Below are 72,089 nucleotides of genomic sequence, written 5' to 3'. Positions count from 1 at the left end.
TCCCATTGAGCTGAAAGCCAACTTCTTCAAGATCCTGTCCCGCCCTCAGTGGGTGCTGTACCAGTACCATGTGGACTTCAAGCCTGTCATGGAGTCACGGCGCCTACGTTCTGCCCTCATGTATCAGCATGAGGAGACACTAGGCAAAGCTCGCACCTTTGATGGAGCCCTCCTCTTCCTGCCTCACAAACTGCACAACACGGTACAGTACACTGGAGGGCACTATTCCTCTGGTGGCTTTATGTAGTGATGTAATTTAGTACTAACTTCCTGTGTAACATGGGATTTACAGTTAAAGGTGCAATATGCAGAAATCGCTCTGCCTTTTCCTGATTGCTAAAATTCTAATAGTTTGCTTAATTTTAGTTTGACAAAACAATAATCATTGTACCATCTAAACCACTGAAATATTTTAAAATACCAAAATATTGTCTTGTACAAAACCCGAAACTAAGACTCAAACTTTCTATGTGAATTTGGTTGGGGGCGCCCAAAAAGTTGCATATTGCAGCTTTAAGTTTCTGTTAAACAACATAGAAGGCTGTTTGGCACCTAGGTGCTTTTTAGACTTAAATTAATAGATTATTCTAAATCTGCTGGGTCTTTAGATATACTTTTTTTGTTTATAGGAGACTGTGCTGTACAGTGAGACCAGAATGGGTGAGAAAGTCCAGATCACTGTCACTCTGACCAATGAGCTGCCCCCCACTTCTCCAGTGTGCCTGCAGTTCTACAACATCATCTTCAGAAGGTCAGAACACCTACTGAAGGGTCATTGTCGTGTTCACAGCTTTGAGTTTCAAAACTCTGAAAATAATATTCCATATCTGTAAAATAGTGGACAGTGACATGTTAACACTAAAACCCTAACCGTGGCTCTACTCCATCATTGCCTAACAGTTGTCTGTTCTTGTTTTCAGAGTGCTGAGGATGCTGAACATGCAGCAGATTGGACGCCATTACTACAACCCAACAGACCCACTTAATATCCCACAGCACAGGTCTGTATTTCACTAGCCTCAACAGTGGACTCTATGGAGACTATAGAACCAGAATTAAGCAGTGTGATGTCTTTTGGCGTTTTTCACTGTGTGCTGTGTGTGTTCTTCAGGCTGACCATCTGGCCCGGTTTTACTTCCACCATCCTCCAGTACGAGTCCAGCATCATGCTGTGCACGGACGTGAGCCACAAGGTGCTGCGCAGTGAGACGGTGCTCAGCTTCATGATGGGCCTCAGGCAGCAGAGTGGAGATCAGCGCTTCCCAGAGGCCTGCACCAAGGAGCTGGTGGGACTCATTGTCCTCACCAAGTAAGACCCATTACTATAGTGTCTTCAATACTGAACTACAGGAGTCTAATCGGATTAAATCCTAAATCTGTTAATCTTGGCATAGGGAACAACTGCTTGAAAAGTGTTATCCCTTTACACTTCTGGGAATTGGCCTATATGGATAAGGCTAAATTCTTACAGAATAAATATGGAAAACATATGCATAGCCATGGTAGCAATTGAAAGGGAACAGTTCATAGATAATGGGAAAATTATTAGACCGAAGGTGAGTACACAACAGTTCACCTGACACAAGACTAAATCCAAACATTACACTTGATATAAAATGTTCTGTACTTTTCACATTTGTTGATAACAATCTGAAAATACTCTGGATACATTCAGTAACATAAGACTATTCCTGGAAAATGTGGGGTAGGTGTGACATATGACCAACAAATTACAAGGGTTTGAGTGAGAGGACTAACTGGTGTCTCCAAGTAGCCACCCACCTTTCCAAAGTGTGTACAGTTCCTAAGCAGTTTCAATGCACCCATAAAAGTCATGGGTGAACAGGGAGTACAGGGGGGTGCTGAACATGCACCCTTGTGGGGCCTTTGTGTTAAAGAGCACGGTAGTGGAGATGTTGTTGCCTACATTCAACAGTAATGTATATTTTTGAGCTCTCCTAGCTGTGCCGTTGACAAACTGGAGCATTCACATTTGTAGTTTACTTTGGAACACAACTCTGCATCCCCACCATCACACAGTTACTGTTGTTTACGCAATCCAAAAACAGTCCATTATAAATCGCAATCTAGGTCAGGTGGGCATGATTTGAAAGCTTGTTCTATTGACAACATTACTAGCAAAGTTATAAAATAGGATCTTAGCGTTACGCTTTTGCAAGGCAATAAAACAAATATATATATATATATTTAATCTACACACAATACCCCCCCCAAAAAATTGTGCGCAAATGTATTAAGAATTTTTAAACTCACATTTACACAAGTGTTCAGACCCTTTACTCAGTACTTTGTTGAAGCACCTTTGGCAGCGATTACAGCCTTGAGTCTTATTGGGTATGACGCTACAAGCTCGGCACACCTGTATTATTTCCCATTCTTCTCTGCAGATCCTCTCACACGCTGTCAGGTTGAATGGGGAGCGTCACTGCACAGCTATTTTCAGGTCTCTCCAGAGATGTTAGATCAGGTTCAAGTCCAGCCTCTGGCTTGGCCACTCAATGACATTCAGAGACTTGTTCCGAAGCCACTCCTGCATTGTCTTGGCTGTGTGCTTAGTGTCGTTGTCCTGTTGGAAGGTGAACCTTCGCCCCAGTCTGAGGTCCTGAATGCCCTGGAGCAGGTTTTCATCAAGGGTTTCTCTGTACTTTTTTCCGTTCATCTTTCCCTCGATCTTGAATAGTCTCCCGGTTCCTGCTGCTGGAAAAACATCCCCACAGCATCCCCACAGATGCTGCCACCACCATGCTTCGCTGTAGGGATGGTATTGGCTAAGTGATGAGCGGTGCCTGGTTTCCTCCAGACGTGACGCCAAAGAGTTCAATCTTGGTTTCATCAGACCAGAAAATTGTGTTTCTCATGGTCTGAATCCCGTTAAGTGCCTTTTGGCAAACTCCAAGTGGGCTGTCATGTGCCTTTTACTGAGGAGTGGATTCCGTCTGGATTCCGACTCTACCATAAATGCCTGATTGGTGGACTGCTGCAGAGATGGATGTCCTACTGGAAGGTTCTCCCATCTCCACAGAGGAAATCTGGAGCACTGTCAAAATGACCATTTGGTTCTTGGTCACCTCCCTGACCAAGGCCCTTCACCCATGATTGCTCAGTTTGCCTGGGCAGCCAGCTCTAGGAAGAGTCTTGGTGGTTCCAAACTTCTTCCATTTAAGCATTTTTTATTTAACCTTTATTTAACTAGGCAAGTCAGTTAAGAACACATTCTTATTTACAATGACCACCTAGGAACAGTGGGTTTAACTGCCATGTTCGAGGGCAGAAGGACAGATTTTTACCATGTCAGCTCGGGGATTTGATCTAGCAACCTTTTGGTTAATGGTGCAACGCTCTAACCACTAGGCTACCTGCCGCCCCTGAATGATGGAGGCCCTTGTGTTCTTGGGGACCTTCAATGTTGCTGACGTTTTTTGTACCCTTACTCAGATCTGTGCCTCGACACAATCCTGTCTCAGAGCTCTATGGACAATTCCTTAGACCTAGATTGGTTTTTACTCTGACATGCACTGTCAACGGTGGGACCTTATATAGACAAGTGAGTGCCTTTCCAAATCATGTCCAATCAATGTAATTTACCACAGAAAGACTCAAATGAAGTTGTAGAAACATATCAAGGATGATCAATGGAAACACGATGCACCAGAGCTCAGTTTTGAGTCTCATAGCAAAGGGTCTAAATACTTATGTACAGTTGAAGTTGGAAGTGATTGATTTCTTTCAGCTTTTATTTATATCATCACATTCCCAGTGGGTCAGAAGTTTACATACACTCAATTAGTATCTGGTAGCATTGCCTTTAAATGGTTTAACTTGGGTCAAGCGTTTCGGGTAGCCTTCCACAAGCTTCCCACAATAAGTTGGGTGAATTTTGGCCCATTCCTCCTGACAGAGCTGGTGTAACTGAGTCAGGTTTGTAGGCCTCCTTGCTCGCACATGCTTTTTCAGTTCTGCCCACAAATTTTCTATGGGATTGAGGTCAGGGCTTTGTGAGGGCCACTCCAATACCTTGACGTTGTTGCCCTTAAGCCATTTTGCCACAACTTTGGAAGTATGCTTGGGGTCATTGTCCATTTGGAAGACCCAATTGCGACCAAGCTTTAACTTCCTGACTGATGTCTTGAGATGTTGCTTCAATATATCCACATAATTTTCCTTCCTCGTGGTGCCATCTATTTTGTGAAGTGCACCTGTCCCTCCTGCAGCAAAGCACCCCCACAACATGATGCTGCCACCCCCGTGCTTCACGGTTCGGATGGTGTTCTTTGGCTTGCAAGCCTCCGCCTTTTTCCTCCAAACATAACGATGGTCATTATGGCCAAACAGTTCTATTTTTGTTTCATCAGACCAGAGGACATTTCTCCAAAAAGTACGATCTTTGTCCCCATGTGCAGTTGCAAACCGTAGTCCGGCTTTTTTAGGGCAGTTTTGGAGCAGTGGCTTCTTCCTTGCTGAGTGGCCTTTCAGGTTATGTCGATATAGGACTCGTTTTGTTCTGTGGATATTGATACTTTTGACCTTGTTTCCTCCAGCATCTTCACATGGTCATTTGCTGTTGGTCTGGGATTGATTTGCACTTTTCGCGCCAAAGTACGTTAATCTCTAGGAGACAGAACGCGTCTCCTTCCTGAGCGGTATGATGGCTGCGTGGTCTCTTGGTGATTATACTTGCGTACTATTGTTTGTACAGATGAACGTGGTACCTTCAGGCGTTTGGAAATTGCTCCCAAGGATGAACCAGACTTGTGGAGGTCTACAAATTTTTTTTTGAGGTCTTGGCTGATTTCTTTTGATTTTCCCATGATGTCAAGCAAAGAGGCACTGAGTTTGAAGGTAGGCCTTGAAATACATCCACAGGTACACCTCCAATTAACTCAAATGATGTCAATTAGCTTATCAGAATCTTCTCAAGCCATGACATAATTTTCTGGAATTTTCCAATCTGTTAAAAGGCACAGTCAACTTGTAAACATTTGACCCACTGGAATTGTGATGCAGTGAATAAGTGAAATAATCTGTCTGTAAACAATTGTTGGGAAAAATTACTTGTGTCATGCACAAAGTAGATGTCCTAACTGACTTGCCAAAACTATAGTTTGTTAACAAGAAATTTGTGGAGTGGTTGAAAAATGAGTGTATGTGAACTTCTGACTTCAACTGTAAATACTTATTTTTAATGAATTTGTAAAAATGTCTAAACCTGTTTTCGCTCTGTCATTATGGGGTGTTGCGTGTAGATTGAGGGAAAACAATTATTTAATACATTTTAGAATAAGGCTGTAACATAACAAAATGTGGATAAAGAGATTTCCGAATGCAGGGTACTGGGCTGAGGCCGGCTAGTGGTGACTAAGTATGATGGCCTTCAGATAGAAGCTGTTTTTCAGTCTCTCAGTCCCTGCTTTGATGCACCTGTACTGACCTCGCCTTCTGAATGATAGCGGGGTGAACAGGCCTTGGCTTGGGTGGTTAATGTCCTTGATGATCTTTTTTGCCTTCCTGTGACCCGGGTGCTGTAAATGTCCTGGAGGGCGGGCAGTGTGCCCCCGGTGATGTTTATTTTATCCATCCACACTAGACGCGATCAGGACACGCAGGTTGAAATATCAAACGAACTATGAACCAACCATATTAATTTGGGGACGGGTCGAAAATAATTTAACAATCAAGGCACTTTAGTTCGGTAGTTTGCAGTTGCTAGCTGGGTTGTTATTTTACCTGAAATGCTCTAGGTCCTCTACTCTGACAATTAATCCACAGATTAAAGGGTAAAGCGAGTTAGATTCTAGTAATCTCTCCTCCAGTCTTCTTTGAACTTTATGGCGGTTGGCAACCAACTTTAAGGTGCACTACCACCACCATCTGGACTGGAGTGTGGACCTCAGTTAATCGTTCAATCATCCACGTGGGTATATGCTCCTAAAAACCAATGAGGAGATGGGAGAGCCGGGACTTCCAGCGCGTTAAGCTTCACAAATAGAACCAAGTTCTATTTTAACGCCTGGCTACGCAGATGTTCGTTGACGGTGCGATGATTGAATAACATGTATGTGTACATTTATTTTGCAACGCGCACTTAACCCGCGTGGTATGTATGTTAAGGGCCAAGCCGAATTTCTTCAGATTGTCAGTGATGTGTACGCCGAAGAATGGTGAGGACGTGCTCCAACCCCCGTCCACAATCAGCTCCTTTGTTTTGTTGAGGGAGAGGTTATTTTCCTGGTACCACTCCGCCAGGGCCTTCACCTCCCTGTAGGCTTTCTCGTCGTTGTTGGTAATCAAGCCTACCTACCACTGTTGTCGTCTGCAAACTCCATGATTGAGTTGGAGGCTTGCGTGTCCACGCAGTCATGGGTGAACAGGGAGTACAGGGCTGAGCATGTACCCTTGTGGGGCCTTTGTGTTAATGAGCAGAGTAGTGGAGATGTTGTTACCTACCTCCACCACCTGGCGGCTGCCCGTCATGAAGTCCAGGACCCAGTTGCACAGGGCCCTGAGTTTATAGCGTTCCTTTTATTTTTTATTCGCCATTTTAATTATTTTTTACATTTACAGCTCATTAAATTACTTCAATCAGTGCAGATGGAGAAGGCAAGCTAGCTGTTTACATGTGTGATGAACAGACAAGTGTAGCCTGGTGCAAGATGCCAAATTTTGCGGATGGGTTGAGGAGGAGGCTTGACTCGCTTAGGCATCTTGTTATGACATATTAGGCCCACAGAATTATACCTGTGAGTGGCTTCTATGGGGTAACTGAGTGTCCTTCGAGCTAGCGCACTAACACGCTTGACCTTGCTAGCTAACAAGCTTCTGAGCGACACCAGAATTAAAAACACGTCTTTGTAAATCCCTCGTGAAACGTTATAACTAGGCCTATAGTATCCTGAACTAGCATTGGAAATTAATCCATTCTTCTCTCGCTAATTAAAAATCTCTCCCTATCTTCTGAATCAAGCTTGTTACCTCAATACAGTAGCCTATGCTTTGGAGGTGGGAGGGGCAGGTAGCCTAAACAGGCAAAGATTTTCAGCTTGAAGGCAGACACTGGAATAAGTTTCTAAGGGACAGCGTGAGGGCTTTGAATAGGCATTTTGTTGTGGGACTAGAAAAAAGTCTGGAACATAAAATAACGTTAACTGCTTCCCATGCTTTTAAAATAACGGTTCTGTTCCGGAACAGTATGGATTACAGTATGGTTACAGGTTCCGTTTCTGTTCCTTGAAAAGGGTATTTATTTTACAGTTTTCTGGTCAGTTCCCTGAACCAACCCCTGGTCATGAGTGCATTCAGGTGCGTGTGCTTCGGGGAGTTTTCTTCACAATAAACAAACAAGCACATTCTGTTAAAAACAACCCAGTGTATGAAGCCATGTCATCTTGTAACTGTACATCAAACACAGTGATGTTAAACGTTAACACTGTATATGCACATTTGGACTCACAGTTGTTTGGCTGGCTTGTATGACATCAAAGCTGTGTTTATTATAATCCTCAATGTCTCATCTTGAAAAATACATAGTCATCAATTTACAGCATTTCCCTCACTCAAACAACAAAAAATGGTGGTCAGTTACCGGGAGGGATGGGGGCAATTTCTTGTTGTGTGAGGTGCTCAAGTTCAGAATCTTTGTCAGTCAAAACCCATACAGCGCCATAAAGCGGAGAGCCAGAGCTCTGACGTCATGTATAGCATGTTAGTGGCCAACTGCCATTTTTCAACCCCGAGTACGAGTGTAAAGGGCTATGGTCTTTGCTTCCATGTATTTCACATACGCACTATTGATAACATGTTAAGATTCTGCCATGGGTAACAATGACATGAATTAACAATGGAGAATTAGGCTTCATCCTAATGTAAATGCATAATTTCCCTTAGGTACAACAACAAAACCTACAGGATTGATGACATTGCGTGGGACCATACTCCCAACAACACATTCAAGAGGGGAGACTCTGAGATTTCTTTCAAAGACTACTACAAGGCAGTAGGTTTTGTCCCACACACACGCGTATGAGCTGTTGTCACTTAATGGAACCTTGACTGAACTAATGGTGGTTTAATTTCTCTTCAGCAATATGGTCTGGACATCACTGACGGCAACCAGGTGCTTCTGATCAGCCATATGAAGAAGATTGGTCCTTCTGGAGGACCGCCCCAAGGGCCGGCCATGCTTGTCCCAGAGTTCTGCTACCTCACAGGTACCACTGACTATAACAAAACACTGGAAATGTTTTTTAAGTGTTAAATGTACTGTCGTGCCAAGTATTATATGATCAAACCACTCTTCAAAAGGCCTGACTGACAAGATGCGTGCTGACTTCAACATCATGAAGGACCTGTCCACCCACACCAGACTGACTCCAGAGCAGAGGGAGGGGCGGCTCAACCGCTTCGTTGGGAACATCCACCAGTAAGTTTAATGTCTGTGGTTTCTATTCCCCAGTTTTGATTGATTACAATACTGATCATCTCTTTCTTTTGAAGGAACACGGAGGCCCAGACAGAGCTGAATACCTGGGGACTCAACTTTGACAACAAACTCCTGAGCCTCACAGGCAGAGTCCTCCCTGCGGAAAGGATTGTGCAGGGTTCCAGAACAGTAAATAATCCAACACAAAATGAACGTTTTATTGTTGTTTAACCTGTTAGGGCTAGGGGGCAGCATTTTCACGTTCGGATGAAAAGCGTGCCCAGAGTAAACTTCCTGCTACTCAGGCCCAGATGCTAATATATGCATATTATTAGTAGTATTGGATAGAAAACACTGAAGTTTCTAAAACTGTTTGAATGATGTCTGTGAGTATAACAGAACTCATATGGCAGGCGAAAACCTGAGAAAAATCCAACCAGGAAGTGGGAAATCTGAGGTTTGTAGTTTTTCAACTCATTGCCTATCGAATATACAGTGTCTATGGGGTCATATTGCACTTCCTAAGGCTTCCACTAGATGTCAACAGTCTTTAGAACCTTGTTTGAGGCTTCTACTGTGAAGTGGGGGCGAATGAGAGCTGATTAACAGGTCTGCCAGAGTGCCATGAGCTGATCACGCGCGCACACTTGAGAGCGACCTGAGTTCCATTGCAATTCTAAAGACAAAGGAATTGTCCGGTTGGAACATTATTGAAGATTTATGTTAAAAACATCCTAAAGATTGATTCTATACATCGTTTGACATGTTTTACGGACTTTAACCTTTTCTCAATAGGGGGTGCTGTTTTCACTTTGTAAAAATTCGTTCCCAAATTAAACTGCCTCGTACTCAATTCTTGCTCGTACAATATGCATATTATTATTACTATTGGATAGAAAACACTCTCTAGTTTCTAAAACCGTTTGAATTATATCTGTGAGTAAAACAGAACTCAAGTTGGAGCAAACTTCCTGTCAGGAAGTGAGAAATCAGGCAATCTGTTCCAGGGTCAGTTTATTAATTTGCATGTATTCTATTGGTCGACATGCACTGCATACGCCTTCCCCTAGATGTCAGCAAGCAGTGAGAATTGGAATGGAGTTGCTAGGCAGATCTGAGGCCATATAAATGGTCTTGGAACGTGGGGTGCACTCTTTTCAACGTTCGCCATGACGCGAGACAGACCTCAGGATGGCGTTCTGGAAAGCTCTCGTTATAGGCCTTAGATATATCCGGCTCTGATTTTATTCGATATAGGTGTTAAAGACATCATAATGTAGTTATTTTAAACCGAGTTATATCAGTTTATATCAGTATATTGCGATTTTCGGATATTTCTTTGTGCTGCGTTATAGTGAGTTGGGCACGTCTGGGCCACATAGCTAATGTTTGCTGCTAATTCCTAAGTTGAAGACGACAATCTACAACCGAGCAACGATGATTCTGGATAAAGGACAACTTGCCCAAGATTCTGATGGAAGCTCATCAAAAAGTAAGAACTATTTATGAAGTTAATTCGTTGTTCTGTTGAAAAATGTTGACCTACTATTCCGCCATTAATTTCGGTGCGGTCTCGCTTTAACGCACGCTGTATGTCGTAGTAACGTTAATTTAAAAAATATAACACAGCGGTTGCATTAAGAACTAATGTATCTTTCATTTGCTGTCCAACCTGTATTTTTTTAGTCAAGTTTATGATTAGTTATTGATTAGATTAGGTGCCTCTCCCAAGATTTCTCCCGACATTTTCTTTGCAGCTTGGCTACTATTCTCATTGTATAACCACGATTTGTGCCGCTAAATATGCACATTTTCGAACAAACTCTATATGTATTGTGTAATATGATGTTATAGGACTGTCATCTGAAGAAGTTTGAGAAGGTTAGTGAAAAAATTAATATCTTTTGCTGGTTTATTCGTTATCGCTATTGTTGGCTTGAATCAATGCTGTTGTGTGGTTGGCTATTGTAGTAAGCTAATATAATGCTATATTGTGTTTTCGCTGTAAAACACTTAAAAAATCTGAAATATTGGCTGGATTCACAAGATCTTTGTCTTTCATTTGCTGTACACTGTGTATTTTTCATAAATGTTTTATGAGTATTTGGGTAATTCACGTTGCTCTCTGTAGTTATTCTAGTTGCTTTGGTGAGAGTTGTGATGGTGGCTGCAATGTAAAACTATGATTTATACCTGAAGTATGCACATTTTTCGAACAAAACATATGCTATACAATAAATATGTTATCAGACTGTCATCTGATGAAGTTGTTTCTTGGTTAGTGACTATCTTTATTTGGTCGAATTTGTGATAGCTACCTATGCAGTAAAAAAATTGTGGGAAAAAAAGTTGTCTCTTGGTATCGTGGTTAGCTAATAGAAATACATATTGTGTCTTCCCTGTAAAACATTTTAAAAATCAGAAATGATGGCTGGATTCACAAGATGTGTATCTTTCATCTGGTGTCTTGGACTTGTGATTTCATGATATTTAGATGCTAGTATTTACTTGTGGCGCTATGCTAGGCTATGCTAGTCAGCTTTTTTACTGATGAGGGTGCTCCTGGATCCGGGATTGTGACCAAGTAGAAGTTAGCGGAACTTTTTGACTTTTCGTCTGGACCTAGTGATCGCGCGTCATGAATTTGGATTTGTGAACTCAAGGCTCGAACAACGAGGAGGTATTAGGACATAAATTATGGACTTTATCGAACTAAGCAAACATTTATTGTGGAACTGGGATTCCTGGGAGTGCATTCTGATGAAGATCATCAAAGGTAAGTGAATATTTATAATGCTATTTCTGACTTCTGTTGACTCCACAACATGGCGGGTATCTGTTTGGCTTGTTTTGGTCTCTGAGCGCCGTAATCAGATTATTGCATGGTTTGCTTTTTCCGTAAAGCTTTTTTGAAATCTGACAAAGCAGTTGTATTAAGGAGAAGTATATCTATAATTCTGTGCATAATACTTGTATCTTTTATCAAAGTTTATTATGAGTATTTCTGTAAATTGATGTGGCTCTGTGCAAATTCACAGGATGTTTTGGAGGCAACGCCAAATGTGAACTGAGGTTTTTGGATATAAATATGAACTTTATCAAACAAAACATACATGTATTGTGTAACATGTTGTCCCGGGAGTGTCATCTGATGAAGAATATCAAAGGTTAGTGATTAATTTTCTCTATTTCTGCTTTTTGTGACTACTCTCTTTGGTTGGAAAATGGCTGTATGCTGTCTGTGACTAGGTGCTGACCTAACATTATGATATGTTGTGCTTTCGCCGAAAAGCTTTTTTGAAATCGGACACTGTGGTTGGATTAACAAGAAGTTTATCTTTAAAATGGTGTATAATACTTGTATGTTTGAGAAATTTGAATTATGAGATTTCTGTTGTTTGAATTTGGCGCCCTGCAATTTCACTGGCTGTTGGCGAGGGGTTCCCAGACAGGTTAATACAACACAAAATCAAAGTTTTAGTGTTGTTTATATTAGAATATGGGGGTGGGGCGTCTTCCTGCACTTTCCTGATTTAACAGGTTAACTTTCAATGTTTGAAGTATGGTATTTTCAGCAGATGTAATGTAACTGCTATTTCTTGTATTTTCTCCTAGTATGAGTACAACCCCTGGCAAGCAGACTGGTCCAAGGAAATGAGAGGCATCCCACTGATCAGTTGCCGACCACTGGAGAACTGGTTAATGTTCTTCACCCGCAGGAACAATGATGTGGCCCAGGCCCTCCTGCAGACCCTCAACAAGGTCTCCACACCCCTGGGCATCCGCATGCAGAGGGCCATCATGTGAGTGCACACACACACACACACACAGAGAGTAAGATACAGAGAACTGCACTACCCAGTTGTAGGCTTCACTTGGTATTCCATTTCTCACCAGAGAAATGACTTGATGTCCCAGAGTTGACATAACATTCCATTCTTCCAGGGTGGAGTACGAGGACCGCCAGGAGTCTCTGCTTAGGGCTCTGCAGCAGAATGTTAAGAAAGAAACCCAGATGGTCAGTAGTCACTCAGCTAAAGTCTGGCTAAACATGACTGTCATGGTGTTATTACAAACATGTTGCAGCTATCTGTCAAGAATCTGTCAGTTGTGTTGGGTTCCTTCCTAAGGTGGTGGTGGTCTTGCCCAGCAACAGAAAGGACAAGTACGACAGTGTGAAGAAGTATCTGTGTGTGGACTGCCCCACACCCAGCCAGTGTGTGGTGGCCCGCACCCTCGCCAAACAACAGGCCCTCATGACTGTGGCCACCAAGATCGCCCTGCAGATTAACTGCAAGATGGGAGGAGAGCTGTGGAGCGTGGAGATCCCAGTAAGACACACGCACAAATAAAATGCACCCCATGTATTTCAATGGAAGAATGTGCCTATGCTAAGCCATTACACTTGAAAGACATAAACACCTTACCTCCCTGTTTTACAGCTGAAGCAGCTGATGATTGTGGGCATTGACTGCTACCACGACACGGCTGCTGGCAAGAGATCAATTGGAGCTCTGGTGGCCAGTCTTAACCAGGGCATGTCCAGGTATGTGTCCTTATGGCCAGGAGGCATGCATGGACACTTTCCCATCAGGGTTTGTTGCCAAGCAAAGAGTGTGATGGCAGAAGCTGATATTATGATGAATGAGTTAACAATTAAACTAATGGGACATACCTCTGATTTCCCAGGTGGTTCTCAAAGTGTGTGCTGCAGAACCGTGGACAGGAGATCATGGACGGACTCAAGGTGGCGCTGCAAGGCATGTTCAGTCAAATCAAACACTTGTTACATAAAAGGAACTATTAAAAGCTCACTTCCAAGTGTTTTTCTAGGATCCATTTGAGCCAATTTAGTGAGTCACATTTGTGACAGCTTTTTCAAAGTCTAGGGCTGAAAGGGTTTTATCCCTATTGAAGTTTGTGACCATGATCCCCAGTATCCTGACAGCAGGCTCTTTTCCAGGTGCCCTGAAGGCGTGGCTGAAGCACAACAACTGCCTGCCGTCACGTATCATTGTGTACAGAGACGGAGTGGGAGACGGGATGCTGCAGAGCGTGGTCAACTACGAGGTGCCACAGATCATGGAGTCCATCAAGACCATGGGACACGACTACGCGTAAGAGACGATCTATTCTAGAAACTCGCCACTGTATTGACTCCATTTCAATCAACAGTCATTCTATTGCTGATATTGTTCTTTCCTGTGTTACCCCCTCCTAGACCCAAACTCACCTTGGTGGTTGTGAAGAAGCGCATCAGTTCCAGGTTCTTTGCCCGCATCGATGGCAAGCTGACCAACCCTCCCCCTGGAACATGCATCGATACTGAGGTCACCCGCCCAGAATGGTATGATCATTGACTGATTTATCAATCATGGAAATGTAATCATATGTGACTGCGTATCCTTATTGTCTGTCTTTCCTTTTCAGGTACGACTTCTTCATCGTCAGCCAGGCCGTCCGCATGGGCAGTGTTTCCCCAACCCACTACAATGTGGTGTACGACAGCAGCGGACTGAAGCCTGACCACATGCAGCGACTAACCTACAAACTCTGCCACATGTACTACAACTGGCAGGTAGGCTGGATTCTCGTAGCTAGTTGTATTGCAAACATTCCTAGCTGAAGACTACTGCTCTATCATATTGATTATTGATTGCTATATTGTTGAGTATTGTTTATTTCGGACATGATAGTAAGTAGTATATTGAGGGTATGCATGTCATTGGTTTTCTGTGTGCTTATCTCCAGGGAATCATCCGGGTGCCTGCACCCTGTCAATACGCCCACAAATTGGCCTTCCTGGTGGGCCAGAGCATCCACAGAGAGCCCAACATGAACCTGGATGACTTCCTCTACTACCTGTAAGAGAGCACAAGCTACCTAAAGAGTACATTGGAGAACTTGGTTTCCTTGAAACTGTTTGATTTTTGTTCAGGAAATTGACTGAATTTATTTAGGGGTAAAGTGGTTAGGATATTCCCCAATTTACAGGAGAGTGAAACCATTTTTATTTTTTTATACTTCAGCAATTTGATTCTCTTCTGTTTTATGCTACTGTTTTATTTGAAAAAATATTTGTAGATGGTCATTGCAAGGTGTTTTATTTGTGTGACATGGTATGAGACTGTTTTGAGAAGTTTGCTACCTCAGCTTTTATTTTGGCTGTACAGTGCATTTGGAAAGACCCCTTGACTTTCTCCACATTTTGTTACGTTACAGCCGTATTCTAAAAATTAATTAAATTGCTGTTTTTCTCATCAATTTACACGCAATACCCAATAATGACAAAGCAAAAATATGTAAGTATTCAGACTCTTTACTCAGTACTTTGTGGAATCACCTTTGGCAGCGAGTACAACCTCAAGACTCCTTGGGTATGACGTTACAAGCTTGGCACACCTGTATTTGGGGAGTTTCTCCCATTTCTTCTCTGCAGATCCTCTCAAGCTCTGTCAGGTTGGATGGGGAGCGTTACTGCACAGCTATTTTCAGGTCTCCAGAGATGTTCAACCAGGTTCAAGTCCGGGCTCTGGCTGGGCCACAAAGACAATCAGAGACTTGTCCCGAAGCCACACCTGCGTTGTCTTGGCTGTGTGCTTAGGGTCGTTGTCCTGTTGGAAGAGGAACCTTCGCCCTAGTCTGAGGTCCTGAGCGCTCTGGAGCAAGTTTTTATTGAGGATCTCTGTTAATCTTTGCCTCTCCTGACTAGTCTCCCGGTCCCTGCCTCTGAAAAACATCCCCACAGCATGATGCTGCCACCACCATGCTTCACCGTAGGGATGGTGCCAGGTTTCCTCCAGATGTGAAGCTTGGCATTCAGGCCAAAGAGTTAAATCTTGGTATCATCAGACCAGAGAATGTTATTTCTCATGGTCCCAGAGTCCTTTAGGTGTCTTTTGGCAAACTCCAAGCGGCTGCCTTCTTTTACTGAGGAGTGGCTTCCATCTGGCATACCATAAAGGTCTAATTGGTGGAGTGCTGCAGAGATGGTTGTCCTTCTGGAAGGTCCTCCCATCTCCACAGAGGAACTCTGGTCACTCTGACAGAGCTCCATCGGGTTCTTGCAAGGCCCGCTCCCTTGATTGCTCAGTTTGGCCGGCCGGCTCTAGGAAGTGTCTTGATGGTTCCAAACTATAAGGTCCCACACTGTCAACTGTGGGACCTTTTATATAGATAGGTGTGTGCCTTTCTGAATCATGTCCAATCAATTGAATTTACTACAGGTGGACTCTAATCAAGTTGTAGAAACATCTGAAGGATGATCAATGGAAACAGAATGCACCTGAGCTCAATTTCGAGTCTCATAGCAAAGGGTCTGAAAACGTATGTAAATAAGGTGTTTCTGTTTTTTATTTTTAATACATTTGCAAAAATTTCTAAACCTGTTTTTGCTTTGTCATCATGGGGTATTTTGTGTAGATTGAGGGGAAAAAAATATTTAATCCATTTTAGAATAAGGCTGGAACATAACAAAATGTGGGAAAAGTCCAGGGGTTTGATTACTTTCCGAACGCACTGTACCTCTTTGTTCAATATCACAGTGAACATTAAGGTTATTGTCTGGGTTGAAAAATTATTGTTTCAACTTTGGCGCAAAGTTGCACTTATATGACATGTTGTTTAAAAAAAAAAAAAAAAATGCCGTTAAATCAATTGATTAAAATAATTGTGGATCAAGTTTTGTTTAATTTGATTACCCTTCAGTAAAAGTTAACTTTGTAGTACTGTTATTGCATTACTGTCTAGCATGCTCAAACTCAACTCTGGACCTCAAAGCCAGTTCCACTGTTTTTTTCATTGTTCCTCTCTAATCAGGGACTGATTTAGACCTGTTATACCAGGTGGGTGCAATTAATTATCAGGTATAACAGAAAACCAGCAGGCTCTGGAACTCGTAGGGCAAGAGTTGAATACCCCTGGTCTAGCAGTTAGTATTTGAAGTTTTGATGATTACACTTCCCTTTCCTTTTTCAGGCCTATGCCCTTTTTGGAGAAATTCGATTCTGTCAATACTCAGGACTTTGATATTAACGTTTATGGCTTGATTTAATCCGTAGTGCTGTAGACCTCCACTACATACAGCGCAATAGAAATTTAAAGGCAATGTTCGCTCAAACAGAAATTACCTTTACATTTCAAATTGTGGTACAGCGCTGAACGATTTGGATTGAATCGAGTCTTTAATCCTTTGACTTTGCTGTTGCACCATGGCATTTGGTGAATAAAACACAGCGCAAACAGCATTACAAAATATGAAATTTATTTGATAATTTTTTTTGCACATGCACACCCACACAATATTTTGTAACCACCAATATAGGCTGATATTTTTTGTCATAAAGCTAGCACACAATTGCAGACTTAACATTATGGTTTTGAAGACACCATGGGGAAAGCTTTGCACTGTTTGATTATAAATTTTAATGTACAAAAAAGGCAGTCTGAAAATCAAGTATAAACATTTAAAAACAATTTACAAATGGACAAAGTACAAAAAGAGCAACAGTCAAAACAATATATATAGAAGCAATGACCGACAATTGTACAGAAAGTTGTACTGAATGCTTTTCGTACATTCTTTTTTGGCAGTCTCAGTTCAAATCTCATGAAAGTAGTGTAGTCCAGAAAAAGCTGTGATATAAAGTGAATGGAAGGATGAAATGATTAACAAAATATTGTAAGGAGTTAACAGATGGAAGGTTTCATTTCACATACAAACTAGAACGCTGGACATCTGCATACTCCTAATGGATAGTTTTGATAAATAAAATATATTGGCTTTCAATTAATCATACATTCACTACTCTGTGCTAGTTGGGTGCTGACACAAATACAGTACTTCTACCCTTTGCAAATATATGAAATGGAGAGTTGACTTCTGTGAACCTGTAGTCAAATTAGTTGAATTTATAGGGGTCATTATGGAGGTAGACTTGTCTTGTTGAAATCACAATTTCTATGTAAGAACTTGATATAGGGCTTTTATCTGATGTTTATTCAATCAAACCTAGTCTCCGTCATAAGTCAAACATTTTCCTGCTTCCAAGAATTGCAAGTTTGGAGTGTACTCTACAAAACTTAGTTTGAAACAAAAAATAATACCAACTGCTGATGGCAACTTATCCTGGAAACAATTAATTAAACTGGCCTTCAATTGTATTTCTTTCACATCCATTGTCTTATACACAAACGTGTCAAAATGGGATTGTGAATGCAGTAAATACATTGCATGTATAACATGAAGAACAAAATAAAGTGCCTTATTTTTTTCATTAGTCTTTTTGTGCCAAAATAGTGTGAAACATTAAAACGTAAATACACATTTACATTCCCCCCTTACTTTTTTGTATTGAATTTCGTTTGAATGTCATTTTAATGCGTAGGTCCTCCAAAAAACATTCTTACAAGTAATAAACTGCACATCACTAGTCTTGATCAACATCATTTACAAATACATTTTCAGAAGTAATGCAATGACTTGAATGCATACAGGACATAACGCTCCACTCACTGGACAAAATACAAACCATTGTGCATTTATAAGGCAAATACATGGAGGTTGGTTTCAACTAGGCATTTCATGACAATTCAACAACAAAAATATACTGAATCTTGAAACCCTGTCCTATCTAATGTCCTTGTCCAGAGTTATTTCAGTGTGCCTGAAGAACTGACACTTGCTGTTAAGAATTGATACTTGCTTATCAAATTCTCTCCAGACCAATCTGACTCGAGTCTTTCTGGAGATTTTGCATATTTTACCACTGCACATATTGTGACTTCAGGTGCTAAGGTGGTGACTAGTCAAATGTGTACCTGGGCTCGAATTGAACTGAGTACGAATGTGACAATTAGGTTTGTATTGAATATTCTGTTTTAAGTTAATCTTTTTTTTTACTATTCATTTAGCAAATATTGCTCATACACGGTATCATAAAAATGCACTGACAAAGCATGCAAATTGAGCCTTGAGTTCTGATAGAAAAGGCCATCAGTTAGCATGTGCTTTCAAAGGTTGGGTGGGAATTATTATTCTGGATATGGTTTAGGTAAAACATGCAAACCTCCTATACAGTTCAAATGACCTCAGCTGCCTGACCCTAAAACTGCTATTTTCCTTGCATCAATATGGGTACTACAATGTGAAGGTTTGGTTAAGGTGAGCCACCAGCAGTATTATCAAGTATGATGTTGACTGGCCATTCTGAGCCCTATCCTTTGATCTCAGCCCTAAAGAGAGAATGGTATAAACCCCTCTTACTCTGAGGAACATTGTGGTCTACAGCGTCATCAAACAGACCTACATACCTATTTCAAATCATCCATCGTGTTGCAGTCTTCTGCTTCAGATAGCAAAACATAAATGACCAGAGGTTGGCTTATGACACTAAATTTCAAACTATGAGGTCCCTGAACCATATTCAAAATACATACTGCAATTTAAATAAGGTTTCTAGAATACAACAGATTTGTACATTTTGACCACTTTTTCTTCTCACAGGACTGAATTTACAGTAATGGAAGTGTTGGAGATGAATTATGTTGTTGGTAATATACTTCAAGTATTTGAAGGGGTTATTTTACAGCGCCAAGTCTTTTCAATAGTTTCTTCCCTTTGGAGAGCAGTCCCTTTTTCTTTTTGGAGGACAAGTCGCAGGGGCCCCTGATGGGACTGCCAGGCCCCACTGTAGCAGGGCCAGAGCCAGGGATGTGTTGGCGCACTGTGGGGGAGGCGGCTCTTCTGGGCAGACCCGATTTTTCCAATGGAACCTAATGGGAGACCCGTAAGGGACAGTTCAGCGGGGTTAAAAAGCCAACCCTCTTGCACCCCAGTCACTACCCCCTTCCACTTAGTCCTTTCTGTCTCAGCAGGGCCACCATACCTTTGGCTTCATCAGTCTATCTCCCTCATAGCATAGCCCAGTTCAACTTGTAAATGTTAGGATATTGTATCTTTAGTGTACTGAGGTGCTGTATACCACCCTCCCCCACTGCCATTTAGGTAGTCTTTCATCAAGCTGGTTTAAATGATAGACTTCAATGTCAAAGAATGTCCACATACTCTTTACCAATCATACATTTCTATGCTGAGATTCTCCAGAATGGCTATCAATGGCATAGGCCATGTCTTTCACACACACAAAAACAAGAGATACAATATTGTATTAACATTATGGGACAACATATGACAGCAGATTTTCTTTTTAAATATAAAGGGCATTCATATACAACTGGGTTACAGTAAACATCTAATATCTAAATATTCCTTCATTGTAATCATGAGCTAAAAGGCTTCTTTTCAATTGCACTTAGGAAAGATGTATCCTTAAGATCCCATTAACATGAGACTAGTCGCTAGCACTAGTCTCTACAGTAGATATAGTATCGTCTCTACAGTAGATATACTATAGTCTCTGGCACTACTCTCTACAGTAGATGTACTATAGTCTAGCATTAGTCTCTACAGTAGATATAGTATAGTCTCTGGCACTAGTCTCTACAGTAGATATAGTATAGTCTCTGGCACTACTCTACAGTAGATGTACTATAGTCTAGCACTAGTCTCTACAGTAGATATAGTATAGTCTCTGGCACTAGTCTCTACAGTAGATATACTATAGTCTCTAGCACTAGTCTCTACAGTAGATATAGTATATAGCTACATATAGACACGTCCAGATCAATGAGGGTCATTATTCTGCACATTGAATGTTCATAATTTATCATACGTCGAGAGGGGATAAGCGTTTCAATTTACCAGTTTTTGAAGCAATTAATCACTTTTCATCAAGGTAACTTCAAGGTTGTTGGAACCAATTTAACCTGCTTTAAAAAAAGTTGTATTTACAAATCTGATCACAAGCAACTTAAATATTTATACAAACTAAATAAAAAAGTGATTTTCCATTTTTCATGTTAATTAAAATAACCTTTTGAAATCGAATTGATGACACTTTCTATGAGGAAAAAATGTTAGTAGCTATTTTTGCCATTTTGCATCATTCCTTATGTGAGAGAAAAAGTGCACCCCACTAACAACTTAACAAAGGCATGTGGAGCGGACCACTATCTTGGGTATCTATGGATAAAGTAATGCCAATGAAATGTTTATCTGATTGATTGGAAACCTCAACAAGAAGGAGTTGCCTGTCTGGCAGACAGTTCATTACCACTAACTTGTTTCTAGCGGAGTTTGATTAGATTAAGCGTGGCAGGGTGCACTACTTCAAGGAGAGGGGAGGTTCTATCAGAATGTTAGCTATAGAGTCTGAATGTTACCACTAGTACTACGGGGAGGCAACCTAGGCGTGCAACAATGGCCTTTTAGCTTACCATGAGTTACAGCAGGAGACTTATCTTGAGAGAAGGACATTGTAATGTACAACACCCAGAGAAACAACTGAAGATACCATGCTTCTTGTCTAATGCATTGGCTAGGGTGGTCGTCCTTAAGTTAACACAACAACCTGAATGCTTTTACAATAAACTCTTGTTAAATAAAAGCATGTACACTGGGATCATCCTGGTGTGTACCACAGTATTCTATAAATATTTACATCCATTGAAAAGGAATTAACTGAAATTTAAACTGGCAAAATAATGGTCATATAAAACGGAGTGTGTGTTGCATACCGGAAACTAAGGGGAACCCATGTCATCTGCATTAGACGAGGGCTGCGTAACCTTGGTATCCTCAGTTGCTCACTTACGTGATGGAAACAGCCTTTAAGGTGTGAAATGAACACTCTTCTTCTGTTTTGCCAAGCGGGTGAGGAAAAGAAATCAAATAAAAAATGCAGTGATGGCGTTTCAATAGTCTGCACTATGAGAATGACAAATTATAAAACCAACCAAGAAACTTGAGATGAAATCTGCTCATATTCAAACATTAACTTGCAATTATTTGTTAAATACAGAATTATTGTAACATTATTTTACAGCTAGTTATAATTATAATGACATTTGAAATTGTACTCTCAAACAGCAACATAAGCTTCTTGATGCTATTGTACAAGTAAGCAATATACAAAAACAAGGCTTTCAGGAGCAAATACAAAAGTTATACTGTACTAGACTTATTGTTCACTATAAAAAGGTTCAAAGGGAAATCATGCATCTTTAAGAGAGAACATGCAGTGCTACAGTCTAGATATTTCATCCTCCAGTACATCAAAACTATTTCCTCTATTAGAAACACAGGTAATATTCATAAAGCATTTATTACAATACTAAATATGCATGTGCAAAAAAAACATTGCATGTTGTTGACTGCTATTTTTCAAGACATTACATGACAATAATTCTGCTTTTTATTATTTCAGTCTATTCTCTTTGAGAACGCTTTATGAATATGTCCACATATTGTACAATGCATGTCCCCCCCCCCACACCCACGGCAGTCAACATTGAAAATAAAAGTTCCTATGTCAAGTATTAATAGTTTTCTTTATATTTCTGAGGCATCAACAACGTTTACAGCATAATGCTCCAAAGTCTGAATTCCCATCATATGTTCAGGAATGAAACACAAGCACAGACAGAAAACTAAAGGAGTAAGGAGGTAAAGGGAACGGAAAGGAGTAAATGGATGACAGAGGGCTAGTACTGCGAGAGAGCATGTACCCTTTTGGTCTTTATCCGTGCTGCAGCATCCTGCGGGTATCGAGAATCTCGAGACTGAGTGTCAGTGAGAAAAACCTCAACATCATCAGGCACTTCTTCTAGAAAGTTGGAGGGAACAAGACCTTTGTGTCCATTGAGCTCGCCCTGAGGGATCACAAACACACAGGGTGACTGGCATAGAATGTACACTGGACTCCACAATATAGGAAACTAGACTAAAGGGATATAAAATTATCATTTTAAATTGTTTATCATACTATTACTATCACTGTCATTTTCACTGTGTTTATTTGCACTAAGCTGGTTGAAGAAATATGAACTACTTTATATCAAGTGTAAGTCACATACTTACATAATGAAACCCATCTTCATCAATTTCACCAAATACGGTTATGACGTCACCAGCACAGAATGTCAGTTCAGCCTGTCAAAACAGGTTTGAGTTCAGTTTGACCTGCTTTCTCTACATCAAAGCAGCTTGCATCTGTTGAAGATTCTCTCTATAACCCAACCACGTGGGATACTGTTAGGGTTTAATTTGTGTGAAATGCTGTACTTCCTATTCCAATCACTGAGATGCATTGTAAATCTAGAAGTGTTAGTACAGTCTTGGCAGACGGCTGCAACTATCAAATGCATCAAGCGTTGGATATTTGAAGACAGGATTGCAACCAGTGATGTGTATAAACCCTGGATGACTGACAGGGGGCGCTGTAATGAAGCCACCATACAGCCATCTTGGTACTCATCCTCCATTGTAAAAAAGATTTTGGAGGCAATAGAAATGCATTTATTGACACGTTTATTATATGACAGACACCTTAATACATACTTTTAAATTATATTATGTGAACTAAACGTACATATAATACATGAAGAAATATATTAAAACATTTTCCTTTTTTGTACTAATTTTACTGTCCCTACTACAACAACAAAAAATACTTAAATACATGTAATTTTGTCCTTGAAACATTTCATTGAGATACTGTAGAATTCCATTAATTCCTATGGAGAACTGCTCCTTCTGGGTAGTGCCAATATGGCTGACCGGTGGCTTCAAAGCCTCTCAATGGCCAATACATAGCATCAGCAATCCAAGGTTTGTATACATCATTGATTGCAGCACAGACAATAGGCATACCATACTACTATCTACTATCCACTTTTCCAGGCCTCTCCAAAACACACAAATCAAACGTAGGAGATGGCTCAACACACAGACCAAACTGAGGAAGGATGCCAGTGCAGGCAATGGGTGAGGGGCTGTGTTCATGAGAGGGGTATACTGTAGCCCCCTCCACCATGTGTCCACCTCTGAACACTCCAACAACAGTCAGGGAGAAAAACACACAGAGAGCGGACGCTCCTCTCACTCACCTCATTCAGCCTGTCTCTCCCATACTGTGTCTGGGGCCGTGCCAATAGAAAGGTGAGAGTGAGTGAAACCAGGGGGGAAGGGCCATAAGAACAACAGGAAAAGGTTAAGCTACTAATGGGGACCAGGTAATGGTAAAGATGGGGAGTAAGACTGGCTGGTGTATTGCTGCAATGTTGGCAAGGCAAGCAGGTACATCGTTAGTAGTAACAGGGTAGAACTACCTCTACACCTGACTCTAGCAGTACCTCCACATCCACGTTGGGGGAGCTCTCCCTGGGGTCGTAGTCATACAGTGCCACCATTCTACGTGTGGACGAGGGGTGCTGACGCCCACTCCGCCTGTTCCTCTCTGGACAGAGACACACAGACAGTCATCAATCAATAAGAATAACAAGTAACACACTAAACTAGAGATAATCACCTTACTAATCTCAGTTGTAAAATCACACACTAAAATAACAGTATGCAATGCCTTATGATCTCTCATGAATGACTGTCTATACCAGGCAAAGGCTGAATGAACATGGGACATGAAGGTGAAAGCCATAATGAACATCCCCATTGATTTACTGAAGATGAGCATGTTAGTGACAATTCTGACAGAAAATACCCATAATTCGTAACTAAAACGCATAAGAAAAGTGAAGAAATGGTGGAAGAAGCAAAGCGTGAAGATGAAAAAATAGTGCAGAAAGAGTGCATCTAAAGAGAACACAGACCTCGCTTGGATTTTCGGGACCTGCGGTTTATTGAGCGACCATCTTTGAAGCGGTTGCAGTTCACTTCACGGGAAAGCAGAGAGAAAAGAAAAAGAACGAGGAAGACGATTGTAGAGACAGAGAAATGAGAGTACCATCAGCATTAGACATCAGTGTGTAAAGAAAGCAATCGAGACAGGAAAAGAGGAAGGGAAGAGAAAATCAGGCCCAAATTAGAGTAAGAAAGAGTGAGAGTGGTGGAGAAAAGACAGAGAGCAAGTGGGAGTCCAGGTGCCACCCTACCTAATTTCTCTACAGGAGTGTTGAGTGGGAGGAAGCCCTGTTTGAGTAGCTGGTCCATCATCCCATCATCCTCAGTCTGGATCTCTGACACCATGTTACAGGGGATCAGACCCGGGCGGTCACGGATCTCTGCCCTGTAGAACCCATCCGTGTCCTTATCCCCAAACACCTGACCAGCACAGAGAACAATGTTAGCAGGAGGGAGAAAGAGAGACAGCCACCACCACTACAGTTGTTCAATAGCAGCTTCACATGCACAACTACATCTAACCCACGAATGTAAGTCAACACGAGGCCCTTTTGTTGTTAGGATGAGGAAAGCAGATTGGACTACAGCACTGTGTGGCTCAGGCTCCCACCTTGATGATCTGGCCCTCTTTGAAGGGCAGCTCCTCGTCAGCAGCATCAGGGTTGGGGGACATGGACAGGGGGTCGTAGTCAAACAGGGCCACAAATATACGCGCCAGGTCCTCTGGCGCCGACTCCTCATAGTACACTGGCGACCGTCGCCCTCGGCCATGCCCGCGGTCTTGCCCACCGTACTCATCTGAAACACAGAAGGCACTGCTGCAACTGCCAGCCTTGCTACTGCCAGCCCCCAGCATAGGATAGGCTGGGGTGCAGAGTGGAGTAGAGGGCAGCGGAACGAAAAGATGTCACTTTGTCAGAGCTGACAGACAGGGGAGAGGGCCATGAAACACGTGTGTGAAAAAGAGCCCAAGATTTCAAGGGGGATTTAAAGAGGTTTTAAGATAGAATGGTCAGTCTGCACTATTGTGTCCATCATCCTCTCAAAGGGCACGCCTCTAAAAACGTTGATAAGCCCCTACTGTAATTACATGCTGTAGCAACATTTATGATTCCCAATTTATTAGAACATGTAAGCAGGACACTGTTTTTAGAGTTTTCTTTAAGTCTAAGCTATCTATAATTGACAGATAGCACAGATTGGATGTTTTTTCACACATCTCTGAATGCTGGTAGGACAGACACCAAAACGACAAACAAAGTACCTTTATAACACTCATAGATACAGTTAGACAGAGGTCAAGTAGGACAGACAGCAGCACGTCAAGCCAGACGATGGGATGCAGGTGAAACTACATGACCATACACATAACAAAGAAAGGAGGGAAACTCAGACTGTTCATTGCTGTTTTACTTCACTGTCTCACGGAGCGTAAACAGGCATTCATGCGTTCCACTCTTCAAAATGAGGAAGTATGCTTCAATATCACAATACAAGAGGGGTAAAACCATGCTCACATTAGAAATACAGCATTAAGCTAAAAGGGCAAATGAATATTCCTGCAAGAAATTATAACATCAAATGCCATAGCAGGAACCTGACTCATCAGGGGCATCAGGGACAGTGAGGGAAAAGGAAAGGAATCCACCTCATATTCGTTCACTAGTGGATTTCCTGGAACTCCATGTCCAAACAAACCACATGTTTCAATATCACAATTCAGGGAAAATGTCTGTTAAATGATGTTTTAATGATACAATACTGATGTTCGGTTTAGATGACAGCAGTTTCATCAAGGTGCAATGGAGTGATACCAACAAGACATGAGTGCACTTACTCATCCAATGGTTTTCCTTCTCACTGTACTGTAAACAATCAGTCATGCAAAATCAACAGTCAACAGGGTTACTATATGCCCTGGGAGAAGAAGAGGAAGGGTGAAAAGAAGGGATGGGTGAGAGGGAAGGAAGGAAGGAAGAGGGGTCTCCAAGGGAGGCCTGGGATTAAGGCTGCAGAGAGCTATACAGGGAGGGGAGGGGGCACTCATTCTTCAGCTACAGAAAAAGTGTCCATCTTATCTTTCCGGCAGCCGAGTGTATAATGCACACTTAAGCTTGAGACTACTATTCCTTTCTAATATCAAGTAAGGTTCTTAACACTGTCTTCTATGTACTTTCATGGTTTATTCATGTTGTTCTAGAGAGAAGCTGGGCCACATACCATCGTCATGCCATATCCTCCGCCGAGCTACACTGCCATGATAGTAAACATCCTCCTTGCCAGGTGAGAGGTTTCCCTCACTCCCCTCACTGTTACTCTCCATCATGGTGATCTCTACAGAAGACACCAATCAGATTACAGCGTTACTGTCAGGGACCCCCCCAACACTGCTCTACTTCACGGACCGGCCAATGCCTGGCTGGAAATGCTGCTGGAGGGGGAGGGGCTGGGGGGATCAGGGGGTGGGATAAGGAAACAGGTTGTAATCTGGAGTTCTTCAATGTAAAACAGCAATGCTTTGCACTGTGTGAGACAGAGGGAAGGGTAAGAGCAGGTGAGCCCTTTATGCACACAGTATATAAAGTCTATAGTAAACAGTAAACAGTAGCAGCCCCTCCCCCTTAACTGCTTATGCACATTTAAAAAGCCAAGTCAGAGACATCGTAAAGAGGTATGAGGTTGGTCAGAACTACAGGTGTAGGAGCACACCACCACTACAGAGAACTACATGGTTGTTTAAGGTCATGTGTCTATGGGAGAGATGTTCAGCTCAGTGGAGGACGGGGCATCCCATCATGTGGTGACCACACTAACCAATGGAAGGAACCATCATGGGTCGTCGCTGTGGGGGGTTGCCGCCATGGACAGGCCTCCTCCCTGAATGGTCCAGCCGGTCGCCATGGGAGCATCCATGGGAAGGGGAGTTCCCTATAATCTTTAGAAGGCGATAAAAACACAGCGTAAGTTAAAACAAGCTGCCTTTTACACTGCCTCTCTCACATAACAAACCAGCCATTCAAAAGGATCACAAAACCATAAGAACAAATGATATAACTTCCATTTGTCCTTAAGGAGGCAAAACAAGAACAATAAATAAACCCATAAAATAAAGAGACCAAACAAACCAAAAAACCATCAACAGAACCAAAGTAAATCAACTCCAGACACCACAACAGGATCAGATGTTTAGCTAAAGACCATTTGTTTTTTGTTCTGCTCATGTCAGCTCCTTGATGACAAGAGTGAGTGAGCGAGTAGAGGAAAGAGAAGAGAATGGAGAAAGGCATAGTTAGCTGAGCACAACCATAATGGCTTCAGCCTGGGGCCCAAACCAGAGAGAGAGAGGCTGAGGCCCAAAGGCTTCTCATCCAGTTAGTCATACAGGATAAATGGGACAGAGATGGGGGGAGGGGGATCGAGCAATAAGATGACCACTGCTGTGTGTAGTATAGGAGGAGGAGAGGAGATTCTGTTGAAAAGATTATGGAAGAGCATGAAGAGGGGAGACCATATTGTCTGCAGAGCACTAACATAATGCAGATGGACTGAAGGCTAAATCAGCTATAAGACTATGAGAGGCTATCCTCCATGTGGTCCTACTAGAAAAGGCTTTATCTGTCAAGGACTACAGCCTTTACGCACAATGAGAAGCAGGACATGCTGGAATAGAGGTCCCCCTGTGGAAGGCAGTGCAATCAGGGTAAAGTCAGAGGTGGGATAGGATGGGCAAGACGTCTGTCATAGCTGCATATCAAACCCATTGGCTGGTAGAGAGAGGGGGATGGCGGAGCAGAATAGGGATAGCGCATCCCCATGCAAACTATAATGGTTGAGCTGCCATTTTGTTTAAAAAAGGAATCTTTCTCCTCAGACACATCAGAAACAAAAACTTTCTGAAATGGCCTTTAGATAATCAAAAAAGCTTCACTTAAAAACTCACTGGACGTTCTAAGAACGAGCAAACTACACACATGAAAAACTACAAATAAGAATCACCATGAACATGTACTAATAACTTGCCAGAATATTGCACAAAACAAAAATAAATCAATGTAAAGGTGGGAGACCCATAGAGAGAAAAAACACCAAGAAAAAAGGTATGGTTTTACTGCTTGCTGATGGAATGTACAGCAGGTAAGAGTCTGAGTCACACACACCGGCGGCTGGTCCGAGACCCTGTTGAGCCTGTTCACATAGCTGGCCCTAAGGTCCCTTTGATAAGGCCTGTCCAGCTGGTGGAGCCTGCCCTCGCTCAGGGCGCCGTCCCTGGGGTAGCGTCTGGGGCTGTGCCCTGGTTCCCTCTCCCACTCCCGGCCTGGCCCGTAGTGCACCTCCCTGTTCCTCAGGTCAGACAGGTGGCCTGTCTTAGGGCTGTCACAGTGGTCCTCATCCATGCTGCACTGCCGTGTCAGCTGCCTCTTCCTGCCTGCAGCCAGGGCCCGTCGCTCTACCGGCCCCTCACAGTGGATGTAGTGGACAGGACCCCGCATGGGGCTGCCGTGGGGGTAACCCCGGTACCCCAAAGAGCCCTCCTCCTCACTGCCACAGTCCAGGCCGCTGTCAGGGCTCTTGGTGGTCTGGCGGCTGGGCCGGTTCAGGCTGCGCTCCTCGAAATTACAGCCATAGCGGGGAGAGGAATGCTGGCGCTGCAGCAGGCGACGGTGGTTCTTGCTGGGGGAGAGGTGGTTGTGCTGGTGGGGGTTCTGCTGGTAGATACGGGGGCTCCTGCGGTGCATGCAGGGTGTACCAGGCCTGCCTTCGTCGTCAAAGCGCAGGCGCTGATGATGATGACCCATCCCATCCACTCCGTCGGGCTCGTCCTCGGCAACCTCAGGGATGCTGTGGAGGCGTTTACTACGCAGGGACTTCTGTCTCACCACCTCTCTCTGTAGGTCCCAGCAGTCCCTCTCCTCCCCTAGGTCCTGACGCCTGTAATACGCCTGTAAGGCCAGGACGGGACAGCCACGGTGCGGAGCGCAGGGTGGATTGGTTTGGCATTTCAATTAAGAGTTTTGTTTAAAATTTAGTTTTTGCAGGTGTTAGAACAGGCAGGAAACAACACAGTGTGTGAATAAAAAATTAAATGGGGAAAAAAGACAAAATAAGAACAGAATTAGTTATTTGTGGCAGAATGGCCAGATGTAAGGCATGCAGTGTCATTCCGTGAGCTGGGGGAAATAGCATGCTCTGAACGGGAATCTGTGGGACGAAAGCAAAGGGAGTAATAGATAGTCACACTGAGGATGGGTCTGGGACAGGATTTAGATAGCCAGGACAGATTAGAAAAGGGTGCAACACATCTGCCAAGGGAGAAATACTCACAGATAAATGAAACAGGTGACAAACTCACAAAACATATAAGTGAATTAACTCATAAAGAAAAGACTTAAAACACATTGCACCAAGCACAGCCTGGGCAAGTGAATAAGAGCTACAGTATATACATTAACCAAGAGAGATGCGGCAGCAAACTAAGCAAAGCACTTGCATAAGCAAAATAAGACATTTAAAAAGTGTCTCAGTCTGTTCTAACATTTTCAGACAGGACCCGAGGGCTGTTCTTATGACAGATTTAGAGTTTCCATCAATAATGACTATAGACTGAATCTCAGCTGTGTTGCTTCTGATATTTGACCCTGATTGCATGCACTACTGCATAGGACACTCCATTTCCAGAGCATAGTAACAAGACACAAATACATACAGAACATGAATGAGACATACTTATTGGTGACATGATGAGGTACTATGGAAAACATAGGCAAATGCAGCAGATCAATACACCTAAAAAGACAGTTCTGTTGAGTACCGTACAGTGTGAGGAATCACATCTTGCTTACTCTTATCAACTTGATAAGTTAAACGTTTCACAAGTATTCTCACAGCATTGCATGACTGTAAACATGTTTCTTTGGAAATGACCTGGGGACCTTTCATATCAACACTCCCAGTGAATACAGATGACAATTTAACTTCTTGTTTATCATCAACACAGTAAATATAACCTATGTTTCACTGCTAATAATAATGTCACTCAGGAGAACTTGTTACATAATGATTATTGACCACACATCCACATGTGCCCGTTGAAACATACTCAATGGCGACAGGTCCACACATCCTCAAAGGTAACCATCATCAACATCCAGAAAATAACTCAAACACAAAAGGTACAACATGAGACGGACACAACCCAAAGTGAATTATTCCATTTAAGTAGCCTAAACTCACTTAAATGAGATTCCCATATGCATTCGATATGCCATGACCCTTCTAGCTGATGGTACAGTACATTTTAAAAGATCAATGTATGGTCATTGACATATTCCTTTACAACACATTTTTAACAGAGTATTCATGAACAGTAAGTCTACTAATTATCCAGTTTTTACAAAATATGGACATTCTTAAACTGTATATTAAAATGCATATTGAGACAAAACAACATTCCATGTTTCTATCAATACCAAGCTCATTTTAAACATGATTGTTCACCTCTCCTTACACAGTCCATGCTGGGTGTGTATAGTACAGCCATTTAGATGGGTTAGTTAAGACTTGGATGATGAAGCTGATATGCAGTGTGTTGTTCAGCTCAGAACAGGATGGAGCGCTCAGCAGGCAAAGCCACAGTGGGCCTGCATGTAGAGCCAGACAGTGAGAGAAGGCAGCCGGGGCCACAGTAGATAGGAGGGACCTCCCTCCCTCCCCAACCCCCCTCCCTACTTCTCCAACCTCCTCCGTACCCGCCTCCCCTGGACCCCCACTAGATGAGGTATATGTGTGCTGTACCTTGAGAGTGTTGTGAGAGTTGATGCTGCGCCGACGGCCCTCCTCCAGCTGCATCTCAGAGTACAGGTCCTCCTCGTCCTCCTCCATGATGTCAGACAGGTCTGAGCCGCGGCTGCTCTCTGTCTGGTACTCCTCACTGTGGCTGTAGTGGTGCTGGGAGACAGGGGAGAGGACCAGCTTTAACATGGAACTACAGGAACAACAAGCCCGTGTCTGACTGGCTGAACTAGGAGACGGGGGAGAGGACCAGCTTTAACATGGAACCACAGGAACAACAAGCCTGTGTCTGACTGGCTGAACTAGGAGACGGGGGGAAGTTTCAAACAGGTCAACATTCACATGGACGCAGGGCCAGATGGATTACCAGGACGTGTAGTCAGAGCATGTGCTGACCAACTGGCAAGTCTCTTCACTGACATTTTCAACCTGTCCCTGACCGAGTCTGTAATACCAACATGTTTCAAGCAGACCGTCATAGTCCCTGTCCCCAAGAACACCAAGGTGACCTGCCTAAATGACACCGAACCGTAGCACTCACGTCTGTAGCCATGAAGTGCTTTGAAAGGCTGGTCATGGCTCACATCAACACCATCATCCCAGAAACCCTAGACCCACTCCAATTCGCACACCACCCAACAGATCCACAGATGATGCAATCTCTATTGCACTCCACACTGCCCTTTCCCACCTGGACAAAAGGAACACTACAGCTTAGCGTTCAACATAATTCCCTCAAAACTGATCCACCCCTTTCTGCAACTGGATCCTGGACTTCCTGACAGGCCGCCCCCAGGTGGTAAGGGTAGTCAACAACACATCTGCCACGCTGATCCTCAACACGGGGGCCCCTCAGGGGTGTGTACTTAGTCCCCTCCTGTAGTCCCTGTCCACCCACAACTGCGTGGCCAAGCACGATTCCAACACCATCATTAAGTTTGCCGACGACACAACGGTGGTAGGCCTGATCAGCGACAACAATGAGACAGTCTATAGGAAGGAGGTCAGAGACTTGGCAGTGTGGTGCCAGGACAACAACCTCTCCCTCAACGTGATCAAGACAAAGGAGATGATTGTGGACTTCAGGAAAAGAAGGGCCGAGCCCCCATTCTCATCTACACGGCTGTAGTGGGGCAGGTTGAGAGCTTAAAGTTCCTTGGTGTCCACATCACCAACAAACTATCATGGTCCAAACACACCAAGACAGTCGTGAAGAGGATATGACAACACCTATTCCCCCTCTGGAGACTGAAAAGATTTGGCATGGGTCTTCAGATACTCCAAAAGTTCTACAGCTGCACCATTGAGAGCATCCTGACTGGTTGCATCACTGTCTGGTATGGAAACTGCTCGGCCTCTGACCGCAGGGCACTACAGAGGGTAGTGCGTACGGCCCAGTACATCACTGTGGCCAACCTTCCTGCCATCCAGGACCTCTATACCAGTCGGTGTCAGAGAAAGGCCCTTCAAATTGCCAAAGACTCCAACCACCCTAGTCATTGATTGTACTCTCTGCTACCGCAGCGCCAAGTCTAGGTCCAAAAGGCTTCTTATCAGCTTCTACCCCCAAGCCATAAGACTGCTGAAAAGCTAAGCAAATGGCTACCCGGACAATTTGCATCGACCCCCACCTTTTTTTACGCTGCTGCTACTCGCTGTTTATTATCTATGCATAGTCACTTTACCACTACCTACATGCACATATTACCTCAATTACCTCGACTAACCTGTTACCCTGCACATTGACTCGATACCGGTACACCCTGTATATATATTGCCTCGTTATTGTAATTTTAAAATGTTTTACTTTAGTTTATTTAGTAGATATTTTCTTAAAACTGCATTGTTGGTTAAGGGCTTGTAAGTAAGCATTTCACAGTAAGGTCTCCACCTGTGACAAATAAAATGTGATTTGATTTGATTTAACATGGAGTTACAGGTTACAATCATATCTTTTTCTTCATTTTCCCAGAGCGATGATTGGAACAGAAACAAACTGTATTATTCTGTATTTAAGCTGTGACAGAGTTGTTGTTTTGTATTACCCGTACATGTCTTCCCAGTTCAGAGCCTCTGAGGAATTCGTCCACAGAGGCCCCTCTCCTCCTGGTGTGGGGAGAGACATAACCATCCTCCTCCTCATCAGAGTTCACGCTCCGCTCACTGAAGATGTTCCTCTTCTCCATCTGGCACAGGAAAACACAGACAAGCAAACCTTATACATAGCTGCAGATGCATCACACTATCATAATGATACATGATATTAGTTCTCTATAGTATTGACTCAATAGTACCCTGAGAGTCTATGAGGCACTTGGTACACAAATCAAACTCTGTTTGCGCTGTACTGTGTATCATCATGTCATAGGCAAATCTGAAGTGGCTGCTTACCCGGTTGTTCTCAGCGAACACTCTCTGTGCAGCTTCCCTGGCCATGGCCTTGGCGATGGTGTTGGGGATGGGGGCTCCCTGAGGCTGGGGCAGGATCCTCTGAGGAGAGGGTGAACGACGCCCCTGGAAGTGGGGCGGCTCCAAAGTGTGTCCACGCATGGTAGGAGGGAGGGGCGAAGGGGAGCGTTCCCAGGGCGGGCCAGGCCGCAGGCCTGCCTCATACTCTTTGGTTTCTGACTCTCTGGCACTTACTAAATTGGGCTTAGACACGGGGTAGGGCTGGTGTTGGGGCTGGGGGTGAGGGAGTGGGTGGCGCAGAGGCTGACCATGAGGCAGGGTGTGGGGCTGGGATCGAGGCAGAGGGTGGACCTGAGGTTGGGGGTGAGATGGGGGGTAGGTCTGGGGGTATGGCGGGTGTGTTTGTGTGTGTGGCTGATGGTGCTGGGGTTGAGGCATAGGATGGGGGTGTGGAGGGGAGCGGTGGTGGGGTGAGTGATGGGGAGGCCTCAGGATATTGTGCGGTATGGTGGCCACGGTGGAATCCTGAGACTCTCCTTGTGCTGATAACGTCCTGACAATGATCTCCCTGGCCTCCAGACACTGGATCCTATTCAGCTCCACTGTCACATAGTCAGCTGTTGGGTACATCACCTCCGCTATCTGGACACACACAGGGACAGGGACAAGACACTTCAATTCACATGTCTTAAGTAACATACCCAATATATTATTTCTGAATTTCAGGCAAAATGGGGCCTGGTAAACCTCTGTTTTCAAACCACTGCATTACATAAGGCCTACAGAAACCATGGACTGAACATCACTGTTACATCACCACTCTCCAGCAGACGGCAGTAGAGTGTTACACACAAATCACAGCATTGAGGGTTAGCTGTTACACCACGCACTCACTTTCACAGCATTAAACATCAGGTTCTGCATAATACATCATTCTAATGCACCTTTTGTCCCTTTGTGCACACGGCATAGCCAATCACGTTGGCTCCGTTGGAGGTTCCAGTGGGGGTGAGGATGGGGGGTTTCCATCGCACCTGCAGAACCCCGGGGTTCTGGCCCAACTGGACCTGCACCTCCTGGGGAGGAAAGGGAGGACCTACGGAGTACAGCAGACACACAGGAGTGTAAGGATGTAAACACAATACACTACAACATTTAGAAAACAATACACTATTAGCTGAACAGTTTGTATGTTCCTTCAAAATAATATAATGTATTGACCTGATTCCATACAATACCAGAGGCACTCAGATAGTTCATGTTGCATTAGATTTTTTTTATGCAATCAAAAATCTGTGTAATGAGGTAATAAGAAAACAGTATGATTTGTACTGTATGTATGTCAGTGGAGGCTCCTCAGAGGAGGAAGGGGAGGACCATCCTCCTCAGTGAATTTCATAAAAATAAAAATAGTGAAACATTCAAAAGTTATCATTTGTAGATAAAACTATACTAAATACAGTGCATTCGGAAAATATTCAGACCCCTTGACTTTTTTCACATTTTGTTATGTTACAGCCTTATTCTAAAATGTATTACATTCTTTTTCCCCCTCATCAATCTACACACAATACCCCATAACGACAAAGAGAAAACAGGTTTATAGAAATGTTTGTATTCAGCCCCTTTGCTATGAGACTCAAAATTGAGCTCAGGTGCATCCTATTTCCATTGATCATCCTTGAGATGTTTCTACAACTTGATTGGAGTCCACCTGTGGTAAATTCAATTGATTGGACATGATTTGGAAAGGCACACACCTGTCTGTATAATGGTCCCACAGTTGACAGTGCATGTAAGAGCAAAAACCAAGCCATGTCGAAGGAACTGTCCGTAGAGCTCCGAAACAGGATTGTGTCGAGGCACAGATCTGGTGATGGGTATCAAAAAATGTCTGCAGCATTGAAGGCCTCCAAGAACACATACATCATCACTTGGAGTTTGCCAAAAGGCACCTAAAGGACTCTCAGACTTCTGGTCTGATTAAACCAAGATTGAACTCTTTGGCCTGAATGCCAAGTATGGAGGAAACCAGGCACCATCCCTACAGTGAAGCATGGTGGTGGCAGCATCATGCTGTGGGGATGTTTTTCAGCAGCAGGGACTGGGAGACTAGTCAGGATCGAGGGAAAGATGAACGGAGGAAAGTACATAGACTATCCTTGATGAAAACCTGCTTTAGAGCGCTCAGGACCTCAGACTGCGGCGAAGGTTTACCTTCCAACAGGACAATGACCCAAAGCACACAGCCAAGACAATGCAGGAGGGGCTTCGGGACAAGTCTCTGAATGTCCTTGAGTGGCCCAGTCAGAGCCCAAACCCAATTAAACATCTTTGGAGAGACCTGAAAATAGAGATGCAGCAACGCTCCCCATGGTGTAGCCGGAAGACAGCTAGTTAACCGTCCTCCTCTGGGTACATTGACTTCGATACAAACCCTACGAGGCTTGTGGTTCTCACCCCCTTCTATAGACTTACACAGTAATTATGACCACATCCGGAGGACGTCCTCCAACCAATCAAAGCTCTTGTAGCATGAACTGACATGTTGTCCACTCAATCAAAGGATCAGAGAATTAATCTAGTACTGAAAGCATAAGCTAGCACCGCAGGGCATAAATTGTGGTCAGTAGCTGACTCAGAGAAATACCATAGTTGAATAGTTTTGAAAAAATGAAGGAGAAGCAAGAGAGAGGAGAGATATCTATATTTCGTTGTATTTTCTTTTCACTTTCACTTACTTAGCTAGCGAATGCAGCTAGCTAGTTTAGCCTAGTCAAACACCTGGCTCAAACAGAGAGGGATGCTGTGTTAGCTAGCTGGCTATGGCTATCCAACACAAACTCTAAGTCAAGGTAAGCTTTTGGTTTAATTTATTTATTGCCACCGGGGCCCGCCGGTGTAACTGCTAAACTGCTTGCTAACTGTACCCAGTACAACATGATTGTAGCGGGTTTACTAATACGTTAGTTCTAGTAGCTATGTTGACTATGACTTTAGCTAATATGGTGACAACAATGTAGGCTGTGTGTAGCGGTTAGCAGGTATGATATGAAGGTTTTTGCTTGGAAAGGTTTTTTCACCTGGCCACAGACAGCTGATGTGTTGTACACTGAAGTCCACAAGCGAAGGGAAAAGGTGAGAGGAGGAGAGTGCGTAGATGCAAGGAATTATACAACGATCAAAGGGATCATGCTGTTTGTATGTGGATGCAATGAAAGTTAACCGTGTTTGCGTGGGATCAGGGGTGTATACATTCTGCCGATTCTGTTGAAAAATGTTTCTTAAATGGAAGTAAATGGAACGAAACGGGGATAAACACCTGAATTTGTCCAATAGAAAATCTAATTTGCAACTGTTGGACTAACGATTACACCCTAGATCAGCTAGACGCAGGCAAGCGTGTGCAAAGCGGTATTCAATGTGTCAATGTCTGTAACCTTGATTACTCTAATTTCTCTCGATCTGTGCAACTACGCTGTAAACTTTAATTCATAGGCTAGGTTGTAGCAACCTCATGATGGACAAGTACTACACATAATCGAGGGATGTGTGTGTGTGTATGTGTCACAGGAGGTTGGTGGCACCTTAACTGGGGAGGATGGGCTTGTACAGTATGTATATATGTATGTACAGTGGGGCAAAAAAGTATTTAGTCAGCCACCAATTGTGCAAGTTCTCCCACTTAAAAAGATGAGAGAGGCCTGTAATTTTCATCATAGGTACACTTCAACTATGACAGACAAAATGAGAAAAAAAAATCCAGAAAATCACATTGTAGGATTTTTAATGAATTTATTTGCAAATTATGGTGGAAAATAAGTATTTGGTCAATAACAAAAGTTTATCTCAATACTTTGTTATATACCCTTTGTTGGCAATGACAGAGGTCAAACGTTTTCTGTAAGTCTTCACAAGGTTTTCACACACTGTTGCTGGTATTTTAGCCCATTCCTGCATGCAGATCTCCTCTAGAGCAGTGATGTTTTGGGGCTGTTGCTGGGCAACACGGACTTTCAACTCCCTCCAAAGATTTTCTATGGGGTTGAGATCTGGAGACTGGCTAGGCCACTCCAGGACCTTGAAATGCTTCTTACGAAGCCACTCCTTAGTTGCCCCGGCGGTGTGTTTGGGATCATTGTCATGCTGAAAGACCCAGCCACGTTTCACCTTCAATGCCCTTGCTGATGGAAGGAGGTTTTCACTCAAAATCTCACGATAAATGGCCCCATTCATTCTTTCCTTTACACGGATCAGTCGCCCTGGTCCCTTTGCAGAAAAACAGCCCCAAAGCATGATGTTTCCACCCCCATGCTTCACAGTAGGTATGGTGTTCTTTGGATGCAACTCAGCATTCTTTGTCCTCCAAACACGACGAGTTGAGTTTTTACCAAAAAGTTATATTTTGGTTTCATCTGACCATATGACATTCTCCCAATCTTCTTCTGGATCATCCAAATGCTCTCTAGCAAACTTCAGACGGGCCTGGACATGTACTGGCTTAAGCAGGGGGACACGTCTGGCACTGCAGGATTTGAGTCCCTGGCGGCGTAGTGTGTTACTGATGGTAGGCTTTGTTACTTTGGTCCCAGCTCTCTGCAGGTCATTCACTAGGTCCCCCCGTGTGGTTCTGGGATTTTTGCTCACCGTTCTTGTGATCATTTTGACCCCATGGGGTGAGATTTTGCGTGGAGCCCCAGATCGAGGGAGATTATCAGTGGTCTTGTATGTCTTCCATTTCCTAATAATTGCTCCCACAGTTGATTTCTTCAAACCAAGCTGCTTACCTATTGCAGATTCAGTCTTCCCAGCCTGGTGCAGGTCTACAATTTTGTTTCTGGTGTCCTTTGACAGCTCTTTGGTCTTGGCCATAGTGGAGTTTGGAGTGTGACTGTTTGAGGTTGTGGACAGGTGTCTTTTATACTGATAACAAGTTCAAACAGGTGCCATTAATACAGGTAACGAGTGGAGGACAGAGGAACCTCTTAAAGAAGAAGTTACAGGTCTGTGAGAGCCAGAAATCTTGCTTGTTTGTAGGTGACCAAATACTTATTTTCCACCATAATTTGCAAATAAATTCATAAAAAATCCTACAATGTGATTTTCTGGATTTTTTTTCTCATTTTGTCTGTCATAGTTGAAGTGTACCTATGATGAAAATTACAGGCCTCTCTCGTCTTTTTAAGTGGGAGAACTTGCACAATTGGTGGCTGACAAAATACTTTTTTGCCCCACTGTATGTACATGGTTTCTCCCTAGTTTGATTGGGTTCTCCCTAAAACACTTCTGCGAGCAGGCCTTTCTAATCGACCTGGCCCGGGTATCCTGGAAGGATATTGACCTCATCCCGTCAGTAGAGGATGCCTGGTCATTCTTTAAAAGTAATTTCCTCACCATCTTAAATAAGCATGCCCCTTTCAAAAAATGTAGAACTAATAACAGATATAGCCCTTGGTTCACTCCAGACCTGACTGCCCTTGACCAGTGTAACCATCCTGTAACTCCAAAAAGTTTTGAGACACTAAAGTCCATGGATAATAGGAGCACCTCCTCCCAGCTGCCCACTGCACTGAGACTAGGAAACACTGTCACCACCGATAAATCCACGAAAATCTAGAATTTCAATAAGCATTTCTCTACGGCTGGCCATGCTTTCCTCCTGACTACCCCAACCCCAGTCAACTGCTCTGCATCCCCTGCAGCTACTTGCCCAAGCCTCACCAGCTTCTCCTTCACCCAAATAGCAGATGTTCTGAAAGAGCTGTAAAACCTGGACCCGTACAAATCAGCTGGACTAGACAATCTGGACCTTCTCTTTCTAAAATTATCCGCTGCCATTGTTGCAACCCCTATTACCAGTCTGTTCAACCTCTCTTTTGTATCGTCCGAGATTCCTAAAGATCGGAAAGCTGCCACGGTCATCCCCCTGACACTCTAGACCCAAACTGTTACAGATGTATATCCATCCTGCCCTAACTTTCTAAAGTCTTCGAAAGCCAAGTTAACATACAGATCACTGACCATTTCGAATCCCACTGTACCTTCTCCACTGTGCAATCCGGTTCCCGAGCTGGTCACGGGTGCACCTCAGCCACGCTCAAGGTACTAAACGATATCAGAACCGCCATCGATAAAAGACAGTACTGTGCAGCCGTCTTCATCGACCTGGCCAAGGCTTTCGACTCTGTCAATCACCACATTCTTATCGGCAGACTCAACAGCCTTGGTTTCTCAAATGACTGCCTCGCCTGGTTCACCAACTACTTCTCAGACATAGTTCAGTGTGTCAAATCGGAGGGCCTGTTGTCCAGACCTCTGGCAGGCTCTATGGCGGTACCACAGGGTTCAATTCTCGGGCCGACTCTTTTTTCTGTATATATCAACGATGTCGCTCTTGCTGCGGGTGATTCCTTGATCCACCTCTACACAGACGACACCATTCTGTATACATCTGGCCCTTCTTTGTACATGGTGTTAACAAACCTCCAAACGAGCTTCAATACCATACAACACTCCTTCCGTGGCCTCCAACTGCTCTTAAACGCTAGTAAAACTAAATGCATGCTCCACACCCGCCCGCCTGACTAGCATCACTACTCTGGACGGTTCTGACTTAGAATATGTGGACAACTACAAATACCTAGGTGTCTGGCTAAACTCTCCTTCCAGACTCATATTAAACATCTCCAATCCAAAATTAAATATAGAATCGGCTTCCTATTTTGCAACAAAGCCTCCTTCACTCACGCTGCCAAACATACCCTCGTAAAACTGACTATCCTACCGATCCTCAATTTCAGCGATGTAATTTACAAAATAGCCTCCAACACTCTGTTTTGTCACCAAAGCCCCATATACCACCCACCACTGCGACCTGTAAGCTCTCGTCGGCTGGCCCTCGCTACATATTCGCCACCAGACCCAGTGGCTCCAAGTCATCTATAAGTCTCTGCTAGAGAAGCTCCGCCTCTCAGCTCAATTGGTCACCATAACAACCCCCACCCGTAGCACGCACTCCAGCAGGTATATCTCACTGGTCATACCCAAAGCCAACACCTCCTTTGGCCGCCTATCCTTCCAGTTCTCTACTGCCAATGACTGAAACGAATTGCAAAAATCACTGAAGTTGGAGACTTATATCTCCCTCACTAACTTTAAGCATCAGCAATCTGTGCAGCTTACCGATTGCTGCAGCTGTACACAGCCCATCTGTAAATAGCCCATCCAACTACCTACCTCATCCCCATATTGTTTTATTTACTTTTTTGCTATTTTCTACTTGCACATCATCATCTGCACATCTATCACTCCAGTGTAAACTTGCTAAATTGTAATTACTTCACTACTATGGCCTATTTATTGCCTTACCTCCTTACGGTCTCTCCTTACGGTCTCCTTAATCACACCCTGACCTAACCAAATAGAGAAGTAGAAAGGCTCTCTAAGGTCAGGGCGTGACAGTACCCCCCCAAAGGTGCGGACTCCGGCTGCAAAACCTGACTCTATGAGGAAGGGTCCGGGAGGGCATCTAGCCTCGGTGGCGGCTCCGGTTCGGGGCGTAGACCCCGCTCCGCTCGCTGATCGTTCCGCCTCCGTGGGACATGACTGTGGATCGTCGCCGGAGGCTCCGGGCCGCGGATCATCGCTGGAGGCTCCGGACCGCCGACCGTCGCTGGAGGCTCCGGACCGCCGACCGTCGCTGGAGACTCCGGGCCGCCGACCGTCGAATCCCACTGTACCTTCTCCACTGTGCAATCCGGAAGCCTCCAGTGGTGATCCATGGCCCGGAGCCTCCAGTGGTGATCCGGGCCGCCGACCGTCGCTGGAGGCTCCGGGCCGCAGACCGTCGCTGGAGGCTCCGGGCCGCAGACCGTCGCTGGAGGCTCCGGGCTGGAGGCTCCGGACCGCAGACCGTCGCTGGAGGCTCCGGACCGCAGACCGTCGCTGGAGGCTCCGGGCCGCAGACCGTCGCTGGAGGCTCCGGGCCGCAGACCGTCGCTGGAGGCTCCGGGCCGCAGACCGTCGCTGGAGGCTCCGGACCGCAGACCGTCGCTGGAGGCTCCGGACCGCAGACCGTCGCTGGAGACTCCGGACCTTGGATCTTTACTGGAGACTCCGGACCTTGGATCTTTACTGGAGGCTCAGGGCCATGGATCATCACTGGAGGCTCCGGGCCATGGATCACCACTGGAGGCTCCGGGCCATGGATCACCACTGGAGGCTCCGGGCCATGGATCACCACTGGAGGCTCCGGGCCATGGATCACCACTGGAGGCTCCGGGCCATGGATCACCACTGGAGGCTCCGGGCCATGGATCACCACTGGAGGCTTCGGGCCATGGATCACCACTGGAGGCTTCGGGCCATGGATCATCACTGGCTTCGGGCCATGGATCATCACTGCAGGCTCCGGTCCATGGATCATCACTGCAGGCTTTGTGCCATGGATCATCACTGGAGGCTTCGTGCCATGGATCATCACTGGAGGCTCCGGGCCATGGATCATCACTGGAGGCGTCGTGTCATGGATCATCATGGGAGGCTTCGGGCCATGGATCATCACTGGAGGCTTCGGGCCATGGATCATCACTGGAGGCTTCGTGCCATGGATCATCACTGGACTGGGAACTGTCGCCAGGAGCTTGGTGCGTGGGGCCGGCACTGGTGGTACCGGGCTGGTACCACATACGTTACCGCATACTCCTCGCCAACTCCATTCTCCGGTATCCCTCCTCGCACTGTTCTATTGAATCCCAGGCGGGCTCTGGCACTCTCCCTGGGTCGACCGACCACCTCTCTACCTACTACCAGGTTGTCCCTGGTTCACACCTCGGCACCGCCGACCACCCCGTGTGCCCCCCCCCCCCAAAAAAGTTGGGGCTGTCCTTTGGGCTGTCATTGTGGCCGCGAACCCCAGCGTCGTCGCTGTTGCTCCTTCGCTGCCTCCATCTGCTCCCATGGAAGGCGATCCTTTCCAGCCAGGATCTCCTCCCATGTCCAGGATCCCTTCCCGTCCAGGATCTCCTCCCATGTCCAGGATGTCTGCTCCTCCTGGCCACGCTGCTTGGTCCGTTTGTGGTGGGGTCTTCTGTTACGCTCGTTTAGAGAATGAGACCAAGGCACAGCGTGGTAAGCGTACATCTTCCTTTATTTTGATGAACAAAAAAAAAATGAAAAAATATACCAACGTAAAGTTCTGCAGGGCTAGACAGCAACTATGCAAAAACAAGATTCCACAACCTAAGGTGGGAAAAAAGGCTGCATAAGTATGATCCCCAATCAGAGACAACGATAGACAGCTGCCTCTGGCCGGGTATGGTTCCCAATCAAACAAAGAAATAGGAAAACTAGATTGCCCACCCAAATCACACCCTGACCTAACCAAATAGAGAAATAGAAAGGCTCTCTAAGGTCAGGGCGTGACAGTACATTTGTTTATGTGTAACTCTGTGTTGTTGTTTGTGTCACACTGCTTTGCTTTATCTTGGCCAGGTCGCAGTTGTAAATGAGAACTTGTTCTCAACTGGCCTACCTGGTTAAATAAAGGTGAAATATACAGTATATATATTTATTTTTTATGTATTTATGTATGTATGTATATATGTAAGTAATGCTTCAGGTGTGGGTACCGAATGAACCATATCCCGTGGTGTGTATGTTTGTGTCCACTACAGCATGTCTACATATGTATGTCTATGGGTGTAACATTATCATGCTGTCAGGAATTCTGTCCAAATATTCCTCAGAACAGCCAGAGGCAGTCAGGTTGATTTTCACAGTCCCTCTACCTCTGCTCTGCTGCATGCTAAATCAACAGGACCAATCTGTGCTGAGCTGCCAGTGCCCCGCAGAGAGAGAGAGAGACACACACACACACACACACAGTCAGACATATAAACACACACACACACAGTCATACAGAGGCAGCAGATGCAGTCAGCTGCCCATTCAGCATTATCTCTGAGCAGAGCAGAGTAGAGCAGAGTAGAGGGCACAGTAGAGTAGAGCGGAGCAGAGCAGTGAAGAGCAGAGCAGAGCAGAGCAAAGCAGAGAAGAGCAGAGCAGAGCAGTGAAGAGCAGAGTAGTGAAGAGCAGAGCAGAGCAGTGAAGAGCAGAGCAGAGGAGATCAGAGCAGAGCAGTGAAAATCAGAGCAGAGCAGTGGAGATCAGAGCAGAGCAGTGAAAATCAGAGCAGAGCAGTGAAGAGCAGAGCAGTGAAGAGCAGAGCAGTGAAGAGCAGAGCAGTGAAGAGCAGAGCAGTGAAGAGCAGAGCAGTGAAATTCAGAGCAGAGCAGTGAAGGTCAGAGCAGAGCAGTGAAATTCAAAGCAGAGCAGTGAAGAGCAGAGCAGTGAAGAGCAGAGCAGTGAAATTCAGAGCAGAGCAGTGAAGGTCAGAGCAGAGCAGTGAAATTCAAAGCAGAGCAGTGAAGATCAGAACAGAGCAGTGAAGATCAGAACAGAGCAGTGAAGATCAAAGCAGAGCAGTGAAGATCAGAACAGAGCAGTGAAGATCAGAGCAGAGCAGTGAAGTTCAAAGCAGAGCAGTGAAGTTCAAAGCAGAGCAGTGAAGTTCAGAGCAGAGCAGTGGAGATCAGAGCAGAGCAGTGGAGATCAGAGCAGAGCAGTGAAGATCAGAGCAGTGAAGATCAGAGCAGTGAAAATCAGAGCAGTGAAAATCAGAGCAGAGCAGTGAAGATCAGAGCAGAGCAGTGACATTCAAAGCAGAGCAGTGACATTCAAAGCAGAGCAGTGAAGATCAGAGCAGAGCAGTGACATTCAAAGCAGAGCAGTGAAGATCAGAGCAGAGCAGTGACATTCAAAGCAGAGCAGTGAAGATCAGAGCAGAGCAGTGACATTCAAAGCAGAGCAGTGAAGATCAGAGCAGAGCAGTGACATTCAAAGCAGAGCAGTGAAGATCAGAGCAGAGCAGTGACATTCAAAGCAGAGCAGTGAAGATCAGAGCAGAAGTCACCCAGAGCAGAGCAGTCTGAGCATGTGCATCAATACATCTTAAATCACATTTAACCACTAGATGAGTGTCAGCAGAGATATAGCTACTCCTTTCTGAAGAGGAGGATTCAGCAGTAGACATTCTGAGCATTCTGAGTACTCAGCTGTTTTAGTCATTCAACTATGAATATTATAAAGCATGAGTGTCAGTGAGGGCTCAAATGTGCATTTAAATCATCTCAGTGAAACCCTTCCATCTATGTACATTCATGCAGAGAAAAAACAGTAGGAGTAACCCTTGTATGATGTTTTGGTTGCATGATACATCCAGTTATTTCTAACCATCTTTGTTCTCAACATGAGCAACATATTCCAGTCAACTGGACTGGAATAGCTCATGGCGCGGCGGAGGGCACGAAGCAGGTCATGTAATTGGTGACTTCATCCACAGGAACAAGATCAATTTCCAGTAATTGAATGCATCTCAAATGCTGTCTTAACCTCACAATGTGATGGTGGCGCTTGATAAGATGCCCAGTGTGTTCCCAGTAATAAGTCCCCTCCCTGTTGCTGCTGCCTAAACACATAAAGCTCCCATTACAGCTGTCCTTCCTGTCCTGTCTCTTCCTGACCTCTGCCCTTCCATTAGACTCGAGCAGTCACTCACACACAGCAGGGCTAGTCAGTACATTCAGGTCAGCTCAATTCATTTCAAGGTTGCGTAAATGTACAGTTGGGAGTTCGCAAGCTTGTTCTTAAGTCATTATTTTAGACACAAATTGATTTTATTTTTTTATTAACACTTATTACTAATGTCCAGACAACAGAGGGAAATCATTGGTAGTGTTCTTTATAAGTGGTTGAAAAGTTAAACCTAGCAGCCAGTGGGTTTAAGGGCGCTGGCAGACAGTCAGCTGTATGTATAGTAATGACTGTGCGGTCTCTTTCTCTCTCTCTCTCTCTCTCTTTTTCTCTCTCTCTCTCTCTCTCTCGTGGTGTGTAGAGCTGTATGGGGTCTCAGGGGAGACCAGTCACACAGAGCTACAGAACATACACTATTTACACACATTAGGCATCTAGAGTTTCTCTCTTTCTCCCCTACCGACTCGGTTTTCACTCTCCTCCTCTGATAATATGCAGCCTTCTGCAGCAAACGCTCCCTGGATGTCTATTCATCACACTTCTTTTTTCCCTCCATCTTTAGCGTGTGCCTCTCTTATCAAAGCCAGCACACACAAATCCTTGAAGGCATTCAAAAAAAGTGACTGAGAAATATGAAAACGAGCCTTTAGATGTCTGTCAGATAACAAGGTTGTAAATATAATGGGCTCAAAGCTTGTCAGAGCTAGAGTAAATAGATTGCTGTGTTTATGCCAAATTGCCAAAGGCTTTTTAGCCAGAAATGGTTTTGAAAGCAGGAGAACACAGTGAAAGTATACGGCTGTGCAGGCTGGATATACAAGAGGCAGCAGAAGCAGCAGGAACTAACTACAGCACTGCATGCTCAATGCACCCTGAAGAGACAAACAACCAGGCCAGTTATGCTGAGTACACCTCTTTGGGAGACCTGAAAGCATTTACAATTATGCAAAATGCCACCTGATGACTAAGTGTGTGTTTTAACCAGTGGCTGCTGAGAGGAGGATGGCTCATAGTAATGGCTGGAACGGCATAAATGGAATGATATCAAACACATCGAACACGTGGTTTACATGGGTTTGATAACATTACATTCACTCCATTCCAGCCATTATTATGAGCCGTCCTCCCCTCAGCAGCCTCCACTGGTTTTAATGATGGGGGAAAGGGAGAGATAGTAGGTGGGCTGACCTGCAGGCTGGGTGCAGAACTCCACAGAGATCTCCCTCTTGTCCCTGTGCTCCATGGGCATCTGCCAAGGTATCTGGTGTGTCCGCGCCACGGCCTTCACCTTGTAAACGGTCATGGGCTTCAGTTGGAAGAACTGGTACTTGTAGGCCCCTGCCTTCACCATGTCATACTCAACATCGTTCAGGAAGATGGTGTGGCTGTAGTTGCTGTTGCTAGGCTGCCAGGAGAGCTCAGCAGAGACCTGTGTGATGTTGTCTACCCTCAGATAGTAAGGAGCCACCACCACATCCTTCCCCACCAGTAGAGTGCAGCGCAGCTCGTCAGACGGGCCCCGTTCTGTGATGCTCTGCACCGAGATGCGGTAGGTATTGGTGGCCAGGTTAAGTTTCTCGATAAGCGACTTTGTCTTGCCCCCAAAGGGCACGCTCATCCTCACCTCCTTGTCCACCAGGACGTTGTAGCCACTGATGGAGCCCCAGCCGGGCGGCACCACCGGAGGGTCCCAGCACACGATCACACTCTTGGCCAGCTGTTTGATCAGATTGATACGGCGAGGGTAAGGCACAATATTTTCACCAATCTCGTCAATGCTGACATCCAGGGTCCCTGTCCCGTTGCTGCAGGAACCCATGGAGCCCAGGAAGTCCATGCCCAGACTACTGCTGCCCAGGCTGGTCAGAGTGCTGCTCAGACTGGAACCCAGTCCAGTGGAACCGTGACTGGAACCGTGACTGGAACCCAGAGTGGAACCCATGTGGCTGCCCAGAGTGGAACCGTGAGTGGAACCCAGAGTGGAACCCATGTGGCTGCCCAGAGTGGAACCGTGAGTGGAACCCAGAGTGGAACTGAGGTTGCTCCCCAGGTTTCTCTCAAGGTTTCTCTCCAGGTTTCTATCTAGGCTAGGGCCCAGGTCCAGTTTACTGTCAGACAGCAGGCTGCTGATGCTGCTCAGGCCCATGCTGCCCAGCCCTGTGGAGCCCAGGCTGCTGTGGTTACTACTGAGGTAGCCTGACTCTTTGGCCCCGTCCCTGTGCTGAGCAGAGGGCATCTTCTCATCCTTAACAAAGTCCACAAAGTTGGAAGGGACAAGTCCCTGCTGTCCATCCAGCAGCTCTCCTGAGGAACAGAGAGAAAGAGGTAAGTATTACTATTAACAACAACACTCATAGTGAAAAGCAGTAAGTAGTATTAACAACAACACTCAGTGAAGAGCAGTAAGTAGTATAAACAACAACTCACAGTGACGAGTATTAAGTAGTATAAACAACTCACAGTGACGAGTATTAAGTGGTATTAACAACTCACAGTGACGAGTATTAAGTAGTATAAACAACTCACAGTGACGAGTATTAAGTAGTATAAACAACTCACAGTGACGAGTATTAAGTGGTATTAACAACTCTCACAGTGACGTTAACAACTCTCACAGTGACGAGCATTAAGTAGTATAAACAACTCTCACAGTGACGAGCAGTAAGTAGTATAAACAACAACTCTCACCGTGACGAGCATTAAGTAGTATAAACAACAACTCACAGTGACGAGTATTAAGTAGTATAAACAACTCTCAAAGTGACGAGCAGTAAGTAGTATTAACAACTCTCACAGTGACGTTAACAACTCTCACAGTGACGAGCATTAAGTAGTATAAACAACTCTCACAGTGACGAGCAGTAAGTAGTATAAACAACTCGCACAGTGAAGAGCAGTAAGTAGTATTAACAACAACACTCATAGTGAAAAGCAGTAAGTAGTATTAACAACAACACTCACAGTGACGAGCAGTAAGTAGTATTAACAACAACACTCACAGTGACGAGCAGTACGTAGTATAAACAACTCTCACAGTGACGAGCATTAAGTAGTATAAACAACTCTCACAGTGACGAGCAGTAAGTAGTATAAACAACAACTCTCACATTGACGAGCATTAAGTAGTATAAACAACTCACAGTGACGAGCAGTAAGTAGTATAAACAACAACTCTCACAGTGACGAGCATTAAGTAGTATAAACAACTCTCACAGTGAAGAGCAGTAAGTAGTATTAACAACAACACTTACAGTGACGAGCAGTAAGTAGTATTAACAACAACACACAGTGACGAGCATTAAGTTGCATAAACAACTCTCACAGTGAAGAGCAGTAAGTAGTATTAACAACAACACTTACAGTGAAGAGCAGTAAGTAGTATTAACAACAACACTTACAGTGAAGAGCAGTAAGTAGTATTAACAACAACACTCACAGTGACGAGCAGTACGTAGTATAAACAACTCTCACAGTGATGAGCAGTACGTAGTATAAACAACTCTCACAGTGATGAGCAGTAAGTAGTATAAACAACTCTCACAGTGAAGAGCAGTAAGTAGTATTAACAACAACACTCACAGTGACGAGCAGTAAGTAGTATTAACAACAACACTCACAGTGACGAGCAGTACGTAGTATAAACAACTCTCACAGTGAAGAGCAGTAAGTAGTATTAACAACAACACTCACAGTGACGAGCAGTAAGTAGTATTAACAACAACACTCACAGTGACGAGCAGTAAGTAGTATTAACAACAACACTCACAGTGACGAGCAGTACGTAGTATAAACAACTCTCACAGTGACGAGCAGTAAGTAGTATTAACAACAACACTCACAGTGACGAGCAGTATGTAGTATAAACAACTCTCACAGTGACGAGCAGTAAGTGGTATTAACAACAATACTCACAGTGACGAGCATTACGTTGTATAAACAACTCTCACAGTGACGAGCAGTAAGTAGTATTAACAACAACACTCACAGTGACGAGCAGTAAGTGGTATTAACAACAACTCTCACAGTGACGAGCAGTAAGTGGTATTAACAACAATACTCACAGTGACGAGCATTACGTTGCATAAACAACTCTCACAGTGAAGAGCAGTAAGTAGTATTAACAACAACACTCACAGTGACGAGCAGTAAGTAGTATTAACAACAACACTCACAGTGACGAGCAGTACGTAGTATAAACAACTCTCACAGTGACGAGCAGTAAGTGGTATTAACAACAATACTCAGTGAAGAGCAGTTAGTAGTATTAACAACAACTCACAGTGACAAGCATTAAGTAGTATTAACAACTCTCATAGTGACGATAACAACTCTCACAGTGACGAGCAGTAAGTAGTATAAACAACAACACTCATAGTGAAAAGCAGTAAGTAGTATTAACAACAACACTCAGTGAAGAGCAGTAAGTAGTATTAACAACAACACTCATAGTGAAAAGCAGTAAGTAGTATTAACAACAACACTCACAGTGACGAGCAGTACGTAGTATAAACAACTCTCACAGTGAAGAGCAGTAAGTAGTATTAACAACTCTCACAGTGAAGAGCAGTAAGTAGTATTAACAACAACACTCACAGTGACGAGCAGTAAGTAGTATTAACAACAACACTCACAGTGACGAGCAGTACGTAGTATAAACAACTCTCACAGTGATGAGCAGTACGTAGTATTAACAACAACACTCACAGTGATGAGCAGTAAGTAGTATTAACAACAACACTCACAGTGATGAGCAGTAAGTAGTATTAACAACAACTCTCACAGTGATGAGCAGTAAGTAGTATAAACAACTCTCACAGTGAAGAGCAGTAAGTAGTATTAACAACAACACTCACAGTGACGAGCAGTAAGTAGTATTAACAACAACACTCACAGTGACGAGCAGTACGTAGTATAAACAACTCTCACAGTGACGAGCAGTAAGTGGTATTAACAACAATACTCAGTGAAGAGCAGTTAGTAGTATTAACAACAACTCACAGTGACGAGCATTAAGTAGTATTAACAACTCTCACAGTGACGATAACAACTCTCACAGTGACGAGCAGTAAGTAGTATAAACAACAACACTCACAGTGAAGAGCAGTACGTAGTATAAACAACTCTCACAGTGACGAGCAGTAAGTGGTATTAACAGCAATACTCACAGTGAAGAGCAGTTAGTATTATTAACAACAACTCTCACAGTGACGAGCATTAAGTTCTATAAACAACAACTCACAGTGACGAGTATTAAGTAGTATAAACAACAACTCTCACAGTGACGAACATTAAGTAGTATTAACAACAACACTCACAGTGACGAGTATTAAGTAGTATAAACAACAACTCTCACAGTGACGAGCATTAAGTAGTATTAACAACAACACTCACAGTGACGAGTATTAAGTAGTATAAACAACAACTCTCACAGTGACGAGCATTAAGTAGTATTAACAACAACACTCACAGTGACGAGCAGTACGTAGTATAAACAACTCTCGCAGTGACGAGCAGTAAGTGGTATTAGCAGCAATACACAGTGAAGAGCAGTTAGTATTATTAACAACAACTCTCACAGTGACAAGCTGTAAGTAGTATTAACAACACACAGTGAAGAGCAATAACTAGTATTAACAACAACTTTCACAGTGAAGAGCAGTAAGCAGTATTAACAACTCTCACAGTGACGAGCTGTAAGTAGTATTAACAACAACTCTCACAGTGAAGAGCAGTAAGTAGTATTAACAACACACAGTGAAGAGCAGTAAGTAGTATTAACAACAACTCACAGTGACGAGCAGTAAGTTGTATAAACAACAACTCTCACAGTGAAGAGCAGTAAGTAGTATTAACAACAACTCACAGTGACGAGCAGTAAGTAGTATAAACAACAACTCTCCAAGTACAGTACAGTGAAGACTAGAGAGGACAATCATAAAAGCCACATTAGCACTGATTGATCCACAACTGCCTAATCCTCGTCTGATCTAATGCCCATACAGTAAATACATCCCATAATCCATGCTGTCTCTTAGCAGCAACAATTATTCTGCTCTGAAATAATAATTATTTTTAAATCTTGTGAATTGGTTTTTAAGAGAGAGAGGGTAAAATACAGTGAGATATCAGACCTTCATAGAAGCCGTCATCATCCATGGTCCCATACACGTAGAGGTACTTCCCTGCCACCAGGGGGAGCTCTGCCTCAGGATGCTCATTGGGCCCATTACAGGGGTTATAACTGGGGGAAAGAAAGAGTAGAGTACAATAGAATCAAGCTGATGAACTCGCTGCGTTGCTCCTCTGAACCCAATACAAGTGGAAATGTGTCCAATTATCTCAGGCTAGATGATGAATTCAGGTTCAAAAAGGTCCAAAACCCAGAATCAAAATGAGACAATTATTAAACACAATATTAGGAACTGTGTATGGACAATTAGCTTCTGTCAAAACTTGATGACATTGTGATGGGAAAGCACAGTAGCCTAGATAAATAGTATCCGAGCAATTCCAAACAAATCCAAGCACAGTTACATTTTTGCCACAAACACTGCAGTAGCATTACCCTTGTGTAACTCTGTGATAGGGGAATTGCTGAGTGCTGCAATAAAAAACTAATATAAAATATACAATTTTCCAACAGGCTACATTTTCCAACAGGCTAAATGAGATAGAAAAAAACAGTGGGGGTGGACAGCACTGGGATCCATTCATGTATTTGCCTTTGTTCTAGGGGATTCCAATTATTTCAGCTGACAGTTCATTTTATTTGGTGAGAGCATAGCACTGCATCATTATTAAGAGGTGAGTTCAAACCTCAGTGGGACAATGTGGGTGGAAAACACTTCTGAAAAGTGCTGTGCAGGGATGCATTTTTAATATAACACTGTAGTGTAAGGCATCTCAAAGCTGCTCACTCCTCTCACCTGTACCGGGCGATGCACAGACGGACCTTGCCTGTGAACCTCTTCTTGGTCCTAGTTGTTGAGCTTAGTTCTTTGTCCATCTGATGAGAGAGAACAAACCTTGAGAGATGTAACAACCAAATTTCAGTTATTTTTGTTTTCATGGTGGACATTTCTATGGTGGAAATCAGTGGGATGATAGCAGAGCCTATAAACGTATCCTATGCACATTTGGTAAACCTGCCAAACCTCCCAGCAGAGGAGAGTAAAAGGAAACAGATAGGCCTTTTCCCACCCTACCCTTTCTGCCTCACTGTGTTTCCTCAGTCCTACATCTCCACCTGAGTAGGACTTCAGCTTAGACTTTCAAAACAGGAAGCAATTTTGCAATCATGTAATAAATGCTGTAATTATGTAACAGTATAATTACTGCTTTACCATCTTCTGAGGAGTTTTTTGAAAGGGATATTTAGGTCCATCTTCATTAGGCTTATACAATCAGGGCTAGAGTGGAGGGAGGGAGGGAGGGAGGGAGGGAGGGAGGGAGGGAGGGAGGGAGGGAGGGAGGGAGGGAGGGAGGGAGGGAGGGACCTAGTAGGACTCACCTCAGTGAGGAGGGTCCGTTGAGAGCTGTCGGCCCGGCTGCTGCTGCGGGTGAGGAATGTTGGCTTTACAGACACGAGCTCCGGCTTGTCCCCACAGATCTGGAGCGGTCGGATGAACTCAGAGATCACAGATCTGCTCAGCGGACTCTCATTGCCTGCGGACAAAACAAAGGAAGAGCTAAGATCTGAAATATGACTGCGCCTGCTGAAATCATATTTCTATCTGTGCGTAACACTAATGTCCAAAATGGAGTGCAATATATCACATACAATTATTTATCCATTTCATCATGTGATCGTCATTCATCGTTATTATCACCATTCATCATCATCATCCATACCTCATTTGATTAGATACCATTAAAAGTAATACATAACATTGTAAGAACCAACAGCACAAACAACAGATGGATACAACCCATTAACAATTAGGAAAATAAGAATCCTAATTGCATTAGTGTTAAAAAACATACAGATCCTTATGTAATCAGAAGGAGAGTTAGATTCCAGGCACAAGCCCAATGTAAACGTCAGTATTATTGGCATGTATTTATTTAAGTCAACAACAAGAATGTGCCAAGCAGTGGTAAAGGCTATGTCATACAGTACCCTGATTGATTATTTCATTAGGCTACTTGCTCTATGTTGAGCCACATACGTCATAAGCACTGCCTTCCAGATCTCCAATTTCAGGAGCAGCTGCACGTTTGTCTTTCCATCATCATAACACCGAATTGTTCATTTAAAATGTATTTTGGCGTCATTTTGCTAGACTAAAGCTTTCCACCGCTTCCACTGTCTGATTTAACAGTTCAAACGTCCACATACAGCTCACAGATGACTGAAATAACATTTATGAATATTCTTGTCTGAGCTGTGGTCTATGGCGTACATAATGTACACAGACAAGCTAAAACAAAGCTCTTCTGCGATTCCTCTAACCTTTCCCTGTGGGGGCGGCCAGCCCGTTGAAGAGCTGGGAGAGGGATTTGTTTGGCGATCCAGGGGATTCACACACAGTTAAGGGATCGGTGCCACTGCCAAGGGTATCAAACTTTCCAGTCTGTAGCCGGAACTTCTCCAGCTCTTTGGACAGGAGGTTGAACTGCTCACTTTGTGTCCGACATTTCTCCTCCAGCTCTCGGACTTTGGCCTGGCGACAGATAGCGAGAGAGGGAGAAAGGCAGAGAGAGGGAGAAAGGCAGAGAGAGGGAGAAAGGCAGAGAGAGGGAGAAAGGCAGAGAGAGGGAGAAAGACAGAGAGAGGGAGAAAGGAAGGAAGAAGTAGAGAGACAAAAGAGAAGAAAGTAACAGAAGGAAATAAAGTGAAAGAAAGAGAAAATCTGAAACCCAAAACTGTATATTTGCATAAATACACACACAAAATTAGGTAGGATGAGATATTGGACTTTAAAAATTACAGAGAAAAGGGAGTTGACACCTTAAATTTCCTATCAGGTAAAATACAGTCCAGTCATAAACACCTAAACTAGTCACAGTACGCAGATCACATGCAGGACTACAGTTAATGCACATTATTCTATAGAGCAGCCTCTTGTTAAGAGGAAGTATGCATACCAAAAACTGCACTGTGTTCAAAGCGCGGGGAATGCTCCTCAACTTCATTGCACAGAGATAGTAAAATAAAGGCAAGAGTCATCATCATGAGTTACGAAGCCGACAAAAGAGGGGCAACAGCAATTAAAACATCATAGAACCATGCAATCAAATCCTTGGCTTTCTACAGTGAAATACTGTCTGTTCTCCACACTGGCCCGTTGATAGGAGACTACGGTACAGTGGGAGAATAGGCAGACCTAGCAGAAACCCCAGGGGTGTCCAGCTCAAGATCTTCCCTTGGGCAGGAGTAAGTGTTGAGTGGTAAGCATCAAATGGAGACAGACAACCCCTCTTCACATAAACCCAAATCAGCCCCTTCATCAGACCACCCTGAGAGCATTGCTGAAGCTACCATGTCATTTGCTGAACACTTTCCCCAAAGCACAGTGATGCCTAATGTCTGTGGCGTTTTATTCAGCTGAATGACTTTCATGCAGACAAGTTATTGTTTGTCAGCACGTGAACATGCTGTTAGAGGAGGATTAGCATTTGCAATCACTGCATATGATTCAATGGGTTGATGCATTAACACAGAGGGTGGTTAGCCTTTCACCATCTTAAAGCCCTCCCCTGGGTGTATGACCAGTCCTGTAGTAGCCTTGTGAAACATGCTGCCCTGCATGCAACTCCAACCAGAATGAACGGTTACAATGTCCTCATAACATCAATTGTTTCCATTATGCCAGCATCTAAACACAATTCCTCAGACATTAGAATGATGCCATAACTAAAATGGAGGCATAACTCAAATTAGAAATGATGAGAGCGATTGTCTGATGGCCTCTCCTATGTCCCAGTCAGGCCTTCTGTCTTGTTGTGTCCTGTCCTGTGACAACCCCTTCCCCAGTGACTGTACGGTAAGCAGAGCGGGCTCTGAGCCTAGTGGAGTGTGGATGCCTACACATGCATTGATGACAAGCTGAATGGAGGATGTGAGTGTGAACCATCATTGTATGGATAGGACAGCCTTGCTTTTGGGAGCAAACATTCACCAACTGAAACATGTTTCTGTCTGCACAGATACAACAATGCATCTTTTTGTAAATATTAATTTGTTCTTAATTGACTTGACGGGTTAAATAAACGTTAAATAAAAATAAAATGAACAGCACCTAGCTACAACAACAAAACCTTAGCAATTAATTAATGAGTAGCCATTGTTTCACTTCAGTATATGACATTGTTCAGCTCTTGAATCTTATGTTTCAAAATGAAAATACAGGGCATTTGGAAAGTAATCAGACCACTTGACAATTTCCAAATGTTGTTACGTCACAACCTTATTCTAAAATGGATTAAATAGTTTTTTCCCCTTCATCAAGCTACACGCAATACCCCATAACGTCGAGGCAAAAACAGGTTTTTAGAAATGTTTGCAAGTTTATTAAAAAAAATTCAAATGAAATATTACATTTACATAAGTATTCACACATCTTCTTGGGTATGACGTTACAAGCTTGGCACACCTGTATTTGGGGAGTTTCTCCCATTCTTCTCTGCAGATCCTCTCAAGCTCTGTCAGGTTGGATGGGGAGCATTACTGCACAGCTATTTTCAGGTCTCTTCAGAGATGTTCGGGCCACATTCAGAAACTTGTCTCGGAGCCACTCCTGCGTTGTCTTGGCTGTGTGCTTAGGGTCGTTGTTCTGTTGGAAGGTGAATCTTCTCCCCAGTCTGTCCTGAGCACTCTGGAGCAGGTTTTCATCAAGGATCTCTCTGTACATTGCTCCGTTCATCTTTCCCTCGATCCTGACTAGACTCCCAGTCCATGCCGCTGAAAAACATCCCCACAGCATGATGCTGCCACCACCACGCTTCACTGTAGGGATGGTGCCAGGTTTCCTCCAGACGTGACGCTTGGCATTCAGGCCAAAGAGTTCAATCTGGGTTTCATCAGACCAGAGAATCTTGTTTCTCATGGTTTGAGAGTCCTTTAGGTACCTCTAGGCAAACTCCAAGCGGGCTGTCATGTGCCTTTTACTGAGGAGTGGCTAGCGTCTGGCCACTCTACCATAAAGGCCTGATTGATGGAGTGCTGCAGAGATGGTTGTCCTACTGGAAGGTTCTCCCATCTCCACATTGGAACTCTGGAGCTCTGTCAGAGTGACCATCGGGTTCTTGGTCACCTCCCTGACCAAGGCTCTTCTCCCCTGATTGCTCAGTCTGGCCGGGCGGCCAGCTCTAGGAAGAGTCTTCAAACTTCTTCCATTTAAGAATTATGGAGGCCACTCTGTTCTTGGGGACCTTCAATGCTGCTGACAGTTTTAGGTACCCTTCCCCAGATCTGTGCCTCGACACAATCCTGTCTCAGAGCTCTACGGACAATTCCTTCAACATAGCTTGTTTTTTTCTCTGACATGCACTGTCAACTGTGGGACCTTATACAGACAGGTGTGTGACTTTCCAAATAATGTCCAATCAATTGAATTTACCACAGGTGCATTCCAATCAAGTTGAAGAAACATCTCAAGGATGATCAATGGAAACAGATGCACCTGAGCTCAATTTCGAGTCTCATAGCAAAGGGACTGAATACTTATGTAAATAAGCTATTTATGTTTTTTATTTTTTACAAATTTGCTAAAATTGTGTAGATTCATGAGGACGTTTTTTATTTAATCCATTTCAGAATAAGGCTGTAATGTAACAAAATGTGGAAAAAGTCAAGGGGTCTGAATACTTTCCGAATGCACTGTAAATCTAACGCAATATCTCCCGTCAAAATCAGATTATGAAAATGACCTCTTGATGGACTGCCACTTTGGTGTGGTGTATGCTTAAAATGTGACTATCAATTGAATCCCCAAAACATTGCCCTTCCAATTGTGAAATGTCATTCCATCATGATTTACTTCGAAAGAGCCAAAAACTAGGGGGATATATCCCTGATGTATATTGTATTGTACAGGCAGAGATGGAAATATCAAGTAAATAAAAACAATTCTGAAATACCTGCATGCTGTCCAAGTGGTTCTGTATATGCATGAAACACACACCAATAACACAGTGAAATAAAGATGCAGGAAAGAAATGAAGCACAATTACACATATGAACACTCATACACACCTTGAAATCAAAACAGAATATTTTCTGTGGCACTCATGCAAAATTATTTGTTAATAATAATAATAAACAACCACACATTTTAAATAATATAATGATCAATAACGATGTATGTCGATATAATACTGTTAGTATATACTGAATACACATTTACAAAAAGACAATAGCTAATGTGTCATATCAAAAGCACTCTTCCATTCTTATTTCTCCACTGCTAGTTACAGTTTAGACTTTTTTTAAATCATCAAAATAAAGTCATCATGGGCAAGAATCTATTATTCCATTTGGCCTTCGTCTTTATGCATGCCACATTCACAACCTTCAACAGAGTGAACAGGGTCTCACAGACAGAGCCAGTAGAAAATGACCCTGGGCTCACACATGTCCGACTGGCAGGCTGAGCCGTACACACACACACACTCCAAAAGCAGACACACACAAGCACACGCACACACAACATGGCCATCCAAACTCCTGTCACCCCCCCCCCCCCCCCCCCCCAGTGCCCAGACACTCACCTCTAACAGATGGACGGCTCCCTCATGCTCCTTCTTAGCCTCAACCTGAGCCTGTAAAACATAACATCTGTGTTACATTCAAAACACATACAACCCATTACCTCAACAACTGGACAACTGGACCATTGGGAACTGGCTGGACAGCACGCAAAAAAACACTCAACAAAATGCTATGTTTTTGAGCTGTTATGAAGGCCATCTATGAAAACAATGGTGTGTAAACATTCTAACAATTCTAACAAACAATTAATAATGTATCTTCAATATACTTCTGTAGTGCTCTCTTGAAACTAGATTGCGAGGCTCTTCTAGAAGATTCATCTTTGTTTGATATAAACCCACTGTGTTGTATAATAAACATAAAGTAATGCATGCTAGTGTACTTCATGTGACTGGGAACATCTGTTGAGAAAACTAACGTTCCACATGAATAGGAGAACATCTGCACACTTTCCAATTTCATGAATCCACTTCGGAGGCAATTAATTGTAGAGAATGCAGAAAGCAGCCAGTGTCTCTATAGAAAGATAACGCTGTAATGAGCTCCTTTTGCTAATGAGAGAAAACAGAGCGTATTTATGGCCAACTCTAAAATAAGTAGCACAGGCAGTGAGAGAGAGAGTTAAACGGAGAGAGACAGAGAGAAATGGAGAGAGAGAGAGAGTGTGAGAGAGAGAGCGAAAGAGGCTGATGATTCCAGATGAGGTGTTGCTTGACATCAGCTCCTCTCCTCAGAGGTGGCAGGGACTACGTCAAATCATTCGGACCAGCCTTTTAGCAAGCCAACAAAAAACATCAAGTCTGATCCAACTTTAAAGTTTTATTGTGCTAATCTGCTCCCTGTAGCAGGGAAAGAGCTTGTTACTGAGTTACTGAGTTACTTGGTTCCAGCACTCTCTCTCTCTCTCTCTCTCTCTCTCTCTCTGTCTGCCAGCCCCCCAGGCTGTGGGGCGAGAGAGACAGACACAGACAGCTGAAGGATTTAAGAGGATACGGCGAAGCTGTAGCAGTGCTCAACACAAAGCTCGTTGACCTCTGACCCAGCACTGGTCTGGGCTAACAAGAGTGGTGGCCCTCCCTGTGCAGCTAGCGCTGGCATGGTGACCTTACCTGCTGCAGAAGGTCAATCTCCTGCTGCTTTGCATTGAGTACAGCCAAGGCTTGTTCATGCTCCAACTCTAGCTGCTGCCTCCGCTCTGCAGCCTCACGCATATGCTGTCCTCAGAGGGCGGGGGGAGGTGGGAGACAGAAGGAGGGTGGTTTGGGGCATAGAGAGGGCTGCTGTTAGTACAACTAAAAACTCATGACATCAGGCTACCACAAGTCTCCGGTCATCTGTCCTCAACAAACTCCTGGCTTATATGTTGCCATTACTGAGCTTCGTGACAGTTATTGGACCTCCAAGTCTTAGAACACTTTAGGCAGAGGTTATGTCAAAACACCCATGTGACCAATGTCAATGACCAATGTCAATTTACAGTTTGTATCAAATGATCTAAATTAGAGAGACCCCCCCCCCCCCCCCAAAGCCTGGATCTTAACTTGAAAATCCATACTATAAGGAATGTTTGAACATGTTTGGACAAGAACTGGAGAAGATTTGCTGTGCATGATCAACCAATCATCAATCAACTGTTCTCAGTTTGCTGCACCCTTTGGGTAACAATACCTGTGTGTGATGTCACTACAGAAGAGCTGTCCTAAGCAATGATGTGTTTGCATGATCAATACAGGGTTTTAAGTTACAAGAAAAGGGTGCGCAAACTCCAAGGCGTGCTCACTTGTCCGTGGTCATCATTAACAAAAGAAGCCATACAAAACAAAGGCTAAATGCAAGGCCTTCCTCAACCATTATGTCAAAGTGCCATCTAGTCATCTTATTGCTTTCGTTTAAATGGTAAGAATCAGAAAACATTTTCATTACATTTTCATGCTGTCCAATATACATCTATCCCCTGGGTTATTTCATGTCATCAAGCCTGTGTGTGATATTGTCATCATGAACAGTGATACCCAACCCCAGCTCTCCCCTCTCCCACCCCTTCCACATATTCACTGAACTCATAGACGCGCCTCATCATGCACAACCACATTCCACAGCGCGCTGGATTGGTCCAAGCCAGCTGCCCATTCGTACTGGACTGGTCCTAGCCAGGTGCCCATTCGTACTGGACTGGTCCTAGCCAGGTGCCCATTCGTACTGGACTGGTCCTAGCCAGGTGCCCATTCGTACTGGACTGGTCCTAGCCAGGTGCCCATTCGTACTGGACTGGTCTTAGCCAGGTGCCCAGTCATACAGGATTGGTCCTAGCCAGGTGCCCATTCGTACTGGACTGGTCTTAGCCAGGTGCCCAGTCATACAGGATTGGTCCTAGCCAGGTGCCCATTCGTACAGGACTGGTCTTAGCCAGGTGCCCATTCGTACAGGATTGGTCCTAGCCAGGTGCCCATTCGTACTGGACTGGTCTTAGCCAGGTGCCCAGTCATACAGGATTGGTCCTAGCCAGGTGCCCATTCGTACAGGACTGGTCTTAGCCAGGTGCCCATTCTTACAGGACTGGTCCTAGCCAGGTGCCCATTCGTACTGGACTGGTCTTAGCCAGGTGCCCATTCTTACAGGACTGGTCCTAGCCAGGTGCCCATTCGTACTGGACTGGTCTTAGCCAGGTGCCCAGTCGTACTGGACTGGTCCTAGCCAGGTGGCCTTTCGTGTCATAGGAAAGCAGCCCAGACAAATAGGGAGAGCTAGCATGGCCAGTGAGGTGAAGAAAAGCATTCAAAATGGGGCTAGAGTGGTCTGTTCCCCATACAAATGGGCATAGCAGTGATACCTGATCAATCTAGCGGGGGAGAGGGGGGGTGGAGGGGAAGGGGATGGAGTGGTAGGGGGTGAGGGGTAGGGGATGGAGGAGTAGGGAATGGAGGGGTAGGTGATGGAGGGGTAGGTGATAGGGGTGAGGGTGAAGGGTAGGGGTGAGGGGTAGGTGGTAGGATGGGGTAGGGGGTGGAGGGGTAGGGGATGGAGGGGTAGGTGGTAGGGGGGAGGGTGAGGGGTAGGGGTGAGGGGTAGGTGGTAGGATGGGGTAGGGGGTGGAGGGGTAGGGGATGGAGGGGTAGGTGGTAGGGGATAGAGGGGTAGGTGGTAGGGGATGGAGGGGTAGGGGATGGAGGGGTAGGGGATGGAGGGGTAGGTGGTAGGGGATGGAGGGGTAAGTGTGGGGAGGACAGACTGCTCCAAGCTTCCTAGTCTTTCACAGCTTCTGGTCAAGCTTCCTCCCACATCGGCACTGGAAGGCAACAGACAGGTCAGGGATATTATATATGAGAGAGAGAGAAGAGGGAGAGAGAGAAAGACAGAGAGGGGGTGAGGGAAGGGTAGAGGCTGGCATAGGGTCAGGCTCTGTTAAACAACCTGAGCTAGAGCTGATTCTTATTAATCACAGACATACAGTAGACATGCAGTAGAGATACAGTAGAGATACAGTAGACATACACTAGAGATGCAGTAGAGATGCAGTAGACATACACTAGAGATGCAGTAGAGATGCAGTAGAGATGCAGTAGACATACAGTAGAGATACAGTAGAGATACAGTAGAGATGCAGTAGACATACAGTAGAGATGCAGTAGAATTACAGTAGAGATGCAGTAGAGATACAGTAGAGATAAAATAAGGTTATCTACAGTGTGTCTCCAGACTCTCACCTTTAGCACCTGCTCTAGGTTCTCCAGTTTGCCTTGGAGCTGGGTCTTCTCCCGCAGGGCTGAATCTCTCTCCTGAGTCACAGCACCAAGGGTCTCTTTGAGCTGCTCATACTCTGACTTCACCTGCACACACAGAGCACAAAACAACACAGGTGTTTATCCAAAACGACTGATTTCAGCACTCAAAGAATAGCCCGCAATTACACAGAACATTTTTCTGAATGGCTGGGTAGCTGGCTGGCTGACTGGATAATGACAGCTACAGTATAATAATGGTGGAGTAACAGAACATGTTTTCACTGTCATAGATGTGTATTGTAGCATGAAACTGGGTCTGGGATTAACTACTGTATACATTTGTAATTCTTGGTTCTTATTCAAAAAGGAAACCTGAACAGAGTTAAGTGAATGAAGTTGTATTTTGTAATGCACTACAATAGCTACTGCTACTGTAAAATACAATTAGAAATAGGATGGCTGCCATGTAATCACACCATTTATACTATGACTCACACAGGGAGGAAGGAGGCTGTAACACCAACAACACACAGAACTATTTCAGAGTCAGTGGTCCATCTCCACACAGTGGTGGGGGGATCTGTCTGTAGAAGGATGAAAGGCTGTTGTGTCTCAGCTAAGTAGGCCAGATAGGACTGAACAGTATGGTGGGAGTGCAGATGGGAGGTGCCGTTATATTACCATGCTCCGCCCCTTCTCAGTAGTCTTCTCGTCACTCTAAGAGACGATGATAAGGAACACAACGGTGCAGGCGAGGCGATGGAAGGTCTAATAACCGCCCATGCACCCTGCAGAGTGCTTCCCTCATATCCGCCTCAGTGATAAATCTGACGGATGGCTGTCTTGTCTGAGAGCCTAGTGTCCTGATAAGACATTAATAACCAGCATCCCCTTCCTCAACTCCCTCCGCACCCAACAGCTACCTGACAATCAACTCCTCCAGGAAATTGCCTTAGTGTCGATACAGAGGACATACGATGATTGATACAGAGGACCCCTGTCTTGGTGTTATCAGCTGGGCAGGAAGGAAGGTCTGAGGTGTGAGGAGCTCACAGGAAGTGCTCTAATACGATCAGAGGCTCAGGGTTCTAGCCATGTTACAGATGAGACAGGAGACACTAGCAGCTTCAACATCAGCACTATGCTTATGGAAAATAAACACATTAATTTATATAACAGGAGAGAGAGAGGCCAGGGCAGCTCTGGCAGTATGCCATTGTGATGCAAACAGCCCTCTGATAAGACAGGAAGTGTAAAGACAGAGCCCAAGCCCACCGCCTTTTATTATGAAAACCCCTGATCATTTAGTCCAGGGATCATCAACTTTTTCTAGAGCGGATGGTCATGGAACCGGAACATAATTACAAATCATTTGTAGACTGCAAATTGACCGCAAGAAGGCCAAACAGACATGTTTGACTAAAACATAATCAGTTCAAATCTTGCTTACATTTGTACAGTTGAAGTCGGAAGTTTACATACACCTTAGCCAAATACATTCAAACTCAGGTTCACAATTCCTGACATTTAATCCTAGTAAAAATTCCCTGTTTTAGGTCAGTTAGGATCACCACTTTATTTTAAGAATGTGAAATGTCAGAATAATCGTAGAGAGAGTGATTTATTTCAGATTTTATTTCTTTCATCACATTCCCAGTGGGTCAGAAGTTTACATACATTCAGTTAGTATTTGGTAGCATTGCCTTTAAATTGTTTAACGTGGGTCAAACGTTTCGGGTAGCCTTCCACAAGCTTCCCACAATAAGTTGGGTGAATTTTGGCCCATTCCTCCTGACAGAGCTGGTGTAACTGAGTCAGGTTTGTAGGCCTCCTTGCTCGCACACGCTTTTTCAGTTCTGCCCACAAATTTTCTATGGGATTGAGGTCAGGGCTTTGTGAGGGCCACTCCAATACCTTGACGTTGTTGCCCTTAAGCCATTTTGCCACAACTTTGGAAGTATGCTTGGGGTCATTGCCCATTTGGAAGACCCATCTGGAGATGTTGCTTCAATATATCCACATAATTTTCCCGCCTCATGATTCCATCTATTTTGTGAAGTGCACCAGTCCCATCTGCAGCAAAGCACCCCTACAAACATGATGCTGCCACCCCTGTGCTTCATGGTTGGGATGGTGTTCTTCGGCTTGCAAGCCTCCACCTTTTTCCTCCAAACATAACGATGGTCATTATGGCCAAACAGTTCTATTTTTGTTTCATCAGACCAGAGGACATTTCTCCAAAAAGTACGATCTTTGTCCCCATGTGCAGTTGCAAACCCTAGTCCGGCTTTTTTAGGGCAGTTTTGGAGCAGTGGCTTCTTCCTTGCTGAGTGGCCTTTCAGGTTATGTCGATATAGGACTCGTTTTACTGTGGATATAGATCCTTTTGTATCTGTTTCCTCCAGCATCTTCACAAGGTCCTTTGCTGTTGTTCTGGGATTGATTTGCACTTTTCGCACCAAAGTACGTTCATCTCTAGGAGACAGAAAGCGTCTCCTACCTGAGCGGTATGATGGCTGCGTGGTCCCATGGTGATTATACTTGCGTACTATTGTTTGTACAGATGAACGTGGTACCTTCAGACGTTTGGAAATTGCTCCCAAGGATGAACCAGACTTGTGGAGGTCTACCATTTTTTTTTCTGAGGTCATGGCTGATTTCTTTTGATTTTCCCATGATGTCAAGCAGAGGCACTGACTTTGAAGGTAGGCCTTGAAATACATCCACAGGTACACCTCCAATTGACTCAAATGATGTCAATTAGCCTATCAGAATCTGTTTAAAGGCACAGTCAACTTAGTGTATGTAAACTTCTCACCCACTATAATTCTGATACAGTGAACTATAAGTGAAATAATCTGTCTGTAAACAATTGTTGGAAAAATTACTTGTGTCATGCACAAAGTAGATGTCCTAACTGACTTGCCAAAACTATAGTTTGTTAACAAGAAATTTGTGGAGTGGTTGAAAAACAAGTTTTAATGACTCCAACCTAAGTGTATGTAAACTTCCGACTTCAACTGTATATATGATCACGTCATGTCTCTCTACTTGTGAATAGATTTCTTAAATTAAAAGGACTTGGAGCTGATTTCCTGGTGTTTTTTTTTTTACAGTATTTTATGTCCATTAATGAAAGAAAAGAAAAGACAAATAAATAAATAAATAAATAAATGGGGGGGAAAATGAGGGGGCTACTGAAAACTTGGGGGCCAAATAAAACCACCCGCGGGGTCGCCAGTTGGGGAACCCTGATTTAGTCCCAGTCACATTTAGTCCCAGTCCCAGAGAGTGGAATGGAGTGAACCCCTGAGACAGTGTGTGCGTAGGTTTCATTGTGTAGTCATAAATCATAGCAGCACATTGCAGCCACAGATAGAACAAAGAGACAGATATTTCACTGGATGTATAGATCTAAAGCATCCGGTTGGCATTTCCCCTCACCACCAAATATGGTGATGAGAGGAAGACGAGTGGCCGGCAGTGAGAGAAGATTAAACATTTGATCTCAATATAGTTTTCTGTTTCCAAAACTAGAATGTTACGAACAGAGTGGACAAAGTTTTGTAGACTTTACCCTTCGCCAAAGTAAATAAAATGGTGTTGTTTAAGTTTTAAAAAATGGTGTTGTTTGGAAGGAGTGCAAGGGCGGATTGAGTTATTACACACGTGCAAATCTCAGAGTAAGTGTTCCCTAATGGAAATATACAAATATATGCAGAACACGTAAATCTGATCTCACTAGCTCATGCTGTGCTGTGCCCAAATCCATCCTTGTTCTGCCGCTATGATTCATTTGCTCCATTGGAGACGACAGGCTGTGGTTTATATTGGGTTAGTTATTGTCTTTTTATTATTAGTTAGACTGTCTTGTACACATTCACAGCTAAAAGCAGAATTGCAGTATACAGACAAAAAGAAAAAAGGTGAAAAAAGTGTAGCGTAAAGTCTAGTCTTGACAGGTTCAGATGGTGCCTGCTCTTGGTGATGTCTCTAGTCTTGACAGGTTCAGATGGTGCCTGTTCTTGGTGATGTCTCTAGTCTTGACAGGTTCAGATGGTGCCTGTTCTTGGTGATGTCTCTAGTCTTGACAGGTTCAGATGGTGCCTGTTCTTGGTGATGTCTCTAGTCTTGACAGGTTCAGATGGTGCCTGCTCTTGGTGATGTCTCTAGTCTTGACAGGTTCAGATGGTGCCTGCTCTTGGTGATCTCTAGTCTTGACAGGTTCAGATGGTGCCTGCTCTTGGTGATGTCTCTAGTCTTGACAGGTTCAGATGGTGCCTGTTATTGGTGATGTCTCTAGTCTTGACAGGTTCAGATGGTGCCTGCTCTTGGTGATGTCTCTAGTCTTGACAGGTTCAGATGGTGCCTGCTCTTGGTGATGTCTCTAGTCTTGACAGGTTCAGATGGTGCCTGTTCTTGGTGATGTTTCTAGTCTTGACAGGTTCAGATGGTGCCTGTTCTTGGTGATGTCTCTAGTCTTCACAGGTTCAGATGGTGCCTGTTCTTGGTGATGTCTCTAGTCTTGACAGGTTCAGATGGTGCCTGTTCTTGGTGATGTCTCTAGTCTTGACAGGTTCAGATGGTGGCTGCTCTTGGTGATGTCTCTAGTCTTCACAGGTTCAGATGGTGCCTGTTCTTGGTGATGTCTCTAGTCTTGACAGGTTCAGATGGTGCCTGTTCTTGGTGATGTCTCTAGTCTTGACAGGTTCAGATGGTGCCTGTTCTTGGTGATGTCTAGTCTTGACAGGTTCAGATGGTGCCTGTTCTTGGTGATGTCTCTAGTCTTGACAGGTTCAGATGGTGCCTGCTCTTGGTGATGTCTCTAGTCTTGACAGGTTCAGATGGTGCCTGTTCTTGGTGATGTTTCTAGTCTTGACAGGTTCAGATGGTGCCTGCTCATGGTTAAGGTCATTCTGCTGGCAGCCCAGTTGGATGGTACAAAGGAGGGCCAGGTTTGATGATGATGGTGGTGCTTGAGTTAAGCTAGCTGGTCCTGATGTTGTTTTCAGTCCTCAGCGCTCTGTAGCAACTGTACAACTCCTCCACTAGCAATGTGTAGCACCAACTTGGGTGATGCTTCTTCTTCTGATGCTGATACAGGCACTAAAAGCTCACCAAACATCAGTCCAGTATATAAAGTCACCCTCATACTATGAGGGAGCGCTCTCTGCCATCTCCACACTGCAGTTCTCTCACTTTGGTTGAAAATAGAAGCCGGTGCTGTGCATCTCTTGAATGCAGTGGACAGTTAGCTATAGAGCTAGTTTAGCAAACCAACCAAATCCATCTGCCATAAATTCTGCCACTCTGTTGGTCAAGGCAACTAAATATATTCGATCAAAATTCAATGAGTTATCAAACAAATAATTAAAAAACACTTAAATAATTGAAAAACACTTAAATCAGCTAAATATGTACAATGTTTACAGGAGCTCTCAGACTACGCTGCCATTACAGCGCCATGGCAACCATCTGTGGCATGGCTTTCTCTCCTACAGTACCTACCTGCTCATTTTGGACTGGCTTTTTGCTATTGTTGAACAAGTGGTGACTCAAGTGCTTTTTCTCCTTGAGAACATCTTGAAGCTCATTCTCCTGGACAGAGAGGGAAGAGAGAGCAGATAGAGAACAGTGTTTAGACCTCAGAGGAGAGGAGCTCCTGATTATGCCAGTAGAGTAAGCTGCTGCTGGCCTCAACAGAGCAGACGTGTTGCAGCCATAGGTGCTGCATTATTCATCCACTGGTGGTTTGCTCATCTGTCCTAGGAAGCATCCCACTGGGCACGCACTGGTTGAATCAACGTTGCTTCCACGTTATTTAAATGAAATGACATAGAACCAACGTGGAATAGACATTGAACTGACGTCTGTGCCCAGTGGGATGACTAAAGGAACAACATGCCTTCATGAAAAACCAACATTTTCATGGCAGTTTATAAAAACACAAACGCCAGATCTTACTGCAATGTGTTAGATGTAGTTGGTGGGAAGAGAAACAGCTAGAAAAAAATGGCATATTTAACCAAGTAATGTTTCCACTGACACCGAATGCAAATAAGATTTGCATTTTTATACCCACTCTAGACACTCATGGCATCCTCCCCCACCCTTCTTCCCACTAAGTGTGTCAGGGGGAGATTAAAAAACATCCATTCTTTGCAGAGGAGGAAAACGTAATTAGATTCAATCAACAGCCATGAGGGTGCCGCAGTTGCAATTTGGAGTGTCAACTGGAGAACTTCTCTCTTTTGTGATGTGCAGTTCACTTTAACTACAGCGGCAGGCAAAGCAAAGGCAGTGTTGTACTGCAAGGATCTAAGAAGCCTTCGCCGCTCACGCACAATAGATTAACTTAAGTACAGTGTGTCTTTTAATGGCTATTGACAGTGCACTGTGTTGCCCTGGAATCTTCTGGTGTTTTACTTATGAAGGTCAGACATGTTGGTATAGAGGACAAATGTGAACTGTAAAGACACTCACATACCAGCACAGAGGCACAAACGCGCACACACACACACACACACACACACACACACACACACACACACACACACACACACACACACACACACACACACACACTAACAGAGAGATATCACACCCTAGAGCTCTCAGACTCAACTCTGGACCTCGAAGCCAGTTCCACAATGTTTTTTCATTCTACCCCTCTAATCAGGGACTGATTTAGACCTGGGACACCAGGTGGGTGCAATTAATTATCAAGTAGAACAGAAAACCAGCAGGCTTCGGACCTCGTAAGGTAAGAGTTGAATACCCCTGCCCTAGAACATAACACATAAGACAGCAGAAATGGCCATCTGACTGCAGAGGGGGCACACTTTAAAGAGACATGTGACACCACATTGTTCTGCAGAAGTCTGGTTGTACTTCCATTCATTTCTATTTCCTCTCATCAAAAAACATTGGCATTTCAAACTGCATCAATTCATTCAAGTCAATTCCAATCTTTCCTGTATAAGCACGTTTGCATTGGCATTTCAATACACGTATATCGATCTCTTCAACTCAGAGCTGGTGTAGGTTAGCTTTCTGAAGGACACAGGTCCAAGTGTACATGTATATGATGTGAGACCAACAGAAAACAAAACAGAGATGCTGCTGCATCATTAATGCTGAGTGAGGAGTCATCATAACAATAAGAGACACTGTATGCGCTGAATGCACTAGCGCCATCTCTGCCAAGCTGAGGCTAGCAACACCAGAGAGACACCATGTTCTAGCTACACCCAATACTCTGATTATTAATTTCACTGAATGATTTGTAATGCTTGTAGATTGTCTGAAAAATACCATAGTGAACATGCAAACCAGACAATAGCTGGAATTCCCAGTCTTCTCACAATGTTTGGATGTAATTTGCAATGGGCAGGCCGACCAGTTATCAATCTTCCATAAACTTTGGCTTGACTAATAACTATATAAAATGACAAAGAGCAAATGAAGACAATGACGCCGGGTATATCTGTGCCACAAAATAAATTGTGTATTTGAAGCTTTGCCAATGGGGAGGTCATAAAAATGTATTATATTAATTCTTCAGGGTGGATTCAAGGAAGCCTTGTGAATAATGTATTTAGACTAAGGCTCAGAGGGTAATTAGGCACATGTGTGGAATAACTGAATCTGCCCTACTGTTAAAAGACTATCAGAGAGGAGCCAGCCATCCAGCCGACCATGTGTGTAACCAGACAGACAGTGGCTGGGTCTGGGCTGAGGCTGGATCTGGGCTGGGTGGACTCTGTTCTGGGTGGCTAATTAGACCAGGGCTGAGGAATGGATTCTCTCTCTCTGTCTCTCCACCAAGCAGCCAACACTGACCTTTCTAAGAGGGGAACTGTCCTTCTCCTGTGTTCTCATTCAGATGACTGTTCATGGGCAATTCCATGGTAACGGAATTAGCTGAGACCAACTTTCCCTCTAAACTGCAGGTGGAGGCGCAGTAGCGCGAGATTACCGCGCAGCTCCCCAAACAGCCTCGCAGAAGACATATCAGCCCACAGAAATAAGCACGAGTTTGAACATCACTCGACTTTCTAGAGCTGTGGTCACCAACCAGTCAATCGCGATCAACTGGTCGATCTCCAAGGCATTCCTCGTCGATCGACAAACATTTCAGTAAAAAAACATCAATAAACACTTAGGTGCACTCGATTAAGCTGCCCTGCGCGCATGGGTAGGCGAACTGTTGCCATTTCTAACTATTTCATGTGTCTGAAGGTAAACTCTACCTTCCCGGCAGGCCCAGGGAGCATATCAAGTGCACTATAGGCCTACCGCTGGCCAATCGGATGGCTCAGATTACAGTGTCGGCAGTAATGTAGCAGGCATAAAAGAAAGTGAAGAGATGCTGTTTTTATGAGTGAGCTCATGTTTAAATTCTTACTCAGCACTGTCAACACTTTGTATTCAACACTTTTATAAGCCATAAAATTCCCGTTCTTCCTACTTTCCCTCAGTACTGCAGCAGTAAAAGGCGCTGCCAGGTCACTCTGACGTCTGCCTTCATCCGTGCAGCATATATGGTGATACGGCTTCTGCAGAAGTCAGGGCATTCATACTTCTAGCGCTTCACCGAGCAGCGCAGAGCTGTTGTGAAGGAAGTTGTCAAGGAAGTGAGTTTATACAGGATTTCCCGCCCTCACCTACCGTCAACCAATCAATGACACTCCAGAAGGCGTATTCTCTTCTCTTCAAGCCATTCTGATGATTTACTTCTGTCTTTTGGGTTGTTGTCCTGTTGCATCACCTAACTTCTGTTGAGCTTCAATTGGCTAACAGATAGCCTTACATTCTTCTGCAAAATGTCTTGATAAACTGATGATAGCAAGCTGTCCAGGCCCCGAGGCAGCAAAGCAGCACCAAACCATGATGCTCCCTCCACCATACTTTACAGTTGGGATGAGGTGTTGATGTTGGTGTGCTGTGCCTTTTTTTCTCCACACATAGTGTTGTGTGTTCCTTCCAAACAACACAACTTTAGTTTAATCTGTCCACAGAATAGTTTGCCAGTAGCACTGTGGAACATCCAGGTGCTATTTTGCAAACTTCAGATGTGCAGCAATGTTTTTTTTGGCCAGCAGTGGCTTCTTCCGTGGTGTCCTCCAATGATCACCATTCTTGTTTAGTGTTTTACGTATTGTAGACTCATCAGCAGAGATGTTAGCATGTTCCAGAGATTTCTGTAAGTCTTTAGCTGACACTCTAGGATTCTTCTTAACCTCAATGAGCATTCTGCACTCTGCTCTTGCAGTCATCTTTGCAGGGCGGCCACTCCTAGGGAGAGTAGCAACAGTGCTGAAATTTCACAATTTATAGACAATTTGTCTTACCGTAGACTGACTTTTAGAGATATTTTTGTAACCCTTTCTAGCTTTATGCAAGGCAACAATTAATCTTAGGTCTTCTGAGATCTATTTTGTTTGTGGCATGGTTCAGATCAGGCAATGCTTCTTATGAATAGCAACCTCAAATTTTGTGAGTGTTTTTTATGGGGCAGGGCAGCTCTAACCAAAAACTCCAATCTCGTCTCATTGATTCGACTCCAGGTTAGTTGACTCCTGACTTCAATTAGCTTTTGAAGAAGTCATTAGCCTAGGGGTTCACATACTGTTCCCAACCTACACTGTGAATGTTTAAATGATGCATTCAATATAGACAAGAAAAATACAATAATTTGTGTTATTAGTTTAAGCACACTGTGTTTGTCTATTGTTGTGACTTAGATAAAGATCAGATTTTATGTCACATTTATGCAGAAATCCAGGTAATTCCAAAGGGTTCACATACTTTTTTTTGCCCCTGTATATGGAGCACTCTGCATTGTTACAACATTTGAGAGCCGCACAGCGAAGCGGTACAGAGCTCAAATTGGCCTCTGCGTGCCTCCGGAGGCTATTGCGTCCCACCATCCATACGGCGCCTCCGACCACAGTCGGATCAAGCATACAGGTTGTTATGAATGAACAGGAAAGTGTATCTATTGGCTTCCGTTGTTGTTATTATTAGTGGCTTGGGTCTTTTTAACATCAAGGAATATTTCACTTTCTCTGTTCATAGGAGTAACAAAATTAATGTGTTTATGAGGCAGAAATAATGCAGTGCGACGTGAGTTTTGCCATAAGCTGGAAGACAGTGTCCCTTTTTGGTCAGTGTCAGTGGAGGAAAGGGAGAATGGAGGTATGTTGAGAGGCGGACACACAGCTCTAGTCTGCTGCTCTCTCCCTCCGCTGAGACTGACCATCAGATGCAGGCAACATCAGCCCAGTAAAATAAAAATAAAAAGCGAATGATTTAAATGTATGCTCACTCAGCTGTGCCTCAGAAGTAAAACAACAACGGATCTATTACCAGTGTGATCATATAGCCTACCTCAAATTGTGAAATACATTTTTTTTAAATGGCCCAAACAACAATGCATTGACAGGGCAATTCAAGCAAAGCCAATATGTGGTGATAATGTATTGGGCTTATAGCTTACTGCACAAACGTTGTTCTTTGTGTTTGTAAACAATTCCTGAATAGTGGAGTGTTCAGATGTAATATAGCCTTCATGACCACAGAAACATGCTGCATTTCACACATCAACATATCAGCTCATCTGTGAAAGAGAAATACACACACCAACATATCAGTTTATCTGTGAGAGAG

General features: G+C 44.0%; 2 protein-coding genes across 5 annotated transcripts in view; one reads left to right on the top strand and one right to left on the bottom strand.

Moving 5' to 3' along the window:
- piwil1 (piwi-like RNA-mediated gene silencing 1) overlaps positions 1 to 14,305 on the top strand; it is a 15,118-nt gene extending 813 nt beyond the window's left edge. For all 3 annotated transcript variants that reach the window (XM_039001961.1, XM_039001968.1, XM_039001955.1), the window contains exons 4-20: positions 1 to 202; positions 630 to 751; positions 921 to 1,001; positions 1,112 to 1,309; positions 7,903 to 8,011; positions 8,099 to 8,225; positions 8,320 to 8,437; positions 8,512 to 8,626; positions 12,053 to 12,240; positions 12,383 to 12,455; positions 12,568 to 12,768; positions 12,880 to 12,983; positions 13,127 to 13,197; positions 13,401 to 13,554; positions 13,659 to 13,784; positions 13,868 to 14,015; positions 14,189 to 14,305. The exon at positions 1 to 202 is cut by the window's left edge and continues 13 nt beyond it. In XM_039001961.1, the coding sequence (XP_038857889.1) occupies positions 1 to 202; positions 630 to 751; positions 921 to 1,001; positions 1,112 to 1,309; positions 7,903 to 8,011; positions 8,099 to 8,225; positions 8,320 to 8,437; positions 8,512 to 8,626; positions 12,053 to 12,240; positions 12,383 to 12,455; positions 12,568 to 12,768; positions 12,880 to 12,983; positions 13,127 to 13,197; positions 13,401 to 13,554; positions 13,659 to 13,784; positions 13,868 to 14,015; positions 14,189 to 14,305 (2,254 nt within the window). The remainder of the gene's footprint in view (positions 203 to 629; positions 752 to 920; positions 1,002 to 1,111; positions 1,310 to 7,902; positions 8,012 to 8,098; positions 8,226 to 8,319; positions 8,438 to 8,511; positions 8,627 to 12,052; positions 12,241 to 12,382; positions 12,456 to 12,567; positions 12,769 to 12,879; positions 12,984 to 13,126; positions 13,198 to 13,400; positions 13,555 to 13,658; positions 13,785 to 13,867; positions 14,016 to 14,188) is intronic.
- Positions 14,306 to 16,945: 2,640 nt separating this feature from the next.
- On the bottom strand, positions 16,946 to 58,907 carry LOC120054502 (RIMS-binding protein 2-like). Of its 2 annotated transcripts, XM_039001938.1 has the most exons (20): positions 58,806 to 58,907; positions 57,696 to 57,746; positions 53,437 to 53,647; positions 52,495 to 52,649; positions 51,911 to 51,990; positions 51,116 to 51,225; positions 47,102 to 47,288; positions 46,173 to 46,828; positions 34,337 to 34,488; positions 33,872 to 34,034; positions 33,375 to 33,679; positions 33,035 to 33,169; positions 30,987 to 31,139; positions 27,009 to 27,129; positions 24,805 to 24,992; positions 24,446 to 24,614; positions 23,690 to 23,793; positions 22,416 to 22,487; positions 22,064 to 22,207; positions 16,946 to 19,210 (listed from the first exon to the last, which is right to left on the bottom strand). In XM_039001938.1, exons 1-20 carry the CDS (start codon positions 58,905 to 58,907, stop codon positions 19,016 to 19,018), a joined length of 3,453 nt encoding a protein of 1,150 aa, XP_038857866.1. In that variant the 3' UTR covers positions 16,946 to 19,015. The 2 variants fall into 2 exon arrangements, with proteins under 2 accessions (XP_038857866.1, XP_038857871.1); XM_039001943.1 differs by lacking the exons at positions 16,946 to 19,210; positions 57,696 to 57,746 and having other exon boundaries at positions 21,847 to 22,207.
- Between the last annotated feature and the right edge of the window lie 13,182 nt (positions 58,908 to 72,089).

The sequence above is a fragment of the Salvelinus namaycush genome, chromosome 1, assembly GCF_016432855.1.
Source record: "Salvelinus namaycush isolate Seneca chromosome 1, SaNama_1.0, whole genome shotgun sequence".
Lineage (NCBI taxonomy): Eukaryota > Metazoa > Chordata > Actinopteri > Salmoniformes > Salmonidae > Salvelinus > Salvelinus namaycush.
The sequence above is the reverse complement of the archived record's forward strand: the minus strand, read 5'-3'. Positions and strand labels throughout refer to the sequence as shown.

What these genes read in the sequence shown, in the direction of transcription:
- LOC120054502 (XM_039001938.1), bottom strand. Translation starts at nt 58,907, where the DNA reads ATGCGTGAGGCTGCAGAGCGGAGGCAGCAGCTAGAGTTGGAGCATGAA. An exon ending in AGATTGACCTTCTGCAGCAG is followed by an intron (nt 57,747 to 58,805) that starts GTAAGGTCACCA and finishes TATGTTTTACAG; the next exon opens with GCTCAGGTTGAGGCTAAGAA. An exon ending in GGCCGCCCCCACAGGGAAAG is followed by an intron (nt 52,650 to 53,436) that starts GTTAGAGGAATC and finishes TTTTGTCCGCAG; the next exon opens with GCAATGAGAGTCCGCTGAGC.